The sequence below is a fragment of the Tyto alba genome, unplaced genomic scaffold, assembly GCF_018691265.1.
Source record: "Tyto alba isolate M040663 unplaced genomic scaffold, T.alba_DEE_v4.0 Super-Scaffold_38, whole genome shotgun sequence".
Classification (NCBI taxonomy): domain Eukaryota; kingdom Metazoa; phylum Chordata; class Aves; order Strigiformes; family Tytonidae; genus Tyto; species Tyto alba.
Window position 1 is genome coordinate 11,239,027 of NW_024881313.1, and position 72,089 is coordinate 11,311,115.

General features: G+C 40.3%; 1 protein-coding gene across 1 annotated transcript; it reads right to left on the reverse strand.

The window, feature by feature from the left end:
• Positions 1-4,245: 4,245 nt before the first annotated feature.
• Positions 4,246-54,368, reverse strand: SCIN (scinderin). The gene is made up of 16 exons (XM_042802115.1): positions 54,139-54,368; positions 49,750-49,904; positions 48,107-48,268; positions 36,261-36,410; positions 20,171-20,263; positions 17,595-17,727; positions 15,775-15,863; positions 15,359-15,574; positions 14,081-14,202; positions 13,810-13,900; positions 11,119-11,289; positions 10,445-10,622; positions 9,856-9,977; positions 8,319-8,396; positions 6,921-6,981; positions 4,246-5,941 (listed from the first exon to the last, which is right to left on the reverse strand). The coding sequence occupies exons 1-16, from the start codon at positions 54,326-54,328 to the stop codon at positions 5,808-5,810; spliced, it is 2,145 nt and encodes a 714-aa protein (XP_042658049.1). The 5' UTR covers positions 54,329-54,368; the 3' UTR covers positions 4,246-5,807.
• Positions 54,369-72,089: the final 17,721 nt, after the last annotated feature.

A 72,089-nucleotide genomic window follows, 5' to 3' on the forward strand; every position in this document is an offset into this window, starting at 1 on the left:
GAGGAATCCATTTGGCCCTGGCGCAGACGCACCTATAGTTACAGCTTATGGAGTGCTCTGACAAAGCAACCCTGAACTGCAGTGCTGGGGGTGGGTATTTTTGCACATACGGTGTTATATATATTGTAAAAGCTTTCCTTCTCAGCTGAGCTGGCTCCTGCCCTTTCTCTGCTGCCCCAGTGCCGCTGTTGGTGGAGCTGCAGCCGTGCTTCAGCAAGTGTCCAAGACATCGCACTTGCCTCATCTGATGTTGCTCTGAGCAAGCTCTGTGCAGCTTGGCACTGATAACCCTGGCAGCTGCCTGGAGTATGAGCAGTACCTACAAGGTGTCAGCGTTGAGAGTGATTTCACTAGGTCAAGCATTGTACAAACACATGGTAAAAGACAGAGCAGCTTAAATAAGCAGGGAAAGGATGGAAGAAATCCTCTTTTAACAGGTGGGAGAATAGAAACACGGATATTCAGTGATTTACTTCAGGTTACACAAGGATGCAGAGATCACAGGAAATGCAGGTTGCCAGAATCCTTGTTTGCTTCTTTAAATACAGGACAAATTTCCATAACCTTTTGTCACGCTATTTTAAAAAAGATGACTTTGAGCTTTGGGAATTCACACGGGGGGATATTTAGTTAGTGGATATGGGAGTACATCTACAAATGCTATGATGGGACAGAGTCTGGCAGCTGCAGGTGTGTGATGTATCTACTGTTGACTATCTAACAAGAAAGTAGGAGATTATTGGGGTAGGCTTCTTACCTGTTCTTGCTGATAAGACGTTCACTGCCACTCCTGTCTCTCCTCCCTGCTACAGCAACTAACTTCTCACCCAAGTCCAGTAGGAGAGCAGCAGGTTAGCAGGGGGAAGGACAGCAGTCTTTGGCACCAACAAAGATACCTACAGCCCCACTCAGCTGGTTAGACAGGGGCTCAGCTGTGCTGCCACGCCTGTTACAGAAAACCTGTGAACTTTCTGAGCCATCTCTGTAAAAATCTAAGTCTGGAGGAAAATTTGTCTTAGGTTCCTCCTAGTAATGATCTGGTTTAATCAGGATTGTTGCTATAGCCAGTTCTTCTGTAGGAAGGGCATCAGACAACACAAAGCACAGTGAACTGTCAGGTAAATGTTGTTAAAATCACCTGATTGCATTCACCCTTGATGTTAATATTGCCAACTGCTGTGAAATCACCCTGAGTCACCTCTGTTAAAGAGCACCGGGGAGAGCTGTGCTCTTCCACCACTGGTCAAGAGTCTTTGTTAGAATAATCAAAGGGTTATTGCTGCTAAAGCAAACCTGCTTATCTCTGGGCCTTGCGGTGGGATACCATTCAGGATGTCTCGGCCTTGCTGCCTGGTTCCTGATACTTTCCCAAAGAAACATTGTGCATGCTTTCACTGGCCCTACTTGCCTCCATCAAGGTAATTTTCTGAGCAGATGACCTGTAGTCTACCAAACAATGAGAATGAATGCTGTCAACTGATGCTTTCATTTCACATGCACAGAGGCCCAGATTTCACTGCTGACTGATTAAATGTGGTGGTAAAAGGTACAGTCTTGTGGATCTCAGCCCACTCACAGTATCCTTTTGAGAAGGGAGCACTTGCAGGATTGAAGTGTGGGTGCATTTGGGAAGAAGCTTGGTACAGGCTGGTTCCCCTTCTGTCTGTTCCCCTGGAATAACTTAGTTTGCCATTACTTAGAAGAAGAATAAAAATCAGCTTATGTGATCTGTTCTGTAGGAACAGATTTTTTATTTTTTTTTTCCCCTGTTATGCAAATATGCTTTAATGTCAAGAGGAAAATGACATGCAGGGGGAGAAGGGCCAGAACAGTCATTGACTAATTTTATGGCCTCCCAATTCCCATTGGTCTGCCCTTCGCACTCTTGCACCTTGGAAGTTTTAATTGAAGCGAGTGTAGTTTATTGATTTTTAGCATCAGATAATGTGTTAATAGTCAGGGGAGGTCAAAGTAACTTTAGGCCAGTCTAGAGATAATGTAATGAAACGTTAATGACATGTAGTGGATTAAAGATCTGATTGTGTTTTCAATGAAATCAGAAGTTCCTTTGATTTTAGCAGCAAGAATCCTAGCTATAAGAAGGGAAATGTGTACTGTTTCAAATTTATTTTCTTTTAAAAAGAAAAAGCAAGGATTTGGGAAGTCAGCACATTAAAATATTATCTAACTCTGGTTTTGTGAGATAATGTTTTTTTTTGCCTTATATACTTGCAGTTGACTCAATTAAGCCATGAAGGCACAACTTAAGTGGGGTGCTGAGGAAGCAGTTGTATTCTAAAACAAAATTTGAAGGTTTTTTCCAAGCTTTCCTATAGAGAATTGGACTCTGAAGAGCAACTTCATTCCATGGAAAATAATAGGAATAATAGGCTTGGTTTTGTTTTGGTTTTTTTTTTTTTTTTTTTTTGTGGTGTTTTTTTTTTTTTTTTAGCCTTTTCCAGTAAAAATGAAGACTGCAAGGAGGTCACAAAGTTTATAACAAGAAGTGTTCCTGTAGCCTATATAGATGTCTGAGAGCACCTCCTGCTATAATCCAGTGAACATCCTATTTTCTGTATGATTCCTTAGTTCTCCTGTGAGGAGTGGCACTACAGCCCCACTGCCCACCATCTCCATCAGTTTCTTGTTGCAGCTGAAGCCTATGTGAGTCTGAACTGGCAAGAGATCAACCTGTTCAGTTGAATTTAGTTACATTTAACATAATCATTTACGGCAGATGTGATACTATATAGCACTATGTGCTATGGTCAAAATGGGTATTTAGAGCAGTGACTCCAGAGGCTGGCTCCTCTCCTGTGCACAATCTGTAGTTACATTCTAAGGTTATGCTATTTTATGTAAATTACCAATACTATATAGCGTTATGATATCCTCTTGAATCTAAGGATTCCTAACATCCTTCTGTTGAAATGAAATTCTATAAAACAAAGATGAAGAATGATGCTGTATTTACAACCAATAGGACATATGAATGCTTGCTGTTGGTAGCATAATGAAACTGCTAACTCAGGGTCTAATTTCTCCATTACAAATAGAGTGAACATACTATTACTGTGTGATAATAATGCAAGACATAGCTTATTCTTGACTGAACTTGACTGTACTGTATACATCTGCACACTTTTTTCTATTCTGAAAACAAGGCAGATAGGTTTGCTATGTGTATTTATAATGTTACGTGCTTAAATGTTTTCTTGAAAACAGCTTAATCTTTAGTATTTCCAAACACTCATAGTTCATGCTGTCTGTCCTCCTGCCCCTTCTCTCTTCTGAGAGAGAAAGAAAGAAATACATCTTTGTATGTACTGCACATACACATATGAAAAATAAACTTCCTCGCTAGCAAGTAAACCCAAGAACAATGTTGGTAGCAGCTGTTGTGCTTAAAGCCCAGTTGAGAACACTGGTCTGTTATGAGCTCTCAATGCTCTTCTCAACATCAGTAATCAATGTGCCAGGACAATATATTGTAAACCCAAATGCCCAGGCCAGGAGACCACAAAAGCTCCTCTGTCTTGTACAAGGGAACTGAAAAGAGGCTTTCACAGTGCTGCAGAATATGCTGGCAGACTGTGCCAGTTCAGAGCCCTCAGTGTTCTGGAAGATATTTATGTACAAGGAGGGCAAATCTTGTCTAATCCTTGGATAAGAAGCTACTATAACTGTTAATTTTAAAAAATTAGAAGAATCATATGTATGTGTCAAAGACAACCATCAGATAATTACAGGCTGCTCAGTGGCTGCATGAAGTGCAGTAGCTGAGGAACTGAAAAAGTCTTTGTGCTCCTTCCAGCAGGAGAAGGACCTCTCCTTATCTACTCTCACAAATAAAAAGCAAGATCTGTCCTTTAAAAACAAATATATATCTATTTCCTCCTATTTTATAAAATAGTCATTTCTATAGTCAATCATTTTGCCAGCAGAAGGTTACAAAGCCAAAGAGTTTGGTAACAACAATGGTAGTTTTTCTTAAAGATGAAATCACAAGCTTGTAAGTACTCAGTTCTTTGATTTTCACTTAGGTTTGCAACTTCTAAGTTGTTGGTAAGAGCTGACCCTCCATCATGTAAAATGGCGCCAAAACAACAAGGAACTTCTCATTGCATTGTCCATCTAAAAAGGAAGGTACCTACTGGGTTTCTTAGGCAGTTTTGCTAGACGTCAGCGGAAGCACTGAGCAACAATATGTCAGAGAGAGGAAGACCATCTTGGCACACAGAATACTATTTTTTGTGATTTTATTTTAAATGAAATTACATTCAGATACAGCCCAGTTATATAAGCAGAGATTTAAACCTGTTTAAAGCTAACAAACTCCTATAATTAATCTCTTAGCTTTGCAATTCTTACATCATTGATATTATGAGCTCAGACTAAATTCACTCTTTCGCATTACCCAGATTCAAAATCACAATAGTGATAAAAAAAAATATAAAAATGTCTAAAATTTCACTTTCCAACCTAACTTATAAGAATAATAAAACCACTGAAATGCCTTCATTAAAAAGCCACATTGGCATGACTTACAGCTGTACAAAGTTGTTTAAAACAAGGATTATAGGATAAGGGATCAAAGCAGTGCTAAACATCTGAAGCAGAATATTTCCTACTGCCCTCACATAGACTTTTCTGGCTAAATTACAAATAAAAAACACTTTGAAAATGTACTCTTAAATTCACCAGAATAAAAAAAGCCCAAATAACTCTGTCTGAGAGAAAAGAGAAGACCATATTCTATGGTGTGTACTCACACTCCAAATTCCCAGGATGTGGACTGCTACTGAAACAAGGGGTTTCCTTGTGCTTGATGTACTTGATATTTGACTAAGACCTTCATAGAAAATGAGTAGAAACACATCAGGCACCTGACAAGATGAGCAGTCTGCGTGCTGGAAAAGAACTGAGTACTGCTCAGTAAGGCAACTGAGACAAAGTATGGCTTAAGTGCAATCTGGTTAAGGCAAAGTATGTGTTCTTGAAGCCATTATTTCCTTTGCTTCCATTTAAAAGCACTAGTACACTAGAATGTGTTTAAAAGCTTTGGTTAAAAAGACCTGGTGGAGCTGGAGGTTGTTCACAGAGATAAATCTAAATAAATTCATTACAATGAGCTAGACAATCCCTCAAAAAAACCTTTGTCAACTTCATATTCTTACAGCCAGTCAGTCCGAAGCTCCAAATACATGTACTAACAAGACAAGCAAACATGTTAAGCACAGCCTTCTCAAAATATCTATCAATTATTTGCCCATTTCAAGACACAGCTCCCACTCTGGACCAGGCATCATCTGAAATTTTATGTGTGTGGCAATATTTTGGCCTAGTAAGTAAATCATGTCCAGTCCTACCCTTGCTACAGAGGTAGAATTAGTCTTTTGTCAGGCCAAATTCTGCACAATATTATGTTGACCTTAATCTAAAGGAATTTCTGTGGCATTAGTTTGGATTTTGAAGTGAAGGCAGAATTTGGCCCACTTGAGCACATAGAAGTAAGCTGATTCACAGCTTCTGTTTGAAGGGCCAATAGATTAAACAAAGTATTGGTAGCACTTTCCATATTTACTACATGAAAAGCCCCACCATTCACCCCATTTGACCAGTTTACAATTATCATTTATCCTTTCCAGTGCTAAGAATTACTAGGTTATTCAGAGAAATATATCAAAGCTTGGGAAAGTATAACAACAGATGGATCATGTTGTTGCACGAGCTTATGCTTAAAAATACTAGAAAGTAGCTGGGCTCTAATCATTCTTTGGCATGAAGCTGCAGTCTCCTTGGACAGATCAGTTCTTCCATTTGTTGTAGTCCCAAGCCAGGAACCAGCCTGTGAATGTCAGGGGTTCGTGCCCCTGCTTCACAATTACAATGGGGGTCCCCTTATCTCTGCCAGAAGGATCTGTTTCAATATAGCGTTTGGCTAAAAACAGAGAGGAAATAAAACATGTAATATATTAGTTCATTCCTTTGGTATAAAAAAATACATTAAAAGCCCTAGTAAAAGAACACAGGGCTACTATAATACAGTATTCAATTAAATTATTTCAAAGGCAATGAAATGATCAGGTAATTGCTGATTTCTTCCAGCTCCCAGTGAAGCAATTGTCCAGAAGGTTACAAGAGAGGGATTGCTGCTCTGATCAGCTCATTGCCATACAGCTGGGTTTTGGCTTTTGAACAGGAGAAAGAATTTGCTGGTGCTGTGCAGATGCACAAGCTTCATTCCTGTTTTTGCTATGTAAAAGCCAGTATAGCTTCCCCTGACATTGCAATGTGACATCAGTGCCTATCAGAAACACAGCTAGGTACGCCGAGCTGCTCCAGGGAAATATCTGCAAGTGTTTTTAGCACAAACTTTGTCAGAATTGCTCAGCTATGCAGAATCACACCAGACATGACACATGATTTTTCAAGGAGGTGCACTTCATGTGTGTTGTCTTGACTTACTCTGCAACTGGAATTTCCTCCTCCAAATTTAACTCAGTGAAGGGTGGCAGTGTAAGGATTTGAGGATTTGTTGGCATTCCTTTGACTATATACATTAGTGTAGGGTGCAGATCAGTAGGTACCTTGTTTCAATTCTTTCTCTTTTCAGTGCAGGGTTGTTTTTTTTTTTTTTTTCACAGCGCTTTCCTATATATTCTTTAAAAAGCTCTGCAGTCTAGTAATGTTATCTTGATTAATTTTACCCTTAATAAACTTACATATAAGGAAGATACAATGAGTTTTAAAGAACATTTAAAGAAGAAAATAATCTTCTCCAGAATTAAATCCTAATAAGCTCAGTGACCTTTAAACACTGTAAACATAACTAGATTTCTTCTTACGTATCTTTTTCACATCTTTAAGTAATATTGATGCTACTTCACTCAGAATTCTGCCAAATTTATTTGATTTACCAGATTTAATCGATTCCTGTCGCTCAGTTTCATTAGCATCCTTCCCAATCCAGATAAAAACCTGCAAACAGGGGAGAGAGAGATATAGCTCCCATCCTGTTATAAGGATGTTGTGTACGGTAGGTTAAGTGCAAAGTATTTGATTCCACTAGGAGAAAGAATATACACTGTGAAAAGACTACATAGATGCACAGCTTTCACAAACCACAATTGATGATTTTTTTTTTTTCCCCTTGTGAGAGACTGTAGTTCTGTCCTCTGAAATCTCACCACTCTCTTGACACTGGAAGGCTGAGCCTTTGTGCACTCTGAGGAAAGAAACTTTAATTACCTTTTCCCCGGATATCTTTTACAATTCGCCAGGGAAATTGCTCTTTAGATGCAAGTAAAAACACTGAACAGGAGCTGTCCTTGGTTTGAGCTCAGCATGCACATCAATGCTTATGCCCTGTGATCAATGCTACCCAGGGTAACTGCTAGCTTACCTGATGAATAAACAATCAGAGCCTCAATCTGCAATCCCCACATTTTTTTCTTTTTTCTTTTCTGTCAAGGATCCTTTTGGAAACCAGCTACATGTCCCAGACCTCTTTCCTTCCTCCCTGAGTCAGTATATCCCAACCACTTCCCATCCGTCTCTTCCAACCACCTTCCTCCATCACTCCTTCCCACATGGACCTTGGATGTTCCTTCTCATTTCCAAAAACCTCAGCCTTTTTTTCCTTAAGGGTTAGGCTGAAGAAGACAAATAAAGCATGGGATCTGTGGCCTCCTCCCCCTTTCCGTCCAAGGGGAGAGAAAGGTCAGAGAGTATGTACTGTGAGAAACAGACGTGCCCTCTGCACCCACATCAAGTTTGCCTGTCATCCAAAAAGATCTCAACATTTTCAGTTTTCAGTGAACCTGGGAAAATGATGGAGATTGTTTCTGTCACCCTCCACCCAGTTCTTCTGAAGAAATCTGTGTAAGGGTCTGGTGGTTGTCCCCTTCTCTAGTAAAACTTTTTGCAGGTGCTGCTGCTACATGGATTTTATGGCTTCTGAATACCTTCTATGCAATAACTTTCTTTTTAAAAATTAATAAATTTTACTTATGAAGTCAAGAACATTACTGAGAGCGTTTCAGAACATTGCTGGGGCTTATACTCCTGCAGCTTCCACTGGTTTTAATGGGAAGTGCCTGCCATGGTCTCACATTACGCTTGGAAATTCAGACATGTATATTCACACTAGCACATCATATACCTCAAAAAATATAGCTCCCTGTGGTCTAATTTAAAGAAAACAAAACCTCTTCCATTCTCACAAAGACTATATTTCCTCCCTTCTTATGATCTAAGTGGTTCAGAATAAATTATCCTTGCTACCACAAAAAGCAGTGGCCAAGTACACAGCTTACCTGATCCCAAGCATCCAGCAACATGACATCATCTTCAGCCAAATCATCCTGAGTGAATTCTCCTGGGACTTCCTCAATCTAAAAAGGATATTATGTTGTTGGTTTTTTTTTTTTGTTTTTGTTTTGTTTTTTTTTTTTGTTTTGTTTTTGTTTTGTTTTTTGATGATTTATCAAGATACTCTGCTTTTGCACAGACCAAAGACATTTTTAAAAGGATAATTCCAGAAGCTGGTGTGCAGTATTTTTTGCTCCTAAAGGGTCAAGCCCTAAACTGATTTGATGAATGTGTCAAGGGTGTTTCATTGAAAGGAAACAAATCACATAATTGCATGTCCTATAAAATCAGCTCTCAGCTGGTCAGAATTGATAGGATATCCACAGGAGAGTCAGCTTTACACTGTAATTGTGACTATTGTAAGTTGGGACCGAGGCCTGCCACAAGAAGGGGACAGGGAAATTTCCACAGAGCACCTTGTACCAAGCAAACTGCTGATATCAGTGGATATATTAATGCATTTTACATTCATTAATAAGCAAAAGAAACTGTTTTGGTTTGCAGTGGGTGAGCTCAGTGACGAAATACACACCCAAGCAAGCTTTCCTGTCACTTGACAATGGGACATTAAAGTTGACTAAGCCATCAAGGATTAGTCCCCAAAGGAAGGGCAGACTGCTTGCTTCTTCCAGGGATGCGCAGGCAGATAGGAAAGCAGTTTAATGTTATTCTGTATGAGAAGGAGAGATAATAATGTAGGTAGTGCTCAGCCCTCTACTTTAACAGGACTGTCAAGGGTTTGGCTATGCTTGGTCATATATGAGTGCTAAAGGGATGATAAGCTGATGGTACAAAAGACATTCCTTTTCCCCACCCTGTGTAATGCTGTTCTGAAGGTCACAGTGACCTGACCTACCCCTTCTGGTGAGGTCTAATGGTGGCGATTCTGTTACTAGAGCAATGTTACAGGAAAGACGGGGTTTCACAGAATTTGGAGGGAATTTAAAACAAAAATTAAAAAGTGCATAGCTCCCAGCAGACAGTTATAGAGTTTGGCTCCTATTACTGTATTTCACAGGAGTGTTTTAGAAGCTTTCTAGAAGAATACACTTTACTACTTTCATAAGATTTTAAAGCCCTTATTAAAGGATCCTATTTGTTTTATCCCTCTTCAAATGAACGGGCTGTGCCTTAAGGAGACTGCAGAAATGGTAGCTCTCAGCAAAATGATAGCAGTCTGGCAATGCTCTGCAAGAACACAATTGCTTTTGACTGGGCAAACACCTTATCTTTTTGCATCTGCAAGCCTGTAGTCCCAGGCTGGCACAGGCTCTGCATGCAAAGATCTGCAGTATTAATTCTTCTGTTCATCCTTTGCATTTGGATTGATTTAAAGCACCAAACCTCAAGTCTCTAGTTCTTGCCAGGCACAGCTAACTAAGCCAGATCCCCAAATTCATTTAATGTCTGCTGATTCCCAAAGCAAAATATACCAGAAAATATGTAATTAAACAGAGAGGAAAGTATCCATTATATACTCACAATAAATCTGCCAGTCTTATTAGAACAACCATACAGGTGAGGGGGATGGTCTTCAGCCTTTGTCAAGAGTTGTGAGGAAGTCTGATATTTTTTTTTACCTCCAAGTGCTTTCCAGAATTCCTCTGAAATACACAATATATAATTTATTCAGCAGTGGATTTAACATTTGATGTTTTAGCTTGTTAGACACTGTTTCAAGAATCCCCAAACAATATCTTCTGTCTCAAAGATGGGTGCTTTTTCTTACAGCTCTTCCTGCAATTTGTCAAAATAACAATAAAGATATTGCTTGCAGACTTAGAAAGAGCAATGCACTATGTCTTTCTCCCCTCCTAGGCACTCAGGGTGAAGAAAGGACCACATTCCTCTGCAGCTCCTGCTACTGTCCCTCAGAGTTCCAGGGCATCGCACTGCTTGTGCATCAGCCAATCCTGGCTAGATCTCCATGGTGAAATATCAGGTTGGATTTTCAAAGAGAGAGAGTGAGCATATACTTCTGCCTATAAAATATATGATTGCAAAAAACGTTTAGGCTGCAGTGCTGTGTATTCTCAGCTGCCTATTAGCAACCACGTGGCCTCATACTAACCAGGTTCCTGGCCTTCATTAATCTTAGTAGTCTGGCATTTAAGAACGCTGGCAATGTATTGAGCCCCTTGCTCCTCTTCTTTGTTTGCTCCTTTTCCTACCCAGGTGTAGCCAGAGTTGTTTGGCAGTTTCAGAACAAAGACATCGTTGGAGTTTAATGACACTGCATCAACGTCAACCTAGATTGAGAAAGAAACTGTTTTATTCTTTATGTTTTCAAATAATGCAATCACTATTTTGCATTGTTTATATAAAATTCATAGGTAGATGTTAATCAGCTGTGCTTTTTTCTTCAATTTTTGCCTAGATTTACTCGGATATATATTAGAGAAGAACTTAGCTTGAGACAGGGAACTGACTTGAAGGGCAAAACTTAGGTCTGGTTTGGCAGTAGGAAAGACTGTCTCATAAGGGTTGCTGATTTTTGTCTATTCTCTGTCAGCTGACTGTTTGCTACACAGTTTCCTCTGAAAGATGTAGATTGGCTGCAGCCAGTTACAGCATATTCTCTTTGATTTATTAGATGGGCTGGTCACATAGAGCAGTGGATTTGATTTGGAGGTCTGCATTCCTCCCAGACGTGATGACCCAACAGGATTATTTGGAGAGGCTCGTGGCAGCTATACCACTTCCCGTGGGGAATAGTTGGTTTGTTTACTTAGCAGGTGAATTTACCTCTGCAATCCTGGTGATGGCCGCCAGGTTTCTGCGGACTTGGAAGAGTCGTGTGGGTGGAGCAGGTTTCTGACCTTCCTTCTTGGATGTCCCATCCTTGTAGACAATAAGAGGTTTGTTTTTGAACAAGCTCAGTAAATGTGCAGGCTCTTTGCCTTGGCTGACTCGGATCTGTACGTGTGTAAAGAAATGCAATAAAAGAAATAAAAGGACACAGGTAGTTATTTTTGGTCTTTGTTGAATAGCATAGGGGATGTTAGACAATAATGCCAAGTATGTTAGCAAGAATGAGAAGTGGCAAGCTGAGAATATCTAAAAATATAGTTCCAGACACATTATAGTTAGAGCATTTGTGAGATTTTTTTGTCAATCATGCTGACACAAAGACAAGATTCAAACTCCTAACATAATGTTTAGCTGATTAAAATGGCTGCTATCTACTGTAATAAGAAAATTACTCTTTTTCAAAAGAACTGTCATTTCATAGAGTTTTACAGAGTAACTTAATTCCACTGAAAAACTATCTTGCAAGTTTAGGTGCCCTGTATTTAAGCAGAAGAGAATGGTTATTTATCCTGTTCATGATTTCTACGTCTATTTTACCTGCAAGAGGATGAAAAAGATGAGAATAAATCTATCTTGGAGAGGATAATATGGATGACAAAAATGAGCTTCCATTACAGATTCAGAAGATGTTACTACAATACCAAAACCCATTCAGCTATGAACGACTGGCTTTAGGTTAATGTATGGTAAAAGTTATTTGTATACAACCATTTCTTCTTCCTTTGTGACAGTAGCAGTACCACCCAGCAAGGAGGCGGGCTGCGACACCCTGCCTTTTGCTCTCAGGAAGAAAGGGGAAAAAAGGGCATGAAGCTAGCTGCGAAGCCAGCAGAGGAGGAGCAGCGGAGCTCCTCAGCCCTTAGGGCCCGGCCGGGTGGTGGGAGGGGTGGCCGTGGCCAAGGTGGTCGCGCCGGGCAGCGGGAGCCGGTGCTCCTGCTTCTATCAGCCCTGGACAGGCTGGTACTGGTGCCTGAGGAGGATACCCTATGGGACATGTATTGCTGTAGATGCCAAACTGCGGCAGGATTTTATAAATGCAATAACCCCCCCCCCCAAAAAAAAAAACTAAACAAACAAACAAAACCCCTCAAAAAAACCCCCAAACAAACAAACAAAACAAAATAAAATAATAAAAAAAAACAAAACAAAACAAAACCAAAACCAGACCAAAGCAAAACAAAACAAACAAAAAAACCCTAACCGTCATCCAGGAAAAAAAACTGCCCAGGGAAACGTATTCCTGAAACACAAATAGGGGAACGGCTTTTCAATAGTCCCTTGTACTGTAGTGCCATCTAGTGATCACAAAACAGTACCTTTAAACCTTTCAAATAACGCCAATACAGATGTTAAACACAGGTAGCCACGTGTATACATACAAATGCACACATGCATATACACATAGGTGTGTGTATACACACACACATATATGCACATATATATATTTCTAAATTCATTGCAGCTGAAAGTACTTTTAAGTATCATGTTCATGGCAGTGAGATGGATCTCCTTCAGCTTTAATAAAAAGGCTTTTTAAGCACATTATTATTGCAGCTGTTAGTAGTAATATTATTATTGCTGCAGTATTAGTATTGGCCTGAGTTATGAGGCAGGACCATATTGTGCTGAACTCTGTCCAAATATAGAACATGTGTTAGGAATATTTCAAGCAGTAATTACCTAGAAGTGTTCTAATCCTTCCTTAATATAATTTCAATCATAAATCATAACTAATTAATAGCTAAAAGCACGGTCTGCCATCTAAATTAACTGTACCTTGGTGGGTGGGGGAAGCCCTGTACTCTGGTAATTAAGAAATGGGAAGCACAGAATTATCTCCTACTGACTAGAAAATCTCTGCCTGTCCCTAGTTATGTTCCAGCTCTAGCCTTTCTGTGAAAAGGAGACCCCTCACCTCTCCACCTACCCACCACTCCTCACTAGTGGTGAAAGGAGAGCACACGTTCTAGTGATGCCAGGACCAGCTCATCTCATCACACCTTTTAGCTGCCCATGTCCTGCCTGTTGCCTTGCACACCCCATTTCTGCAAGTGGGACTGTGCTTTCACAGAGCTCCAACCACTACGGGATGGGAAAACCCAAATTAACCTTCTTCACTACAGCAGGGTTGAGCCAGGCTTTCTGGTTGTCATGTGGTTTTCATGTCTCCCAGTTTTGTCCCTCTAAAAGTCAGGCGTGTTTTCTGGGCTGAACATCACAGCTTCCTACATAATCAAAAGGAGACAGGGGAGCTCACACAGGTCTATCACCCTGCCAGACACTTTTTTGAGAGTGAGTTGCCCTGGGAGGATCTTATCCTTCGGTCTCCGCTGACCATATACATAGTCTGTAAGGCTAGGCTGGACTAAAATCTAATTCTTAGACAGTAAAAGTCAAAGGAAAGAAAAAGCAGTTTTACGTTGTGTTATATCTGTGTCCTTTTGGACATCTACATTCAGAAAGGATGATTCAAATGGGAATTCTCCAGTGACTTTAAAAGGAGTCCATGGTGCTTGGTTCAATACAGACCATGAGCAGTCTTCAAATGCTACCTCCTCCTTCCAATTTGCATTGACATTTGCATATATTGCATGATCTATTGAATTTTATCCAAAATGCACTAACCTGCACAGCCTGATCATTCAATAACCGATCCAGCTGAACAGTCAAAAATGCAGATGCAGTCAGTTCATCTTTTGTAGTATGGGCTCCCTGCCTGAGGAAGAACAGGAAAAAGACAATGGTGAAGTCCAGTTTCAAAGTAATTCAGAGTTTATACTGCATGACAAATGCACAATAAACAACCTTGCACTTCCACATGGTTACAAGAGGACGTAAAGCCAGCATGAAATAATACCCACATGCTGGAGTTCTGTGCAAAGCCAACCAAACATACCATGTGTAGATGATCTGCCCTTTAGGGTAAGTGTAGAGGATAATGTAGCAGTCACCACCATAGAACTGTCCATATGTCTCAGGTCCCACAGGAACTCTGCCGCTGCTTTCCACACGCCAGATCTGGAGAAACAGAGAAATCACTGGAGAATGCTGAACTTCATCCTGAGACTCTTCAAGAAGCAATTTATTGTGTCATCCCTTGAGTGATCTTTGTTTCTGTTTCCAAGCGTTATAGAATAAAATCAGGAAGGATTCTTTATGAAGTAGATAGATACACTCTGCGCCCAGTGAATGAATGAATAATGACCATCAACAAGCCACTGCAGTAAACTAATCTTTGTCTTGATGCTTTAGTGCCACATGATCACCTCATAATGCTATGCTGAACTTACTTTCTTAACATCTTAAGATGATAATATGATTTGAAAGGCCCAGCATTATGATTCATCCTAGAACTATCATATCATTTGGGAGAGGCCCACTGTTAGGCAGATTTCTTCCTATGTGATTCACTCCAGCCCAGTTCAGTTAAAAACTGCTCTCCAAAAACATACTGCTAAAATTATACAGCAAAAACCACTTCAGATCTAAGCTGCTTTGGCTCAAGCCTACAGACCATCCAAAGTATGAGGTTAGAAACATAGAAAATATATTAATGAGCCTGGAAGGTATTTATCTTTTTATTCTAGAATCCCAACATGCAGATGTGTATTCAACAGGCTGTCTTGGTACAAAGCCAAACCAGCCCTCTTCAAGTCCAAAGATATTCTTGCAGTGGGTTATGGATAGATCTAGAAAGACTTTCTCTGTAAATGCAGGCTACCTGAGAGGGACACTAGAGACAAGGAAGGTTCCTCTAGAAAGCAGACTGGATACATATATAAGGACATGGAATGAATTTCTGACTCCAAGGGCAAAGTTTTCCCATTCAAGATTTCAAGCTGATGTTAGTTAGAAGTTATTCTTTAGGCTAAGGATCATATTTAAAGCATATCTTTACGAAATATTGTGTAGAAGGGGAAAGGTTTCTGCTGTTTGATTTCTATCGATGACTGGTACAACTTTCATAAGCACCAATAAAACATGACCCAGCATACAGCTAACAGAGAGATTCACTTTCTATTTCAAAGCACCTTTTCTGATGGCAGAAGTAGCACTGCCACTAATGTAATGTTACTCTACACAACAGTAGAAATGGCAAAACAGACGAACAGCTTATCCCATAACAGAATAAGCTAGGTAGGTAGAATGCAATTTAATACAACACAAAAATTACCTCTACTTTCCCTGAGCCGTCATCTACCATGTTATGCTGGGCAGCCATTTGTGGAGACTCATGTAACTTGGTAGCATCAAATTCAATCTGCTCAATTTTAGCCACTCTCTCTGTGACATAGACTTTTCCAAAGCCATCACTTTGATCTTTATCCTTCCAGTCTTTGAAAAATTGTTTGAAAATTGGCGTTTCACCTCCTTCAGGAAGGACTTGAATCTGAAATGAAGCAAGACACATGAAATGGAAGGAAAACAAAACTGACACAGTTACTTGAACAGAAACTTTTACGAATTACCTGTTAGTGAAACAATGACCTTATGTCTTATAAGCCCTTAAAATTATTTACTGCTGATTTAAAACCAAAGTCTTTAACAGAGGTCATGCTCTCCTGGTATCATCTCATAAACAGATCGCACCTGTGTGTTGGCAGGATAATTCATCTGCTGTATGAATTGTTCAGCATTCTTCATGGCAGCTTTTCTCTCTTGTGGGTTAGCATTTTTGCCTGGTTGAAACAGAAGGATAACAATACATGGGAAAGGGTAGTGAGCTCACAGGTCCTACAGAAACAAGATGTCCTTGAGCCAGGTTCCCTTCAACATTGCTTTTGCCTCAGTCTTGAACAAACACAAATACTGGACATAGCATAAGCAATAAGATTCACACAAAGTTGAATAGTCAAAACAGTACCTCAGTAGCTTTGAAAGCAATTCAAATTAAAGAAAAGAAAAAAAAAGAAAAAAAAAAAAAGGAGGGGGCATTGTTTTTTGTTTAGTGTGTGTGTTTCTATCAAAAAATGCTGTTCATAATACCTGCTTGATTCAAGGTACAAGAACACCCCAGCTCTTTTCTCTGAATCCTCCCTTGCTGGGCTGCAATGTGCTAAATAAATCTGCTGTCCAGAACTGCCTTCACTTCTTCAGGCAGCACCACAGTCTGAGTAAAAGAAACTCTCATTTCATCTAGCTGTGCTGTGCAATTTACCACCACCCTTCCCCATCCATTGCTCCCTGCTCAGCCTTGCTCGGTGTTGGACATCTCTGAAAGTCTCTGTGGGATGACACTGTGTATCAGGTCTGTGTCCCAGCTGGCTGTCAGTGATTATACTCCAAAGACCCCTTAGTCTAATAAGATGGTCTGATAAGCTATCCATTGTATTCCATTTTGAATGAGACTATTAGCAAAGTAATTCACACTCCTCGGCTTAGTGGTCTGAAGAGTTCCAGCAGAGATGATAACTGCAGCCTCCCAGTGCAAGGGTGAGACTCAGACTATTGTTTTTTTTCACACATTATTGTTACCAACAGTTGCAAAGTGGGGATGCACATAGGGCCTCATGCAGAGGGCTTAAATTGTGTATCAATGCCTGATCCTATTGGCTTGGTTCTTCTAGGAGCAGACAAGTGGAGAGTGAATACCAGGGATCAGGGGTCAGGTAGACCTTAGGCCATCAGAGCACAGTGTTCCCAAAACGCTCTCTTTGAAAGGATGCTTCCCTAACTGCAAATGAAATATTCCAGAAAAAAATTTACAATGCTCAACATTGTAAATGCTCAAAATTTACAATGCTCAACAGTTTCAACAACCGAATCGATTAATTATTTGCTGTTGCACATGGTAAAAAAAAAAAAAAAAAGAAAATAAATCCACCACAACAATCCAGCTACAAGGTGTCCAAACCTAATTCCCCAGTAGTAGTACTCTCCTGGGAAATGTTCAGTCAAAGCAATTGCAGACACTCCTACAAGCACTGATGGTACACAGAGAAATATTCACTAGAAAAAAAGAAGCATCGAAGTATTTGAAAGCTTATGCTTTTCTAGTTAATGCCTCGGACACTAACCTTTCAATTTCACATCTGTGTGGAATAATGTATGGAAATATAATATCTACCCATTATTAATCCTTCAGTGTCTAGAATTTGTCCCAGAAGATAGGGATTTGGTGGCAATATATAAAACTATGTAGGATTCTTTATGTTTGTTCTATAGTCTAATTAGGTAAGCATTTAAGCACTCAGGCTTACAGATGCCTCACAAATAGCCAGGATCCATAGACAGGACTTGGTCTTGAGGCCCTTACTCACATGAGCAATTCTTGCCCATTGACTGCACCAGGGAAGAACTGTGTGCAAGATACTGTGTCCAGCCAATATTAAATTCTTGCTAGGGTGTTGCATTGACTCCTTAGATATGTCTGTGTAGCTTCTGCATTTGCAACAGAAGTGATCTCTTACCTTTCCACACAAAGATCTTCCTTGCAGCACCATTGTCCAAAATGAAGCACTCCTCAGACAAAAGCATAGCCATGGAGAAGGGGTTTTCCTCTGCTACTACGGACACCTTCATGGATCCACTTGCATCTGATACCTAAGTAACCATTTCAAATTTGTATCAACTCTGGCTTTTATAACCAAATAATTAATCTCTGCTGCCAAAATTACTATAAAATCAGTTGCCATTCCTATATATATGGCTGTATGAAATTTGTGTGCTGCTGGCAAATAAGGTAGGCTAATGATTTTTTTGTTTGTTTCATTTCATTTTACATCCGATAGAGGGAGATGTAGTGTTAATTTTAGTGAGTTTGTTGGATCCCTGTCTCACAACTTCTTAAAATAACTCCGTTTCTTTTCCACTTTCAATTCAATTGCTCATTCAGTGAACACCTCACAGTTAAAAATATGTATTTTCTGCAACCCTCCCTGGATGTCCAGCTGAACTGGTGGGGTCCCTAGTTGTCATCTTCTGCTACCAAGCAACACACACTGAAGCCAAAGCATTTGAAATTATAATAAAATAGTCCTACACTGATATTAACAAGTGAAATACCTACATTTATAGCCTACAACTCATTAATTGGAAACTGTTACAGAAGACCTGCTGCAGAATATGCTTTGTAACCTCTACCAACACTGTAAGTTCATGTAGACCTTTTTAACCTTTTAAAATTCACTCCTGTGTGGCTGAAAAGACCAGTTATTACTACTGAAAGGAAGTTATTACCATTGTGGCTTCTGCTTTTCTAGCAGTCTTTATTTCCTTTCATAATTAAATATTGATTTTAAATACACTATTATATCTTATATTGTGCATTATGAAAGCACAAGATGGAAAATACCATTGCATACAACAAAATAAAAATCAACTATTATACCTACTGACTTTAATACTCCCTGTTATATATTGCAGCACATTCACATTTAGCTAAACCTGTGTACTTAGAGGAATTTATTAGATGTCCACAGAATTTTCTGAGAGTTCCTAGAATTCCAAAATTCACTGCAAGCATTTTTCTCTTCTCTAGTATTGTCTTACAACAATGTCCTGGTCATACATGAAGGCCTTCTATTTTTTTTTTTTTTCCTAAACCCCTGCTATAAAGGTAAATATGTGCCAGATTTTTTGGCAAGAATGATTAATGGGAACTAAACACAGCACACAGACAACAAGGACTGAAAATGGCCTTGTAACATGGATTGCCTCACACAGGCTTCTTGTAGACGCCAGCCGCGCACATGGGTGGGGGAAGGATCACGTAAAGGGCAGGGAGAGAGGTGGCTCCATCCTGCCCTGGACTGTGGGATGCAGGACCTGCCGAGGGAGTGACTCATCCTCTTTCACACTTCATAGCAGCTTCAAAGCCACGCTAGACGGCACCCAAAAGGTCCCACCCAGCAGCACTGAGCGATGTCAGCATTGCCACTTGCTGACCAAACCGTTGTGTGACTATGGGGAAGGGAAGAAAGTACTTCGTATGCCAGTGAAAGATTATTTTCTGTCACACAAGGCGACTTCATTGCATCAGCCGGAGCACAAAGTGTTGAAAGGAAAGGTCCAGACCTCAATGCTAGTAAGAACTTGTTAAAAAAATACTCTTTTTGCAGTCTTCAGGAGAAAATAATATTTTTTTAATTGGGAGGGGAGAGGATAAAGTGTTTTCTAGATTTAATTAAAAACATCCCCCTTTCCAAATACTACCTCACTTCTGTCTCAAGTGGGAGAATAGGAAAGAAAGGGGAGCTGTGGGGGAAAAAAAAAAAAAAAAGAGAGAGAGAGAAAAAAAAAAAAACAAACAGGCCTGGAAATCGTTTTGTTTTCAGAGAAAAGAAAAATAAATAGTTGTGTAGCATTGTATATAGTTAAGATAATGTATTGTTAGTGTGAAGAATAAATTCCATGCTTAATCTAAGAAAGGTCAGTATGCCAGCATGACATGAGGAAAAATCATCACTGAACATAACCACAAAATTCCTACTGATTTAAATGGAGTAAATATTTATTCAATTTTTTTTAATAGGTAATTTTTATGGCAGTGGCACTGTCCTAGTCAGTGTTAAACCATTGCAGGTGAGGAAGGAGGAAAAGGGCATTGCAAAGGAAAGGAGATTTGCATTCAAATTCCTTGGATATGTATAAATAAAATATAACATAACTGTGCATCTCAATCTCTGCTAAGAATAACAAAATTAATGAAATTATATATGACTACTAAAACTCTCACTGTTTTAATCAAGAAGACAGGAAATACAGTTTAAGACCAGTTATTTCTTCTTTGACCTGCACTGAGTGGGGCATAGGCCACGCTTAACTTGTTGCCTAAGTAAACAGGCCTGTATGCCACTTCTTTTTCTTCTTTTACCTGGGCTGTCTTAATTGACATCCTTTGAGAAACTTGTGCATTGCCTGCAAATCAACTAACACAACTTCAGTTCTGCAGCCGAAGCCAGAACTCCATATATGAGAGCATGATGTGCGTGAATACTGTTGAGTGTACCTAACTGAAAAAAAAAAAAAAATATAAGTTACTTACCATATACAGTTTAGCACTTCTCCTGTTTGTAATATCAGCCAGTTCATCATCATCATCATCACACTTGGGAAGTGCTGGCTTGCTCCCTAAAACCTGTGCAACAAGAGAATAACACATTCAATGCAGATAGAGTAGGTTCTGTAATATAAATACCTAAACACTGTAATATGTTGTCCCAGTAATCAATTAATTGGGATCATCTTTACAAATAATCCAGTCTAATCCAAACTCATGGGTGACTTGTTCACAAACATACGGGTAATTTTAAATAACTGTGCCAGAGCTCCAGCAGCTTTAGATCTTCATGCTGTCTCTCCTGCATTCCAACTCGCTGGTCATCTATAGACTATGATAGGAACTGATATATAGAGAAAAGCTTCAAAGGATATATAGACACACAAATACACAGAATAGTAAGGTTTATGTGATCGTGCTCTAAGTGTGTTTATATGTCTGTCTTCCCCTTTTCCTTCCAGTAACTTCTAAACTGTCAACAAGCATGTCTTACAATTTTTGGAATGACATTACTCTAAAAATGCTTAACAATACTAAAATTAAAGCAGACAAAGTTAAATATATGAATTGAAATTATCTTTTAATTATTTCAATTGATAATCTAAAATATCAGATTATGAGTTCAAAAATCTTAAAAATTACAGATTTTCAATCCCATTTTAAGGTGGAAAAATTAGGTAAGGTCTTGGAAAAAATGTATGGGGTGAGAAAAACATTTTCTTGCTCTACAACCAGAATATAAATTTTAACACTGTGGCTGTTTTACATCACAGTAGTTTTACACCATGGGTAATGTTATAACAACTATCACTACAAGAAATTTACAGAGGTTCATCAAGAATATGCTATGGTCTGGCAGTCATCAATAGATTCCAGTCACTCATTCTTAATGATCCTTCCTTAAAGATTCATATATGTCCAGATCTAAATGTTATATACAGAATACTATGGATTTCTTTGAAACTATGTCCCAGAGTGAATGTAGTAGTAATTGATACATCTGAGTAAGTAAATATTAATATCAAGTACAAGGGCAGTTCCTATTGACACAGTACATTTGTGTATAACATGGGGTCACATGCAAAAACACTGTAAATATTTGATAACAGGGAAGCCTGACAGAGCATACAGCTGCAAAGAATTTAGAACAACAACAAAAAAAAACAATATAGCCTAAATATTTAATATAAATCTGCCATCTGTGGAGTTTCCTGACCTGGTAAAGACAGTTAAAAAACAAAAAAAAGCCTTGTTAAGTGTGATTGCTGGATAGCTGCAGTCTAAGGTAGAATATTTTACTTGTGACTCATTGAAGACAAGAAAGTAATGCTCTGAGTCTTTAAGAAAGATGTTACCAGTAGCATTTCAGTAGCTATCAGTCAGAATTTCCTGAATTTAACTACATGGCTGCAGATTTACTTATGTATAGGTCAAGTAGAGCTATATTTTCATAGCAGAGTGCCACCATGCTGGTGAATGGCTATAAACAGTGGGTGTATGTGACATAGGCACAAAGTTTCTGAGAATGTTTCCCTTGCTAGGTTTTCACACTTGCCAGCAGCCTACGTACAAGCTGTAGAGCACCAAGAATAATGATGTCTTTGTAATGCAAGGGTCAGAAAATTGCAAATAACGGGCATGTTTCTTTAGGTGACACTGAATAGGTTTGAGGGTTTTATAAAATTTGACTTTCAGCAACTATTTAGAGGGTTAAAAGAGTACTGTTAATAAAACTTCCAGAAGTCCATACTCACTAGTTCTCTGCTTAATTAGGTATTTCCAGCAAAAAAATACACCAAAAAAACCCTATAAAAATTGTGATTCCTGATACAGTTAAAATCCGAGTTTTCCTCTGCCACACATACAGAATACCTGTGGCACCACAACTATTTTGCAGCTTTGTTGTAAGTCACTTAAGCTGATATAAAATAAATTGCTCTTAAAATTTTCTGCTTGCCCAGAGGTCTTTCAAAACTATGTGAGTGCCATTCTGAGTATTTTTAAACCAGGCTAAATAGTGCCTGTTGGTGTTTGTGTAAGCATCTTGACAGAAGCAGCCTCTCTATTCACAGCACAGTCTAGGTGCTCCACTCCGGTGGCAATTAAACCAAGCAGCCTCTATAATTTAAAGATTGGGCTTTAAAATAGTCCCCAGCAGTTTTGCTGGCCTGACCTGTTGGTGTTTTAAAATTGCATTTAGAAATGTTTTTCTGAACTACATAGAGAATTACTGCTAGACTCCTCAGTCTTATCTTAGGAAATCTTAGTTCATCAGTACTTGCATAGAGAGAGTATGTATGTGCAGGTGCAGTCACAGGTAGGAGATGAACTGCCCTGGAAAAGGCAGAGACATTGTGGTTCTGGGGAAATCCATTCATAATTCACTAAACAGCAGCTTGCACAGCAGCTTCTCTGGCCAAAGCTAGCCCTGTGCTTCAGCATAGGTGAGCAGAAAAGGGATACTACTAATTTTTAAAATTCTCCTGCAGTTTCTCAGAGAATCCCCAAAATAAATGGAGAAGGGTATTGAAGGTGCCCCCTTCTCCTGCATTTCAAGACACAGTTGCTTGTAGACCCTGGCATTTTGGTGACCCTTGTTAAGACAGGACAAGATGTGCTTCTCCTCCCACCACCAGATAAGCAAACCCAGGACTCATGAGGAGGGCTGTGCAGGCAACACAGCCGTTAGTATCAGCCTTGAGCTCAATCACTAACAGGTATATATACCTGTGTGTGTTGGTATCAAACCCAGAAGATGATACAAGATTAAAACGACTGAAGCCATGGGAAGACAACAATTGTGAAGAGGTGAAGCATGCACTATATGTACTCAATCTAAGGAGTGATACAGTATGAAATACATGTCAACAGTACACATTTGGATTGCTAGGAACAATTTATGTCATGCCCAACATAAATTAACTTCTTCCAGTTTGTCTTATAGACTAGAGGATGAGACAGATCACAGAAGGAGAAATTCTGTACTTAAACAGAAAGCAATTTATGCTGAAAAAAACATTAAGTTATATCCCAAAGAAATTCCTTCCAGAGAGGTTCTCTTTCCTCCTTCTGAGGCAAACTCCTGTGCTACGGTCAAGCCCACATGCAACCACACATATGTCTGCATGTTATGAAAACTGATAATTTTATCAATAAGATTACAAAGTGTGTACTGAACAACAGCTAACTGGTATGCTGGAATTGGGTTGTATCATTACATAAGCATATGGCTGGCTGAGCTGCAGGTCTCCAGGGCACCTCATCTTTATACAGATAATTCTCATGTGATGCATCAAAAATAAAACAAATCATGCCAGATAAGACTACAGTCAAAGGCTCCTAAAGCTTTTCAGCAAGGTCCCCCAGTAAAATGACTTAAACCAACAGACAGTTTAAAGGACGTTGAATCTTCTGACTCTCATCTACATATACTTTTAGTTTCACACAAATTCTGTGGTAGCTATATACACAGGATCTTGCTCATCTAATTGTCCCTATATGGATAGTCAGGCTGTTCCACTGAGTCTTTACGTCTTATGACCCAGTGTGCTGACAGCCCTAGGCTGGCTCTCCTGGGCTGCTCTGAGGCCTGAGACCCTAACTTGCAAACCTGCCAAGAATTCAGACACACAAATCCACCCTACACACCTGAAAATAGCAATGTTCTCTCAGGGATGTAAAACAGCCTAGCCACACTGTTCCCGTGACATCCAACCACACTGGCAACTTCAAACCATACCTTTCATAAATACACAGAGGCACACATGGGTTTTGAAACCACTTTTAAAATCATTATTATTCTTTAATGCAGTAGAAATAATCTAAAGAATAATTAGGGGCCCTGAAAGCATACCCATGCCCCAGCTTCCTCATTCTCTGGGCTTAGCATCTTTCTCTGCAGCTGCTGCAGACACTTTTCATATCACTTCACCTTATCTGCCATTGACAGATCAAAGTGTCAAGCCACCCTTCCTTTGCCCTCTCTTGCTCCACCACAGAATGTTGCTTACCCTCTCCCCACCATTGCTTCCTGCGTGGATGTTTCTCAAGAGTCCTGGAAAAAAAGCACAAGCAACTCTGGCCTCAGCAAAGGTGCACACAGATGTAGTGCCGCTGTTCTGCGGTGACCGCCAGCGTGCACACTCTAACCTCACGGTGTACGTGAGGTTGTTTAACCTCTCCAGGCTTAACTGCTTCACAGCTATTTCAGAATAAGACATGCCCACAGGTGGCTACGGCAGAGCCTACTTTGCTTTACATCGCTATAGCCTAATGACAGCTTACCTCTCAATGAGAGCATCGGACTGCTGAGTTAGCTTTTTATCAAATGTACTCATTAAGTCCACATCTTTAAATCTTGTCTATGGGGGTATAACAGGAAGTCACTCTTTATTAATTTTAAGTGGTTTGGGTTTTTTAAGTTCTGTTAAATATTCGTGTTGATGCTCTTTAATTAGTGCAAGAATATTGTAGTAGAAACCAACAGAATACCAGTTCCTCTATAACAACTGCTCAAGTTCATTCTTATCTTGTGGTAAACGCAATGTAGCTTATCCAGCCTGCAAAACGATAATCTCCTTTCATATTCACACATGCATGAGCTCTTCTCTGTAAATAACAGTAACTCCTCAGAGAATTGCAAAATACATAGCCAAAGCTTTTACTGACAAGTGAAATTCCACTCCATTGACCTTAAAAAAGAACAGAAGAAATCACAAACGGTTTCTAATCTGTAAGAATCTGTTGAGGTAAATAATTTAAAATAAACCCATCAAAAGAAGAAAGTTAGCAAACATTGTCTTCATAACCAGAGAAGGCAGCTCTGCATCATAAAATAGTTGCTACTGACTCAATGGGAGCAAAAAGTTTAAGGAGTTCAGTAAGGCTTAAAATCCAAGTAGGAAAACAGTATTTGGAGAACATGTCAAGTGGAGTTTAATTAAGAGAGAAAACCAGTTTCATACAGTTTAACTTGAGTACACTAGCACTCTGTTTGTGCTTCTTTTTACTATACACAGTTTGGGTTAGGCTTCTGGGTCTGAAACTGAACTATTTGTTGTGGCTGTGATCCCAAGTGTCAGATCTCAAAAAACCCTCAAATTCCTAAGATCAATAGAAAGAAAAGCAAGATATTTGCATAGCTTAAAGCTGTCTTGTGGGCCTGATAATTTATTACTTAATATTTTTGGAAAACAATCAAGATTAGTAGCTCATCATTTACTTTCTTGCACACTCTGACATAAGCAAGTATATCATGCTCCTGCAAACTGAAGGTACACATGTGAGCTGTGACAGAGAATAAATCCTCCATGCAAGACAACAGCTCTGACCTATAGGCACAGCGTGAACTCATTGGCAGATAAAAGTTTAGATTTTTTATTAACCTTCAAAGAGGAAAAGAATATTACAAGGAATGTCTCTCTGAAATATATGCTGCCTCAAATACCTACTTCAGTAGCCTGTAAAAGGGAAAAATCCAGCAGAGGAGAGGATGAACATGATGCAGGCCAGTAATCACCTGGCTGACCCCAGGCACCAGCACAGACATGCACCCTGAGGCTCATCAGGCAAAGGTGCTTTAGGGCTTTACTGCTTAAGTAACTGGCCACAGTTTAATTTCTAATCATTTTGGCTTACTGGTTCTCCTGCCAGAAGACAACCACTGCAGAGGATATGATGGTCCAGGCAAAAATGACTGTTGACATTGGTCAGATCATGAGTAGCTGAATATGCTTATTTCACTGGTTACTGTAACTTGGAGCTCTTTCCACCAATCTGAGCAAACATTTGTAAGTCTTACCAAAAAATTACACTCCCATCAGGAAAAATAAATCCTTTCACTAAACTGCTTGGATTTCTGCCTGAAATTGCCTCTCACTAGCAACTCCAGCAACATCAGATGTCATCACATGCTCACCTTGAGCACAAGACCTCCCACCTGCCTGGACAGAGACTGAAAATAAGATGGAAACAGCCATAACATACTGAGAAGTGCACACAAGGATATTTTACACCAACAAACATTTCTGGCACTTTGTTGATTTGTTTTGGTTTTATCATGTAATTTATCAAAAGGACTTTCTGCTACTGAGGTCTAAACCTGTATGCATTTGGCTTGCTATAAAATAGCAAAACGTATCAGTTGCTCATGGCACTTTTGATGCATAAATTATGGCCTACATTTCTAGCCAGTTTCTGTTGTCTCAAGAATTCCAAGTGCAAATCATAATTTTATTAATTGATCTATTTATTAACTTCCTAAAAATAGGGCATTAGTCTTTGGCAGTTTTTTATACATTATTTGCAACTGTGCATATCCATCTGGGATAAGTTGAATATAAAGCCTTCGCTGATCTAAAACAATATTCTAACATTAATTTTCCACTGTGTGAAACAGGCCATGGACAACATGTTCACAAAAAAAAAACAAAACACCAAACTATATAGATCAGTCCTGAGAGTACAAGTTCAATGTTTTTCAGTAGTTTGCCTCCCAGGTAAAAGAAGCTACCTCCTGTCCAGCTGGGACTGCATGGCTGGCAGTATCTACGCTAGCAATTCACACTTAGACTAGGTGCACATGAAATGAACTGAGGAAATCCCCAGTCTATGTTGTCTTCAAATGTCTGGCTTTTAAGACGCCTCCAAGATGAACAGTGATCCCACACTAAAGAAACAGGGAGGGTGAATGGCAGTAACTATGCAAACACAGAAGTCTTTTTGTAATCATTACTACTGCTGAACATTGAGAACTGAGCTGTTCAGTGACCTGCCTACCTGCAGCATAATTAAAAATGCAATAAGTAATCACTTCTACATCTTTTCTGCATTTATACTAATCATTTCTACCTCATTTTTAAAATCTCACTCCTTTGTTATATCCTTCTCTGATACCAGCAGAAGTATTAGAAATGAGACCCAAATCCTGCAGAAAGCTGCACATATGCTTGAGATGCCTGGTTTTTCTGCTTTATTGGGACATAAAGCTGGGAACACACTGAAGTCTTTGTAGCTTTGCAGATCTCAGTTTGAAAGCCTTGTGGATAAAAAACCCTTATGTGCTGCATGACAGAGCATGCTTGAGTGTTGGAAAATAATGGAAATAAATCAGTAACTAATGCCAACAGGGAGTCTCAGACACAAAGATTATTTATCTGCTAAAATCCACAAAAGTCGCAGCTTTTTCTTCCTTAAGTGACACCACACAGGCTGGTCCCGAGGCTGTGGCAGGCTGGACCATATCAATAATGGGGTAAAAAGAGGAGTATGGCAAATACCTGGTGGAGCTTAAAGCAGCAGGGAATAAACTGGAGGCAGCAGAATGGGATCAGCAACCCTGCTAGAAAACCAGTGCTCCCAAGGGACTTATAGCAGCTGGAGGGAGAAGCAGGCAGCCGTAATATATAGCAGCATCAGGGTGAGCAGAAGGAGCTGTAGCAAGGTGTGTCACAGTCAGTCCATGAGATGGGAAGGTGGAAAAAGCTGCTCTGGGCACTGAAATATTTTCCCAGTGCACCACTGGCTGCGTTCACAGGCTCAGCATTTCCAGTCCCATACAGCCCAATAGATAAAGTATGCCAGGGGCTCCTCTCTTGTAGGAGGCAAGAGTTTGGGTGTCAGAGCACAGATTTGCACCCTAATGTTTAAGAAAGCAAACCAGAGTATTTTGATAGATTTTCTCCAATGTCTGCCGATGAAGCTTAATATAAATGAAATATTTATTGGGACAGAAAAAGAGCAAGAATGTTTCTTTCACCTGGTTGTACTGGAGATACAACCTGCTTAACCCTTTGAAAAGAATTTTCTCCTGCTAGTTTATGTGCCTTCCACTAACTGATTTCTGGTTTTAAGTTCTTGCACCTCCTGAAAATTTGTTTAAAGGAGACAATATGTTCAAATGGGCTATGACTTACAGCTCTTAAAAATTAGAAGTAACACCACTAATTACTTCAATATTTAAATCCATCTTCTGTAATTTTATCTACCCCTTATTTTTATGGGCAAAGCCACGTAGTATCAAAGTCATAGGCAGTTATGCAAGCAAAAGACCTGGCCCTAATAACCTGCTTCGCAGTAAATACAATAATTATATTTCCATATTTATTCAGTGTTACACACTCAGTGGTGGTGGAAATACTGAACTGATCCCATGACACATGGAACACTTTCTTCTATACAGCTGTTCTTCACCCTTGCCCACATGTGAGAGGACTTTCACTCCAGTGTTACGAGGCCTGGATAGAGAACAGCAATCTGTGCACATACTAACTACTCTGAAAAAAAACTGCAACGTCTTCCTCCCTGAGCCCTTCCTACGCTGCAGAACTTTCACTTAAGAAAATTCAAAGGCAATCTTGAGCAGAGATCCCTTGAGAGTTGCTCTACATAGGGGCTGGGATGAGGCAGACCTGCAGAAAAAAAAAAAAAAAAAAAAAAGAAGGGAAAAAAAAAATCCTTTCAAGGTGAATTTGCCTTGGGGAGATGCTGGATTCCAGGAACAGCATATTTCTGAGGTTTTCATACAGCAAGAATACTCTGCCCTTTCATCTTTTCTCCCTGAAATCCCTCCACTGCTAGAAGGTACATGGAAATAATTGCTAACAACTCCATGTGGAGGTAACTGCTAACAACTCTTTTCTTTGGCCTTGTCTTCTTAATTATGCTCATTTAATAACTGAAAATTATAGTGGTTTTTCATCAATAGATTTCTTGATAGTCTTGCACAGAAAGGAAAAAAGCCATTACAAACTCCATTAGTATTCTACCATATAATTATAAGATTATAGTTGACTAACGTGATAACTGTGCAAGCGCTACAGCTGCTGAAGAAGAAAACATAACAAAGATGAGTGGTTTTCTCACCCACAAGAATGCAAACGAGACGCATTATGATTTCATTGCAGGCACTTCCAGAAATTCATTGTGATTTTAGAAATTCACTAAAATACCTAGTAAAGAAGTATCTTTCCTAACGTTAGAATTTAGGTTTTCAACCATCTATTACTAGAGCTGATCATAAACGATTTAGTTTGTGCCATGCGGTACAAAACGCCTGAACAGTTTCTGAAGTAAAATTTCTAATGCTGGTATTTAGAGACTTAATTAAAAGCCTGACTTTTAGATGTACTTGCCACCTGCAGCTCCTATTCAGTTCCCTATCATTTAAGTACCCAGCTTCAGGCAGCCAAGATTGCTGACTGCAGCTTGAAGAACAATATGGGTAACTTACAACGTTGCTGAAGATTCCTCCTTACCAGCCTCTACAGTTCTCTGGCAAAATCCATGCTGACTTTCTACCTGGGGAAATCACTGGTCCAAATTCTCAGCTGGTGCAAAGCAACTAAACTGTACTGAAATCCAGGCCATGCCTGTTTTGTCTAAGTACAGGTTGTATAATTTAGTCATTTAAATGGAAATTTGCATCAAGAAAAAGGACTGTCCTTAATGAAGGAGATACACTCAGTAATTAGGAAGAAAACAGGATGCCTGGTTTTGACAGCTTGAAACAGGCTCCCTGCAGGGCAACTGGTTTGTACTTTGTATCCACATTCATTGTCCATCATGAATCTTAATTAAACTGTGTAATGATTAATAAACTGCCACTCCTCAGACTGGGCAGATGTTGCTGCAAAAGGCACACAGGCATGTGTAGTATTTTTCCCCCTGGACTACTTTGAATTTGGATCCTACCACAGGCATGTGTAGTATTTTTCTGCCTGGCATATTTTGGGTTTGTATTCTACAAATTCTTACTATTCAGAATGGCAAAATTCAAACTGTGTTCTTGCTGACACCCGCACATACCCCAAACCATTCCAGTGAAGCAGCATATTCATCTTCCTGAGGGGTAAATTTGGCCCATAGTTTCAAACCATGCTGAGAAATTTGTCTGTTCATTTGAATATCCAATGCAACTACATCTAGTAACTATAGCTAGTAGTTCTGCTATTTGCTGCCCATTAGCTTTATTAAGTCTTTGCATTCTCCTGAAAATGTAGTTAACTTCTGTGTGTCTGACTGGTAGCTGAGTCTTTGCACTGGTGACTGGTACAATTTCCATTGTCCTCATACTTCTCTCAGTGCATTAATTTTCCTTTGTACACGACTGTTCAATACTGCCTCTGCCCTGGGACTGAAATTAGCTTCTAATATTTATTTCACAAAATTCCCTGGAAGCTTGTCCATTTTTTCCAACTGTCTCCAGTAAGATAATAAAAGAGACCACTTTGGTTTACATATTTCCAAAGCCATGGATTATTTGGCCCAATATGATTTCATTAAAATATTTTTCATATTGGGCATTTTATTGCTAGTGAACAAGTCAGACTGGACATTAATAGTTACATGCAATTCACAGCTTATGAAATCATAGTATTTGAGTAAAGCTGTGTACAAGCTACACAATTAAACAATTGTTTAATCGCTAACAAATGCCCAGAGTTTGTATTCCACAAAAGGAATTACCCCTCCTCCTCCATTACCCTCACTGCCACTGTCTGTACACAAAACAAACTTCTTAGCATGACTTGACCTCATAATACAACCAAAAGCAAGGGAACAAGAAATGCGAATACTATGAGAGTAGCAATAGCAGGTTTTGTTTTTGCAGAATTGTGATGGCAGATCCTATTCTTGCCGGCTCTGGGCAAGAAACAGGTACCAAACTGGGGGGGCACACACTGCTCCTCGAGCCTTATGCAATGATCCATGTGACAGGACCAGAGACTGCAGGAACCTGCCTAGCTCCTTCAGAGAAACCTGCCCTTGCACTGTCAAACCCACTTATGCTAGCTGCAAGTTACAACAAGCCTTAGTTTTTTCCCAGCTACCACACTGTGTTCTGTGCTGCTCTTTATTTTGTAGCAAATAATTTTTAGGGGCTTGAATTTAACAAGGAGGGAGGAGGTGGTCCTGCTCTTCTGTCCATGTGCACAGACATCTATCTAGCTAATTTAAGGTTTACTGGAGGTTGATGTTGTGGTGATGTTTGCATTCTCTAGGTAGCTAGAGAAGCAGCCTCTGTAACTTGCATCTGTGATGGGATCTTCTTGTTTTCTGTGCTCTTGAGATTTTATCCACATGACTGAGTTAGCACTGTGTAGTTAGAGGTGGAAAGGTATGACTGGCTGTAATATGAATAAGCCATTCCCATACTTTCGTGCATCGTATTTATTCACACCACATGCGAAAACAATCATCACCAAACACAATGGCATTCAGGAATTCCCAGGATTAAGCATTTCGTAGAAGCTTGAAAGAAAAAGAGCGGAAGAGAAAGGCTGCGTTATCAGAAAGGAGGAAGAAGTTCTTTCTGTTGCTCAATATGTAAACAAACATAAACTAGGTGAATATTTACACAAGTATTTTATGAGAAATGAGTTTGCAAGGCCACTAGAACTCTAACAAAACCAGGCACGTGACAACTGCAAATGCTGAGTAAACAAAAGTCATGGCAGTTTTTGTTTAAAGGCAGAAGAGTGATTTCAAAGATATGTACTAACATGATCCTTAATTTTCTTGGCGTTTTAGACCTCAGCATTCACATTTCTCAGGTTTCATTGTTTCAGCCATGACATCAAAAAGCTCCACAAAAATGGAACAAAAGCCAAAAGACTCAGCAGTAAAAACAGCATCAACCACAGGCTACCAAGAGCTGCAGTTTTAAAGGAGTCATTTGTGGGGAAGCAATAAAACAGTCCTAAGAATCAGACAGTTTTGACTGCATAGAAAACAAGACCCATCCTGAAACACGTTAGCTGAACACCTCAGGACTGAGTAGAAGGGACAGATGCAGACTCAATAATTAGTTTAGTTAAAACTCCATATATCTTATTTTTTCATTGGCTCTTATACCCTGAAGACAGACTGTCACAGCTGTCTGAGATATTTAAAATCTATCACAGGGGGATGAACCTATATAGTCAAGAACAGTACTGTCAATCTAAAAGTCTTTTAGGGTGTCTAATATTTTAAATTACACAAATATAGTAAAACAAATATACTAAGACATTCTCTTCCTCTCCTACTTCATCTCTAGAGGTATGATACTAGATCAAGGCTTGGTGTGCTAGGCATGAAGGATTGGACGCTTTCTATCTCTCCTTTCGGTGACTCAGAAATGAATTTCTGTGTTTTCTGCATTATTGCAAGCAGATTCAGCTTGCTGACTGACCAGAAAATTTTACAAAACCAGACATTTCTGATTCCTTGTTTCTCCAATTTGCCATTACTCTGAAAACAGAATCACACCTTACATATTCACTAGCTAAACAGTAGACAGTAATTTCACCGGAGAAAGAAAACAGGGTACCTCAGTCATTTATTCAACCCACTCACCATTTCCCACAACGCTGAGTAATGAGATCATGGAAAACTATTTTTAAAATTTAGCTTCCCCCGTTCTGTCCTCTCTTCACAATGAGAGCAGAAATTCCATCTACAGTTAGAAAATTGTCCTTCCTGAGTATGGTTACCTGTTACTGTGGCTGCACTCTCAGACCTCAGTGATCTTCTCGGTATACAAATGCAATGCTGTGAGATCTCTGCTTGCTACTGTGCAAGCAGTCAGAAGGACAAGCATCAGTGTCACTGCAGCGGGCCCAGGAGGGCTTCCAGCATGGCTAGCAACTGACCCTAGAAGATTTTGGTCCTAGGTTAGCTTTGAAACCATGTATTTAGTGTTCCTTTTTGGTTAAAGGGGGAAAAAAAAGAGGCTTTGTTAGCTCTAACCCTAATGTGGTCACTCTAGAGTGACTCAAGCATTGCTAAAACCTATTTTTGGATGGGTCCCATGCAGATTAAAAACTTCCTGTAACACAATTTGAACATTCAGACCAGAATAAGTAACTCTATTCAGCTGTCTACCTGAGAAAATCAGAGCAGAGTTGGCATCTGGTGGATTCTACTATGGGCAGCTGCAACTGTCACAGTTACTGAGCAGCAACAGCAGCAATTTGTCCAAGGTGGTCAGTTTATTTTTTAAATTTCCAAGGCAGCAACTCTATACAGCACTGCTTATTTAAACCTGCCAGTCAGTACCTCACCTAAAGTGCAAACATGGAGGTGAAACCAGGTGGATTAAGTACTTTCTATGTGCTTGCACGGAAAGTTTCTGTCTTGTCTTCACAGTCGGAGTTCTAGGTCTGAGCTTTCCAGACACGCTGGGTTTCCTGACTGTGAGCACAGGACGGTCACTGTGTGCTCTCAGGTAGCCCTTGGTCACTACAGCAGGTAAAAAAAGATATTGCCACTGTCAAAACTACTCACGCACCCCGCTCCTAGCCACTCTCCTTTCCCAGGGTGAGCGAGCAGTATCTTGCTGGCCTGCCACAGCAATTCATCCAGCCCTACAGCATGCTCCAGACAGCTTTCTCCCCTGGGCAATTTGTTCAAGCAGTGCCAGCCTGTTCCCAGTTCTTGCTAAAAATAGTAGTCGGGAGCAGGCAACCACCCTTGTCAGACTACTTCACCTCACCCACAGCTCCCAACAGGAAATTGGGCTGGCTGGGAAACACAAACCCACCACAGCAACTGCTGCCTCTGCTAATCCCATCGCAGGACAGAAGCCTATCAGGGTTTGTTGAATCAGCCTGTGTCTTGCCTCCGTGGTTGGGCACAGGCACAACAGTCTTGTTTAACTGGCTGGTAGTCTCGACCTGGTGTTTAAGCAGTAGGGATATGATCACTATTGGCTCTTCACATTGGTACCCATGGTGGGCATGGCAGCCCCTCTCCCGTGAACACTTTTCGAGCAGTGCTGAATGAGCAAGTTTAGCCACTGATACGGAAGCAGATTTCTAAGCTCAGAGCAGGGGGACTCAATTCTGACATTTATCAGAGGACATAATTTTTGGAAATCTCATTCTAAGTTCAGTGGCATTACTAGATGACAAAATGAGTATTTAAAGTACATAATTATTTTCCCTAGAAAATAAATCAACCTTTTTCTAAGAAAGCTGGGGCTGGCAAAAATCCATCCTTCCTGATGCAGAGGGAAGAAACGAGCACAATGCCAGTTTCAGAGCAGTCAGCACAGGGAAGTGCTACAGCAAGTTACAGAGAATTTTGCAGGAGGAAGGAGAAATCAAAATGAAGAGCTCCAGGAACTGGTTACAATTTGAGCAGGAATAGGATTTAATATGTTTTATGCGTCTGTGAGGTTAACTACCCTCTCCTGGCTTATTAGCAGCACTTTTCAGAGCTGGGACTGGGACAGCCACAGCTGAGCTGCAAACCCCGCTGTGTGAGCAGCACTTCCAAAAGCAAGGCTACCCTGCACCACGCAGGCTAGAAGCTAAGCCCCGGCTGCCAACAAACTCACTTGAATCAGGCTCATTATAGGGGTGCCGATAAAAGCCATGAACCTACTTGCATTTTTCTTCCCGCTATAGTCACCATCCAAAAGGAAAAGCAGAAACTTCTTCATACACTGTTGGTTGATTCCCTGATACAGTAACAATGCACTACAGGATCAGAACCAAGCCTGGCGTTTTTCCTGCCCTTAATGATGTGTCAAGGTTACTAAAAAACAACAGTTGCACGCAGCTGAGCAGCCTGGCAAAGGGCTGCAGGGCGAGGCCGGCACATCCCTGCGGCCCACAGCCTGTCAGGGGAGGCGGGAGCTGGCGGCCCTCCCTGCGCTAGGCCCGCGTCCTCGCCTGCTGGGGCAAGAGGTGCAAAGTGGAGCTGCTCTGATCAACACTCCCAGCTCACACGGGAACTTTCCGGAACCCCGTGCAGAGCCTCGAGCGGTCACCCCGGGCTTGGCAGGAGGAGGCTGCCAGGGGACCGTGCCAGCAGGTTCCCGCTGTGCCACCCGCAGAGGCCTGCAACCCAACACCGTGACCCCAATAAAGAGCGGGAGGTTGGGCTCTAATTGTCAACCAATGCTCTGTTCACAGACGTTACAGGTGTAAAATATGTGATACATCAGAGCTGGTATGAGAAATCTGTACAAGGAAGTAAAAAGCCAGAGAGAGGACTGGTTTTTTATTTCGTTTTGTTTTTTCTCCTTCAAAAATCTCTGGTGCGCTGCGTGCCACCTTCCGTACTTGTGAGCACAGCCACTTTTGTACTCACACCCGCAGGCAAGAAGTCTCGGCAAGCAGATGGACATCACCACAGCTAGCACGGCCAAGGGCTGGTGGCTCAGCACCTGCCACGTTTTGCTGCTTAGGCAATAACTAGTTACACTCCGTGTGGCAAAACTGAATGTAAGCACCATCAAAAATAACGGCATACCTGCATGCAACATTAGCATTACTTCCTGAAGTTAATCTGAAGTACAAGTTAATATTCTAAGCGTACATTTTCAATTTTATTGAAGCACTGCTCTATAACCCTGCTTCCCTCTTCCTTCTTTTTAGAAAATGAACAGAAAAAGCTTAATTTAGCACGCAAATACCAAATGACAATGCTTTAATTAGTATGGGGTATCCAGCAACTTAGCGCCCAATAATTTCTTCAAGATCTGAAAACTTTATAAATGGGAAATATTTTTTTTCTTTTGCATTCTACTTCTGTCAGCTCAGTTCTGATACCTGAATTCTGGTTTTTGAATAAATGGTTAAACTTTCTAAACACATGAGGAAGGGGCTCGCTAAGGTTACTAGAATTTAGGTGCATAGGAGTTTGCAGTAGAAGTGGTGATGCAGAGCAGTATGCTTGGCCTCATGCATCTCCATGCAATTTGCTATATCTGTTGGCATCCTAGACATGGTAATTCTACCTTCTTCCTCTTGTTTGGTGCTGTCCCACCCTGATGCTGCTCTTTCCTCATACAGAGCACCAGGTAGTGTGGTTCAGGTATGATCTCTGCTGTTAACTCAGTCAAAAAGCACTTAGTTCTTAAAAAAGTATTCTGAGATGATTGATTATATCGGACTTTACTTCCTAATAAACTTATCACTGCTTGGATAAGGAGGGAAAGTAATATAAACTGGCCTTCCATAAGCTAAATCTGAGTTCCCAAAGTCCTCAAAGAACAGGAACTTTGAGCCCGATCCTATTTAGTTTCTGAAGTGTAAGTGCATTTTATTCACAGCTGTGTCAGTAACTGGTACGCATTTTACAATACCTTTATGAGCTGGTTTGGTTCACTCCCTTCTTCCACGGTAATTAATTTAGACCTTCCATTTCGTTCATTGTCCCGAATGCCAAGAGCAACTTGAGTAGCCTTCAGCCGCTCATATTTATTGCATGATGAGCCACACCACTGATAGATTTCCTAAAATAATTAAAAGCACACACATTAGCAATAAGATTTAACATTGAACAAAATTATGAAATTAATATTTTATTAATAATTATTTTACTGGATCTAAACCACCAGAACATCAGTGAAGCTACATCTTTCAGAAATGCCTCCCAGAAGAGATTGACTAAATCACATAGATATTTGTATTATGCAAGATATTTATGTAAGGCAATTTGGTATCCACATATTAGGAGATTGCTTGATCTCAGATTAGTCAGAGTTTTGGTTTAGTCCACGTACAGATATATCTTCAGCTATCTAAAGAATATGAAACTCCTAAATTTGCTACTGTAAATTGTCTTCATTTTATATCTGGCAATTCTTCTATACTACTTCAGCAGTGCTGGTTCTTACCTGTAGCAAGAAACAAAGTAATTTGAAAAATCTCAAGGAAAACCCTGTCCGTGTCTGCTACTTGAAGGTAAAGTTAGATCTTTCAATAAATTTTTTATTTTGATGATTTTTTGCTGTATAATGACATTTGTCACACACTCTTCTGTATCAAACCACAAAATCAGCTCAAGTGCAAATGTCTGACGTAGGTGTTTTCAACAAAAAGTCATCGTCACTAGAATATTTTTCCTCAACTTAAAGCTGATCCAATGCTCATAAAAGTTTATTAATCTCAGATTAATGCAAGCCCTTCCAACTGTAGTTATCACAAATGTCTTCATAAATTACTTCAAGATTTACAGATCAGGAATGTGCAGTTTTTCTGGTCAGTTAAACCACTAAGTTTCTCCCCAGCAGAGGACAGACATAAACCCGGTCGCCCTTCCTGCCTCAGGGACTAACTAAAATAAAAACAAGAGACACATCTGTAAAAGATGCTTCCATTCAGGAAGGGGGTTGCCACCTTTACAAGGAGCTTCTCCTACACCTCAGCAGTGGCTTTTCATATTGATGACTGAGCACTGCAGTGGCAGTAACCCACTCCTAGACATCATCCTACAGGCCTTCAAGGCCTTTCTCTCACCTGACTGAATAGGTAAGTGAATGGGTGTGCACTGCACATGATGGGGAAAGTACAATTCAACCCGAATGGAGCATGTTCCTAAGGCACCTCTCAGGAAGGAGCACTACCAGAACCAGCCTAAAACAGGTCCCCTAATCCAGTCACACCACAGAACAAGGACCCCCAGTTTTGGCAAGTCCCATTATTCATCCTAAATGAAAAGCATTTCAGAATAAAAAATTTAGATTTCAGTCTTGATGAAAATTAATAAGTAGAAGCAGAACATAAGTTGCAGAGCCACTAGAGGCAGAGCTGGAAGGAGCTAGGCAAAGGAAATTAATCAGCTTGGCTGATTGTTCCCCCCCCCCCCCCCGCCTCCCTTCTTCTGGAAGAAACTTGATTCTTCTTCACATGATTCTATAAAACATCCCAAATAGTACAGCAAAGATACACAGTCATTTTCAACTTTAAAAAAGGTTGAACTGGTTTGTCTTCATCTACAATGCAAGTAACAAGGATTTAATCAGAGCCCTCACTGAGTAAATTACTGGGACCTCAGTTTTACAATGCATATACAACTAAGTATAAAACTTAGATTTTGGATGAAAACCCTTTAATTAAAAAAAAAATCTTTTTGAGCTATTTCTGCTGACCAATATTGTTATTTATTAGTACTTGAAATGGTGGCTTGAGACAAGTGAGAAATGAAACACAGCTTCTCAGTACTAGCAGATACAAACTTCTAGAAGACTGTTAACACTGATGCAGTCTGTATGAGAAAGAGTACTAGTAACTTCTGATATTTACTTTTCACCAGTTTAGCCACAAAAAACCCAAACACAGTGATCTCACAGACAAGTTCTCTTCCCTTCAGAAGCATCCTTCAAAGACAAAGTTTTAAGCTGAAGTCAGAATGACACAAGTTCCCAGAACTAGATCCCTTTCAACTTGCAGATGTTATGCAATGAAAGTTATGAGGTTTTCAGCTTGCATTTACTAACCTGACTGTAGGCATAAAACCAGGAAAAAAAAAAAAAATCTGCTTCCAAGTTCTGGTATAAATACTGTCAGCTTACTAAGTATCCAAAATCTGGAGATATACTTGGCTTCAGGTCTGAACCTTATCTTAAATCTGACTTTTGACATTTCCACAGGACAAGAAAATATCTGTGCATGCTTGGGGAAACAGTGTTCTGAAGAATTAATGAAAGACTACCTTGAATGTGTAGAAAGTCAGAAGCTTAATTTTGAGCAGATTTTTAAACATAGTTGTTATAGCCACACAGTGCTTCAGCCATCTTCTCCCAAATTTTTGGAGACTTCCCAAAACACAGACTCCTTTCGTTTCTGCAAATTTCAACACTCAGACTTACTCATTCTCATCTTAGCCTACCTCCAACTAATTGAGCGTATTTGAAATTATGTGAGAGAACAGTAGTCACTAGAGATATAGCAGCCATAAATAGGAATTCTTTATTTTCCATGTTCTACAGAAGCAATAAGGAAGAGAATTAACTGAAGAGGTTTGGCAGCTGTTGCCTTATCACAGTGTGTATGCTGCAATTCATGGAGATTACTTGTTCAAAAAGGTTGAAAGTTCAGTTTCAGTTGTACATGTCAGTCTTCTCTTGGTCTTTTGGTAACTGGCCATGAAACCTCAAGCAAGTACTCTCATCTACAAAATGAACACTATTTACTGTACTGACCACAAAGGGTAATGACTTAAACTGTCACTGCAAATTATAAATACCTTTACTTCTCAGACAATAAAGTCACATTTTCTTTTCTTAACATCTCCTAAAGGTCCTACTGTACAGTACACCCTAGCTACTCTGCATTCATAGAATATTCTCCCAGCCTGCCTTCAGTCAGCAAGTGACTAAACTGAGGTCTCCTACAGACCACTGGCTCTAGGCTTCAAATCAGCCTGAGCAAGAAGAAAGACCTTTAAAAATCTACAGTCATGTATTTCAGATTTTTTGATTTGCAGACTTCATTATTTTCCTTATGGAGTCCACATTCCTAAACTACAGAAACATTCTCAAAAAATAATGTGGCCTAAATACTTTTGTCCTAAGCTAAAATAAATATGAAATTTTGTTAGCTGTAACTTTGAGAAACCTTGTGTGGTAAGGTTTTCTCCTGAAGCATAAAAAAAAAAAAATTTGAATCAACAAGCAGCATCTGAAAATAGCCTTGATCTGGTGTTCACATGGACAAGCCATACCATTCCTATAAGCTCCATCTTCCCTGGTTATTTTAAAAGATTTTGATTTTAAAAGCTATATAAACAAGATCCTGGCTCTATTCAGTACTAGAGAATAGAGACAGTATTCTTTATTAAAACCCTGAAAACTAAACTTCACATACTGTATAATCTAAAAGAAGGAAGTGAACAGCCACAAGTCATGAAAGTGTCACGAAGTATGTAATATTTTACTTTTTTTACTATGAACATTAAACAAGTATCTTAAGCATTCAGTGCTACAAGCTTTCAGGAGCTTAGATTTAGTTACTTTTTTCTTCAAAAGTAAAATCATCTTCCCATTTATTTTTAAATGTATCTAATTTTGAGGCCTCATAGTAGAAGTATAGCTGGATCTTGACAAGTTTGTCTTCTGGACACAACTTACTCATTTCAGTCTCTAGGCAGATTGTGTTTTTAACAATTTAAAGGCAGAGAAAAAAAAATTAAGAGTTAAAGCCACTTCTTGACAAGGATATTTAGATCTGAATTTACCCAAAGTAGAGTCAGCTAGTTATCTAACCATGCCCAACATACCACTGAACTTTCAGCTTGTATTTTATTATTCATGTATTTATTTTTAGACATACATACGTATAAAGTGCTCAACTAGGGACATAATATGGTATTTAGCTCTAGCTCACTCAGTGCTTTCACAATTTCTTAGCCATACTACACCTTCACTATATTTAGGCTTGCTTTGCTAACCTTATTTTGAATTGGCAGGCTGACAAAAAAATGTTTTCATTAAAATGAAAATAGACTTCAAGTGTTCACTCCACTCAGAAGAAAAAAAGGAACTTCATTCATCAGTAATTCCAGTTGCCAAGCCCAGTTTATTTTCAGAAGTTTTTCAGAAGTTTGTACTAGCAAACTTTTTTTTTTAAAATCTCTAACAGAGTTAGAGAGATGCTATGAAAAAGTGCTATTCTGCTACCTGATACTAATGGTTGCTGAAATCAATACACTTGTTGGATCACAGTGGAACAAAGAGCAGCTGAGGGTGGGAAAATGTTACCATGAATAATCCCCATGACCACCCTGGAGCTCTTGAGGGAGGCCAGGAAGGCAAACCAGGCCTGCACCATGCACACTGCAGTCATGGCAAGGTCTCTACTCATCTGCGCATTTGGAGGACACAGTTTGGTCTTGTAGCTACAGAGCAGCAGGATTCACTGCTTTTATTCCTGGTAACTTCTGGCCTGCAGAGCGACCTTGAGCAAGTCACATGAGATTCCTACAGCACATTAAAACTGACCCAACATCTGGCTTCTATACCAAAGTGTGCAGCAGGATGATTATGCATGGCTCATGTAACTCTAGAGAGTACCTTGGCACTTCTCCCTGTATGGAAGGGGATTGTGAAAGCACACCTCCTGCCTTCTTGCTCTAGACCCAAAGCAACAAAACAATTTGCTTATTTCAGAATTTTTCCCTTATAATACATAGCCACCTCTGTATTCAACAGGCAGACTTCTCAGTTCGGAAGCAAATGGAAATATACTGTGCATCCTAGTGTCTTTTCTGTGAATCTTAGATAGGACAATGAAAGCAAAAGCCAAGAAGATTAAACCTGTGAAGAACTCAGTTTTGTTCTAGTTACAAACATGTCCTGAACATACAGGTGTTTTAAATATGTATCTCTGTTGAAATATCAAGTAATTTCCAGGTCCATACTGATTTGCATTTTCTTACATGGAGAGACATTAAAAAGCTAAACAAATTAAGTAAGTTTAAAGCCTCTGAAGCAGATTTGTTGCAAAACTCCAATTTCACTAGAAAATAATGGTAGAATGTCTAAGACATTAAGTCTCACTAATCTTAAAGCATTAAAAAAAAAAAGCTTTCATTAAGGAAAGACTTTAAACCAAGTATCACAAGCTGGTGTGCCTCCATTCCTTGTCGGTAGGCCCTGATGCAACCTAAACCTGTTCACCTTTGCCCACATCTACACCAGAACATGCTCCCAGAATGTAATTGCACATCAATTAAAATAAAATTACCAGTCCTAACTAAGTATCAGCTAAATCTATAGTGTGGATCCTGTCATGTCAACATGACACAGCTTACACTGACTTAATATATATCAGTCAGGATGTTGCAGTCTGCTCCTCTAAACCACAGCATTAGGTACAGAGGCACAGCTGTGAAGCAGAGGGGTATAGTGAAAAAAAAAAAAAAAAAAACACAACAAACCCGCTTACTCATGTGAAACACCATAGTACATTATCTTCCCCCCAGAACTCATATAAAAGGGCTAAAAGCAAGAAAAGAAAGTTTGTAAAGTTATAACTGCCTTAATTCCTCTCTTCTCTAAGGCTTAGCTGCTTCTGTTCATTAGATAGAAGCAGATCAGCACCTGGGTAAATATCCACATCACAGAAAGCTACTGTAGTGGTTTCATAATGGGTAGGTAGAAGAACGGCTGATGAGGCTTGTAAAGAAAGTTAGGTCAGGAAGAGACCTGTGATGCACTCCTATTGCTCACACGTGAGTACATCTAAGGTACCACTTCTTGAGGGAAGAAGAAAAAACTAGCTAAGCTAGAGGCAGACTGAACACTGGCAAAGCTTTTATAGATATCCTACCATGCTATTATCAGAATAATTGGCATGCACCTAGCTGAGGCTCCATTCATTCTCTTCATGGTCATTAATACATAGCTGTTCTGATAAGGCAGTAACACATTTTAGCTGAAACTGTTCTTTGCTAAAGTCTAGTCTCATAAATTAAACAGATTTAAGGAAAAAATGCCAATACAAAATAGAAAGAGATGAAAAAAGTTTTTATATGACCTTCAAACAGAAATGCTTCCAATGCGTTCAGTTGTCAGTAAAAGAATTTGTAGAACAAATGTATAGTATCTTGGTGTTTGTAATTCAAATGCTAAGTTTTTGGAAATAAAACAGAGTCCTAAACAAGAGTGTGGAATGTTGTTTTGGTGGTTTGTTTTTTTGGTTTTTTTTTGGTTTTTTTTTTTTTAGTGAAGAAAGAGTGCTAAATAAAGAAAACAGAAGTCCAAATGGTAAAAAAATATCTGAACAGTAAAACTGAATAAAAGTGACTAGGGTACAGCATTTTTTGCCAGTTCCCGGACACTCAAGTTTTTTAGGAACTGACATACATATTAAGAATGTTTGAATTGGATCAAGTTAATATGGGCTTCTGGAAACATTTTTCTCCTTAAATTATTCAGTATTTTTTCCTATCTTGACTGTTGAATTGCTTGATACAGGCAGTTAAAATAAAAAAAAAAAATCATTTCACATATTCATCAAATCTGCCTTTTACATTTGTTGAAACTGTAATACAGTGAACCATTGAAAGTTGTGGAGTTTTGGTAGTCCAAAACAAACTCTGAATTTATTCAGCCAGAATGCTGCTGAGGCCACCTGGCCTCAGTATAATTACAATAGTGTTTTTGTAACCAGTCTTGGAGTCTCTCATTCGATTCAACTGGAACAAATTGTCAGAATAAAAATGTTAGATGCATCACAGTCATACACTTAACTATATTCATTTTTTCCTATCACACCTGCTTTGCTAGTATATTCTAGGAGTAGCTGTTGCTGTATCACAGTGCATTAAAGGGTACATACCAGGAGGATACTCATTCTAAGTAACAACAGCTCAAGCAGCAAAACATCTGGATTTCCTACAGCTTGATGAAGAAAAATAACCTGAGTCCTTATGTATACATATATGTCCTGTCCACCTGAAGATTTAATGGTGGTCTCCATTTCAGCCACTTTTCTTCATACAAGTGAGGGTGAAGTGAAGCTCTGCAGTCCTTTCCTTTGAAGGAGAACTACATACCCTGAATACTCTAACTAAAGTGGGAGGAAAAAGGCTGAATATTTTTCTCCAGCTGAGGACTTTGGAACTACAGTAATTTTCAGAATGCTGGAGTTTACACTACTGAAGCTGTAAAAATAATTGGTTTGCAGGTTTACAGAAAAATGTTTGCTTAATAAGATACACTCTGCATAGACATAGCCACATTTTAAAGCTATTAATAAATCCATAAAGTTAATAAAGAGTGAAAGCAGTTTAGTTTTTCAAGCTCTACTTGTCTTACAACTCCCTGCTACAGCATGAGTGATAGTTTAACTCTCAGCTGGAGAAAACTGGAGAAGAGGTTAGTTGTAGGAGAAACAATGTGAATGAAAAACATGGAAAAAGGTGATGACTAGCCTGTTGTTAGTGCCAGGGAAAGCAACTAGAAACTTAGTGATGAATAACATGCAAGAATCTGCTCTTCCAGTCCTGTTTATACACAAACAGGGACTTTAGTAAAGCGATTAATATGCTGATCGTGAACTGGTTTTTCTAAAGGAAGAGAAGCAAAGTCACGTAGAAGAGAAAGTGCAGGCAAGAAGACAAGGGAGATCAGAAACAAGCAAAGCTACATGCTTAAGGTTGCAATGTGATGCTGAATCATGCCCCATAGTCATAATCACAAAGCAAGTATCTGTCCTCTTGGTCTTTTACTGTTAAAAAGCAGAAGTTAATTTTCTTTTTGTAAACAATTTAATCTACAGCAAGTTAACAGTTTTTATGAAAAGCAGCTGTCAAAAAAGCCAGCCTCTTTGCTTGATGTATTTTTTCTAATGTCTTTGTATAAGACAGCAATCTTTCCATTTGACATACCTATTATGCCAGGAGTTCAAGCAGGAGCATACTGACAGATACACGATCAAAACAGCTTTATTCAGTCTCATACTTTTGAGTTCTAACATCATAATTTTCACTTGTGATTCATGGAGCCCTTGAGAAGTACACATATTGATTGCTTGATGACACAACAAGTTGTTTTTAAGCACACCACAGGCTCTTAAATTTCAAACCAGCAACATCTTGGTTGTTTATAAATCAGCTTATAAGCACCAGTATAGGAACGGGAAGAATTGATAACTGAGTGCAGTTTAAGCTATATTAACATATTCATCTGGTTAATACTAAAACAGCCTGGGAAACCATTCAGTGAATAACATACACATGGCACAGTGATGAGTCTTCTTCCTTCCCTTCCACAGTCATTTTCCATGCCCTCTCATGCTCCTTGCTGTTTTGAGCATTTGTCTTGGTCATGAAGAAAGAAAGAGGGATGTGGCTAAGGGGAGGTGGCTGGAAGATGGGGTCATGCAGGGAGACCTGCATCTGGAGGTAAAGGAAACAGCACAGAGCAAGGCCAGAGAGCTTATAGCCACCAAGAACTGCCAAGCCCATCCAGGTGCCCCTCATGTGACACCAGGAACCCCTCAGCATCCTCCAGTCAAAAGGATGGGATGGGAAGTGTGGCAGAAGACAACAGCTTCTGTGAAGGCTTGAGAACAGCCATGTCAGGACAAGACACACTAAGCATCATCTGACAAGGTAAGGTGTGCTTTACTCAAGGCCTGTGCAAAGCCCTCTCAGGAACTGCCCTGCATTTCTCTTTCCTTGCCCTGTCCCAGAAGCTTCCAAGTTTATCAAGGTATCATGGAAATCCCTTGTAGAAAAAAAAAAAAAAAAAAATCAATCATATATCAGGGTCTGGCACATCTGGCACCCCAGGCACCCTCCTGGATCACTGGTTGCACTGGTACATCAGTCTGGTGGTCACAGCATTCATGTCATGTTCTTACAGAAGATTGTTTGAATAAGAGGTCTTTACACATTACCCAGAGCTAATGACTCCTCATATCAAAGACAGTGTTTTCCCTGCCTTCGGCAGCTGTTTTCTGTTCCAGCCTAGAGAGTTCAGAGGAGGCAAGATAATACCTGGGCAGGATATTTGAAGTGCTGTAAATGTGGTTTAGTAACATATCTAGGTATGAGGTAACCATCAGAACCTGAACTGTAAATATGTGAACCTAGATGGAAATGCACACAAATGCTTTTTACTTAAGGCATTATCACCAGAAGGGAAACCTTAGTGACCAATAATGACTTTTTTCTGGATCATTATTACCTTTCTTAATTTTCCCATATCTGTTCAAACCACAGGTATAAAATACTGCAGTAATTGAGCCTAACGGGAAAACTGAAATGATTTTTCATTATATTAGATAAGTGGCTTGATAAAATGTAACAGGAAATGGACTGCACAAGCAGTTTTGCAGTGCCATGGAGACCATCCTGCTTAGCTAATAGACTGGGGAAAGCAAGTCTCAAATTCATCTTATTTGACAGGCTACAATAATTTGACATTAAAAGCACTGTCCATAAGCTCATTATTTTATGCAATTACTACCCATTATTCTCAGACAATGATTCAGTAATGCCCTGCAATAAATCCCAAGACTCAAGAGAAACCCTATTTAAGATTCATTTTATTTCAATTATTAAGTAAAGGAATCTACTTCAGCCAAATTTTTTTTTCCTTTTCTTAAAGAACACTGAAACTCAGTTAAGAGTTACTGTAAAGACTCACCCATTTACAATAGACCTCCAGTCATGGAAAATTTAAAGATAAAATACAGTTATTTCAGCTTAAAATATAGTTCTTATAAAACTTTCTCAAGATTTCCACTGTGACAGTATTTTCTATCACACCTGTTTCTCTACAGGCACTTCACTAGACTTGCATATCTTCATTTTCAAGTATGTCACACTGCCTTTTCATCTCGCACAGTAAAAGTTTAATTTATATAGTAACCTATGATGGAACTACTACAAGTGTGTGGATGCTGAAACACTTCTTTCCTTAACTTAATACATCCAATAAAACCCATCCCTCATACCACTGACACAGCAAGACCAAGAACTGGTATTAGTCATGTGATTTGACTGATATCTCCCACAGTGTGGCAAAAAAGATCTAGATGTTCACATCTAATCTTTCTTCCTACAGAGGCATGGGGTTGCATTGCTGTTTGACCTCTGTTTTTTCAAACAGGAAATCAGAAACCAGAGTGACATTACACTAAAAAGTCTCACAGTGTACATTCAGTATTAGAAATCAAGACTCTAAACCCATATTACATTTAAATTGCTTAGTGACAGTGCTCTCCTCTGAGCAAGTCTCATCAAAAGGGATGAGCCCCAAGCTATACATCTGACACCGCTATATAACCACAGTGTGTTTCATCAGTGTCACTGCCATGTCCACAGTGTGACCCAAGTAATTACTTTAGGTGAACTGGGTAAATGTAGCACAATAAGGATCAGGACAAGTTGAATACATGGAGTACACCAGTCCAACAGGGTGTCCATGGAAGGTTAACTCCAGAAAACTCAAGCCCTGTGACAGCCTGACTGCAAATGCAGCATTTTCTATCGATGTTTACTTCCAACTTTCCCATCTCCCATGGATTAACTCTTGAAGGGAATAGTTGATCTGGGTCTTCTGTGCAAAGTGACATGGAGATATAACTGTGTGGAAATTGACCATTTAACTGTTTCAGATGATTAACCATACTGCTATAGAAGGCATGGGATAATTTTAGGAAAACACTGGTTGGTGTTCTATCTGAAGGCTGCTAAACATAATAAAAATAAGGCATAATCAATATAGCTACTTGATACCAGCTATCTTCAACCGTCACACCACAGGATGCTTTTCAGAGGAAAAAGACAAATGCATAACCTGAGCTCAGAAGAGCATCTTTTTCAATAGGTCAGGGAACTCTTCCCAAATCGTGCTGAAGTAGCTGACCACTTCCTAGGGAAGCGCTACAGTTAAGACCCACTGCAGATGCTGCCTTGCAGATAAACTATTACCTTTCATATGCTCTTCATTTTATACATGTCAGCATATCAGGCATGGGAATAATTTCAAACTGGTAACTAGCATCTAACTAGTGTGGGCTACATCCCAGCTGTTACTTTTAGTATCAAAAAGTCTTAATGTGAATTCTGAGGTGACAGTACTATACTTTAAATCACGTGAAGCAAGCAAAATTATCGTATCTGTCCATATGCTTCTGTGCTGTCATTACTTGCTTTCAGCAGAAAGCCTTGAGGTATGGGATTGCTTCTCAAGCGACCTCTTGGAATATTCGAGTCCTTTTATAACATTTTGTATGATAAGTTTACTACAACTGCTTTTGCAGCTATTTAAGGCGAACTGTCACAATCAAAGTCTTATGAATATGAAGAAATGCTCTTAAGAGGAAGGTCTAGTCTGTGCTCTGCTCTGAACCCTGGCACTGATCTCATTCAGCTGCTAGGTAATGCCAAAGTCAGAGAGGACTTACTGTGAACAGCTTAAGGTTCAAACATCAGTAATAAAAAAAATCACAATGCCTTGAATGGGAAAGTGAACTGTTTCTTGAAAGATAATCTGTGCATACTTCAGAAAACTTCTATGGCAGCTTTGAACCTTTAAAGTGTTGTGACACAAGCTGATTTCCTAAAGAAGATTTTTTTTTTTTGTTGGTTTGGGTGAGTGACAAAAAGACTTGTGCATTTTAGGGGATGAATCAGACCTTAGAAGGGATGCTGCATCTCTTTTTGGTGTGTTTTGCTCTAGGAAAGACTTACAGTTCCGAGGTCAATAATGAAGCAATCTCCTTTGTTGAAGCTGGTCCAAGCCAGGGGGACTTCTGTGGCTCTTACAACTCTCCGACCCTTGATATGCAGAAGCCTCCGGGCACTCAGATCATTAGTAACAACATGATTAAATCCAGAGGCAACACCACCTGCCTAAATAAAACAAAAAAGCAGGACACTATTTCAGCTTGATTTCTGCAAACTTATCTTTTTGCTACAGAGGAGGAGCAAAGGAGGAAAGAAAAAGTGGTTTATGTGGCAAGGTGTGAGCCAAAATAATATACTGTTTAACAGTGCTGACCACAGACCAGACAGACATGGGAAACACTGCTGCTGCTGAACTCTTAGGTGTGAACCTTTATCTAAGGGAGCGAATGTCACCCTGCTTGCTTCAAAGGGTTTTCAGGTGAACAGGAAAGGGAAAGCACAAGATTTTCACCCTCCTGCATCATCTAGAGAATGAGGTAATACTGAATCGCACTGTTAGGACAGAAGTCAGTAGGTTGTTAAATAAGGACTGAGGAAAAGCAGAGGAATATGCAGCTCCTGTATAAATTTTCCCAACTTCTTTTAATCTCAAAGGTCTGGGTGATTTTAGTGCCTGGTTATCTGTAGAGGGAGGGGTCATTCCACAGCAGCTCTGTAATTTTCTGAAATGATTATTTGCAATTTAGGAGGCAACCTAGCAAGGAGCACCAAACTGGGGGAAGTGAGACCAAACTGTTGATTTACAAATCTTTAAAGCGTAAATTTAGGCATAACTTATTCCTGTGAATTGGCTCAACTGTCTGCCTCTGAGACAGTATTCTCCACTCCTCCAGGAGACCCAGACCTTGGGTTGGAATAGAAACTGGCTCTTGAAATTTCAAATTAAAAAGTAGAAGAGTGGGCAAGTCATTGACAAGGTCTCTTCTACAAGCAGAGTTAAAAGCCTCAAATCAGTTGTGTAGACTATTACAAGTTACAAACTTCCATAAAGGGAAAAAGGCTGACTGAGCAATGGCTCCTAGAGCTCCTACTATGGGGATATTCTCAGGAGATACGTTACTTTATTCTTAAAACACAGATGTAGCAAAAAAATTTCCTTTCAAAGATTCAGCTTCTGGAAGTGATGCAACAAGGAGGCTGACACTACATCTTTTTAAAATATAAAATTTTCAAGAAAAGTATTTGGGACTTTTTCTACTTCAAAGATAAAAACCTGCAGTAGGACTTCAAAAACACTATTTTTTGATTAAAGTGATGTTTTGGTCTTTTCCACACTGTTCATATTTTTAACCATTTAAGAATTTTGGATTCTGCATTTGAACAAAATGATTCAGTCTACAACATAGAAATGGAGATTTACTATCCCCCAAACGAGTCCCTACTGTGAGCTCCCTTAGGCACACAAGTATGAAATCTCAGGATAACTTGATTTTGGTGGAAAAAAGTCATTGGTAAAGGTTTGCTTGTAAACAAGATGCTGCTTTCTGTACAAATATTGGGACTCCTATAGTATAGATAGTTCAGATCTAAAACCAATGAGCATTAAGAAACCATTTTTAAACTTCCCATTTACAAAGCAAAATATTTTACTTGAGGGACAATGTTACATATATTTTTAGAATACATTTTGGCAGCTGGCTCTTTACCTTGTATTTTATTCCTCCTTTGAAGTAGCCCACAAACTCAGTAGACTCATATCCTTGAATTTCTCTACTCTGCACAGGCTTTCCTCCTAAATAGTCATCCATTTGAACAGTAAAGATAGCTGCAGCTGTGCTTTCATCCTGGGTACATTCTTTCCCTGAAATAAGATGAAAAATTACATCTATAAAGCACTAATATAACTGAATTCTGTTGGAGAAACTGTTACCGTGACAATCAGGCATTGCCGTCCACAGGTTGTACAGCCCATGTATGTCGCAACAAAGCACTACATCATAACCTTGTTCACCACCAAAAGCATGACCATCCATATCATTTTTTAACTACTTGTAGAACTGTCTTCTTTAAAAAAAAAAAAGTGAAAAATGGCCAAGTTCATCTTATCTCAGCTTCTTAGAACAAGAGAATATTTTGAGTTCAGCATAGCAAGTACCTGCAGTAATGATTTTCAGACTTTGAGTCGAAGTGCAAAGACAAAGGAAGGTCATGCCAAAGGACTCATTAGATAGTCAACTATGTATTTATGGTAAGAACAACTCACCAAGCCATAAAGTTAAAATAATTCAGAAGCAGTCCTCTTGACACTATAATGCAAGCAACGGTATTTTGCATATATATCTTCTACTAGATTGACTGGTACAGCCAGGAGAAAGAAAAGAAGCTTTGGGTCTCAGATAATTGCTTTATGAGGTCATACTTTGTTTTTTATCTTTCAGAGATTAACCTCTTCCCAGGACTGTGGCAAAATGGCCTCCTTACCTAGCATGATGATGGCCTAATCATGTTCCAAAACAGACTGTATATAAAAATAAAACATTTAACATACGCCCATACATTTTTGATGAACATTTTCAGCTGTTTTTAATTGTTTCAACAAGAACACAAGTAGGATCTAATCTCAAAAAACAGGCTTCAAGAACTTTTGAAGAATAAGGAAAAGTGGTATTTTCCATCTAGTTTTTATTTTTCTTTCTAAGAAGATGATGCTGGTATGCAAGCAAAAATTCTTAAGAGCAGCTTCTCACATTAACCATTCCCTTGCTTCTAGGTGACTGAGTGGCAAAATAGCCTAGAGCCCCGGGCAGTCTGGACAGAGATACCTCTCACAGGCTGTGGGAGAAGGGTGTGTAGTGAGGTGTTGGTGTCACCTCACAGTGTAGCAAGTCACTGGTGTCACAGGAAGCCTGTTGGCAAGGCATTAAGAAAGCATAAGCATGAGAGAGAGGGGACAGGGTTACCTAAGGGGATGACCAACCTAGCTGCTCCTCTCTTAGGGAGAATGAGTGTCCTACTCATGGCTGAAATAGGGAAGGGATCCAAAAAATAATGGAGGCATAGGGAAGTGAAGAGCATGAGGCCTGTCCAAAAAAGTTAAAAAAATTACTGAAAGCAGGATGTAACACAAGAACCTCTGAAAAAGAAAATGCCCATCACTCAGTGAAAGCATACTGCCACATAGCAAGTTCTTCTGTCAGACCTAGGTACCACCTTAGAGTTGATGGTAAAGTTTGGGGGTTTGGTTTTTTTGTTTGTTTGGGTTTTTTTATTTTTTTTTTTTTTTTTTTTTTAACATGGGGTTATTCATGTCCATTAGGACTCAATCCTTCAGATTATTGCTCGCAATTATACAACAAGGTTCAGGGTCAAAGAAAACTGGTTTTGGAACAGTGTTAGAGATAAGAACCACTACCAGGCTCCGTCTCACAGCTGCTATGCAATAAAGTACTTAGTGAAACCCTGTTTAAAAAAAACAGGTGAGCATCAGTCCAAGTGCAGGTTATTCAGGTTTATATGAAAAACAGATTTACCTTATAGTCTGAGGCACAAGCAGGTATAAATAAGCCAGAGTACACAAAAAAAAAAAACCAGTAGATCCTAGTTCACATGGACAGGTCTTATCACTTAACCTCTGGGTACAAGGGTTAAAAAGTAGTTAAAAAACACCATGCGTGACTATTAAAGATAGTTAGTGGAATATAGCCAGTCTTACTCCCACAAGTAGCCTCACACTGGCATAGTACACACTGTTTCCACTAATGATAGTTTCAAGTTGAGACAGCTCCCTTAGGATTATTAGTTTAGCTACCAAAACCCTCCTCGAGTGCCAATGCAGACAACTGAGCCAGGATCTCTGAGCAAAGTTAAAAATGGATACAGCTACCACAACACAGATACATATCAATTGCTTGGCCACACCAACATCATCACAGCACCTGAGTTACCTTATTCAGAAGTTATCTGACCTGGACAGAACCTTCACCATATGTGAGATATTTGGTAAAAGAGGGGTTTTCTCATAGGAAGCCTCAGGCTGATACAACAACTGCTTGCACACTTTAGCCCTGGGATGGCAGTCACAGCACAAGACTGTCAGTACCTCAAGGTCACAGGCCACCCTCCCATGGCCTAGACCTCCTTCTAACCCCTTGAGTATGCTCAAGCAAGGCATTAAAAGAAGTTTGCCACTATATAATATGAAAAATCACTACTCTGCTTCTTTTATCAATTTGGGGTCTTTTGGTGAAGCCGGAATCTATTCAGATTCCAAGCCACTGTATGGGGCCCACACAATAACAGATGCCAGGCAGTAGCAGGACCATGTCAAAAGCAAGGCCCTTTTAAGTATCTAAGCCCAAAGTCTGCAGGGTTTCCACCAACCCAATTTCACAAGAGTTCTTTCCATCTGAAAGTCTGACTGATAATGAGTGCTGTAACTGTTCAGAGACAGCTTATGGGAAGTCTTCAGAAAGACCCTACTGAAGTCTTACTGACCCACAGGTTATACAGCCTTTGCTCATGAGGGAAAAGTTTGGTGTACATAACAGTGGTAAGAATCAGTCAGCAAAAACACCGGAATGATTGAAACTCTTGCCCAGGGTGTGATTGCCTTTTCCCATACACCTTATGTGAAGTTCTGGTCTCCTGTTGCTATTAAGTGTGCAGCAGTGTTTGAGCATCTCCACCCCACTACTGGAGTATCTTGCAAGCAGGAAGGGATTTCCCAGGAGTTAGCCATGCTGCTGCCAACCAGCCAACTGCACAAGAACAATGTGTGCCCAGATTACCCAAAGCTATTTACAATATCTGGATATCACCACATCAGCACAAAACGTGCATCGGTGCGTACAACTAAAGCTCTTTAGCCAACAGCAGAAGTTTTAATTAGGGCAGGTGTTCGCCACTGTTTCAACTTCACTTCCAGTTGCAAAGACTTCTTGCATCTTTCCCTCAGAAGTGTCTACTATGCCTTAACTACTACATAAGTAGTTCTAACTTCATTAGCAAAGGTCTAAATAGCCAAACCCTGCTATTAACTAGCAGTGCTGCTGACATAGGAACACTTGCCAGAAAGTCATTTATGCTTCTGCGTATGATTATACTCTTGTCAGAGACAGACACTATCCCACTTGCCTGCTGGATAACTCATAACACATACAAAGCTAAACCAACTTTCAAACATTTATGCAGAAACAATCCCAACTTTATCTGCTATTTTTCAATCCATTCAAAAGTACAGTGAGAATCAGAGCAACTCAAACACATTCATGTTAATACTCATTGACCTGTCTTTATATACATTCACTGAGATGACTGCCAACAAACACAAACCTGGTGGTGAAACAAGAAGTAATAGATTGCAGGCAGCTACACATCAAGCACCGTGGTCAGATGACTTGGCGACCAGACAAGAAAGTCTCAAGAAAACTCAAAAAGATAAGGAAGCCATATAAAATGCATCATTATGTCGGACTTCTGTTTTGCTGTAAACGCTGCGCTAGTCAAAGTCGAAGGCAAAAGACATCAGCCCAATTTCAGTGTTCCCCACTGCTTCAGGAGGGGCTTTACTGGGCTGATAGAGAGGTTTTACAGGAAACCTGGTGACTGTACCATCAGAAAGCAAAAATTAGTGTAGCTGGAAAAGGCAACATCTGAACACAAAGCAGCGCACCAATGCCACAGGGAGATGGCCAAGATGAAATTCTGGTCCTTATGGAAACAAAGGCAAGAAAACTCTTCATCCAAACGAAGGCAAGATTTCACCTGTGAATCTCGGTTGCGTGCAGCCAACACCCGGCTTTCACACGCTAGCATCCCACAGCAAGCAAGCGTTCACCTCTCCGGCAGGCCGCGTTTTCCCGCCCCCGAAGCCCCTCAGCAGACGGGGCGGCAGCAGCGCGGAGGCTTCGCATCGCCCCGACCCTCGGCGGCAGCCCCACCTCTGTTCCCACGAGCCTCAACCGGGAGGCTTCGCGCCCGCGGCCCTTCGGAGAAGAGCGGGGAAATCCCCGCTCCCCCGGAGCCCAGCGAAGCCGCAAGCAAACCTCAGCCCCCCCAGCCAGGGTGCAAGCCCCGGGCCCCCCCCCCCCGCCTACCCAGCCAGTAGTGGAGGCGGTAGGCGGCGGCGGCGGCGCGGCGCACGGTGTGCAGCACCAGGTACGCGTCCCCCACGAAGAAATCGCCGTGGCGGCTGGCGGGCACCGGGACCAGCTCCAGCCGCTCGACGCGCCACACCTGCAGCCCGCTGCGCTGCCCGGCCTCGGCGAAGGCCGGCGGGGGGGCCATGGCGGGCGGCGGGCAGGCAGCGGCGGCAGCGCCCGGCCGCCCGCCCGCGGTGCTTTTATAGCGCCGGGCCCGGCCCCCCCCACCCCCGGGCGGAGCGGGGCCGCCCCCCCCCCCGGCGGCCGCCCGGGGCGGGGGCAGCGGCCGGGCCCCCCCGGCGCCGCCCGCCGGAGCTCTTCGTGGCGTTTAACGCGCCTGCGAAGCTCCCCCGGCGTACCTTTTGCTTCTGCGCCCCAAAGCCGGCACAGGGGTGTTATGAAAAATCAGCCTCCCTTGCTGCAAATGGGTAATTTTTCTCTATTTTAAAATGAGGGGAAAAAAAAAAAAAAAAGTCAAAAAAGCAAAGCACAACCGGCCTAACCCAGTAGCTACGGGTGTTACAGTGCTGTGAGTTTTGCTTGTATAATTATAACGTCTGCCTCGTTTTTGTAAGCTGCTCATATTGGAATACAGAGAGTTCTTATAGCTTGTGCTTGCCACTGGGCGCTTTTTTTACCCCAGGTTGGAATGGCAGGGCACAGTTCTCATTCTCCATCCAGTAGTTTCATTTTGTTTGTCCGAGATTGCCAGGACTCTTTTTGTAAGAGGAAAAAATCTTGTATTTTTTGAAGATTGCGGATGAAGCCCAGAATTTGTATGCATTTCCCTGTCTCAGAAACTGGGAAGCATTGTGCTGTTGTTTTTCCAACACCATGCAACAGCAACTCAAAAGGGCTAAACCCACTTCCTACTTGTCCTTTAGAAATGGTCGTTATGCCATGCTGGCAGGTCATTACAACATGAAAATTATAGGAAATCACTGCTTTCATCATTTGCGGATCAGAGGCAGATTAATCTGGATAGGATACAGACAGGTACAGCTCAAGCTCTCAGTATATCAAAGGATACATTTCAGAGAAGGTTGTGATTAGGTCCATTATCTTATGCACCTGGATTAATTTTGAGGCTCACGATTTCCCTACTACTTTGTTTTAGCAAGTTAATACAAGCAGAGCGCAAATATCCACCTGCGAGTGGGTTGGAGCTACCGGAGTAAGGAAGGAGAGGCACTGCTGAACACAGCAGAGCAACTGGAAAGCATCTTCTCTGGCAAAAAGTTTAAAAAAGCACATATAAGAAATCCTTTTAACTATCTTCCCTGATTTCTTTTCACACTGTCTGGTGTACAGTTTGGCTATTGAGGGAAAAGATGCTGTTACACAACGTGTACCTACTACCACGTCCCGTGCTGGTGAGCATCCTGGCATCAGCTTGCCAGGCAGAGGTGTACAGGCACCCCCGGCTCTATCCCTGCTGTTTAAAAGAGTAACCTGCAGGTGCTCTGCTTTGTCCAAGGTCCAGCTGAGCATCTTGCAGCTCACCTTCACCAGATCACGGCCAAACATTTTATCCCTCATTCTGCCAGGGCTGAGGAGTTGGTGAGACTGAGTCTGCTTGGTAAAGCAATATGCCTCCCAAATGAAATACTTTTCTCCAGACTGTTCACCATGTGAAGAAGAAAAAAAAAACTTTAGGAAGAACAGCCAAAAAAATCCAGAAGTTCCAGTTTCAATATGGTATCAGATGTTTCAAAATACTCTGTGTGGTTTCTCAGTCTTACTCCTCCATCTGTGCCAGTTGTTCTTTTCACTTTTACTTACTTAATTACACCAAGCAGTTTTCTTCTCATTGCATTCTTTTTTGCATTCTTGTGCCTTAGTTAGCTTTAGTCAGTGTGGGGAGAATTTACCACATACTCTATAATTGTATGGATTTACTCTTTCTTCTGAAGTTGGCAAGTTGCGCTCACTTTGGAAGTGTGCTGGGTTTTGCCTGTACAGGAGCTCAAACCAGCCCGGTGTTACGCAGCCTCATGTCTCCCACTCATCTGCCTGTCTCGCCAAGCTAAGGTTGTTTGTGCACAGACTGCATGGGCCAGCTGAGTAAAATATACATCTCCTTATTCTAGTTTTAAATTTTCAATCAGCAGACCAAACGCTACTCTCAGCTGTAATCCCCCTTGCTGTCACGAGGCGCACCCTAATACTGTTTGTTCAGCATTGACCATGCCCAGTGTCACACACCACCGGACAGAGGTTCATGACACAAGAACAGTTTAATTGTTTTGTCTCAGAGTCTGTGGCACAACCCAGTCACGAAGGATGTTAGCACTGACGGCAAAGTTTTCTCATGCCCAAATTTGTGTTGGTAGGATTACGTACTGTGTAATCACTTACTGGCTGCTAGCAAAGAAAACCTTGGGTTGAAGTTTGTATCGTAAGTGCCAGGGTATTTGTTTGTACTCTTTGACATTAATTTTTGTCTGTTTGCAAATCTTGCTTTTGCAATCTCACTCCTTATGAAAGTTGTACTGTCTTTTGATACATTTCCATCTATTTTTTATAGCAAAATAAGCACGGGTATTGTTAAAATTACAAAGATTTTCATAACATTTTAAATAATTAAAAGCTTTCTGACATGCAGTTATTCAAAAGTGAAATTTTGGAGGAAAAAATAAGTCTCCTAGGATTTGTATATTCAGAAAGAATATTTAAAATTACTTTTTATGTGCTCTTGCATGTTGTTTGATGTAGTAATTGGAGAGGACTACAAAACAACACTGGTTTTGTGACTCAGAAGTCCTGGGTCAAATTGTAATTACTACAGTCGTTAGAAATTGCACTGTAATGGAATTTCAGACTACCTTAACATTTCAAAGAAGAATTATTTTATAATTTCCTAAAGATTATATTTTGCTGATAAACTACAGCTTTTTCAGCAGGATAGCAGAGGCTTAGTATTGTTTTAGCTTTGGAGTAAAAAAGGAAATGATTTTGTCTCACACCTTTTCCTCAGGGGGAGGTTGGATATAGCAATTGGATGCTGTTGCTGTTGTAAAGATGTAGGTTTCTACCTGCTTGACTGCACTGTTTGAGGTATGGCCATCTTTAAATGCTTGGTTTTTTCTCAAATCCTGGTAGGTCACGCAGGAGTGTCAGAAGGTATTTCTTCTCCTCATCTAGTCCTTCAAACAGCAGAGATTCAAACATACGGAGTTTTAATCTCTGGTATGACTCAGAAATTGAGGACTTATGAAAAACTTTGCCATTAAATTTTGCTAATTTACTTCCAAAGTCTTTTGTTATACTGATTAAGGGATCTTTTTCCCTTGAAGTATTGTTGTCATATACTGCATATACACAGGGTATGGGTGTGTATGCACATATGAAAAATCAGAATGCAATGTACTGGGTTCTGATTTTTATCCTAATCAGGGATAAGGATTGCAACAAAACAAGGTGTTTTTTCCAGGTAATATACACAAGGAACCCAAAACGGCTTCCAGAAACTCCAGAAGCTGAGCCCCTGAATCTTTCTCAGTAGGAATAATATTCAGTATGGATTGCTGAAGATTTGAGTCCTTCCACAAGGCTGATGCCCAGCATTGAATTACGGTTCCAGGAACTAACAATGGAAGGAACGAAAAGGGAGTGTGAGGGGAGAATATTTTCAAATGTCACAAGTGTTTCCTTCTACAAAACTCATGTCTTCTTCACCACATGTGCCAAATACTCTCCTGAACTCTATGACCCTACCTCAACAGTGGGATCACACGTTTAGTTTTTCCTCCAGTTTCACATTACAAAGTTTGCTGTACACAGAGTGTGTGTGTCAGAAGCACACTCGCATCCAAACAGGTTGCAGAGGTCAACCCCTGTTCTCATCTCTTTTGTTGCTGAATTATGAATCAACTGTTATTTCAGATTTACCCCAAATACAGTAAATCAGTTCACACATCAGATCTAAATTCTTATTTCCAATATATTCCTAAAAAAAAAAAAAAAAAAAAAAAAAGACTGATGCTTTATGAGGAGACGGAGAATTAGCCCATACAGCTTAAAAAGCCAAGTTATCAAAACCAGGCTATAGAATTACGTTACCACTTGCTAATTCTCTCCATACTGTCACCACCCCTCAAACCATCCTGCTCAGTAGCACAGCTTCAACAGAAGAGGCTTCAGCAAAACGAGAACACACTGAAGAAAGACTAAAACCTAGCTTTCCCCCTGTCGCGGTTTAGGCCTGGTTGGCAGCCAACCACAATGCAGCAGCTCTCTCTCCCTTCCCCTCCGGCAATGAGAAGGGACAGAGAGCCAGGCTTGGGGTTCAAGATAGGACTGGGATGGGGGAAAATCCCCCTTTTATGATCATGAGCAAAAGGCAGACTCGTTAGGGGAAGAAAAAAAGAACATACATTTATTACAGACACTAACAACACATAACAGAGTAGGACAGTGAGAAGCATTGCCACATCTTGAGAACACCTTCCCCCCACCCCTCCCTTCTTCCCGGGCTCAGCTCTGCTCCCGATATCTCTACCTCCTCCCCCTGTGGCGCAGGGGCAGGGAATGGGGGGGTGCAGTCAGTGCTGCCACTTCCTTCATCTTCGGTGAGGGGAGTGTCCAAAACTTGTTCCTCCTGCTCCATCGTGGTCCCCCTCTCACAGGAGACAGTCCTCCACAAACTTTCTCTGACATGAGTCCCTCCCATGGGCTGCAGCGTTCCCCACACTGCTCCATCATGGGTCACTAACTTCCTCCGACTGGAGTCCCTCCCACTGCTGCAGCCCTTCCTGAGCTGCTCCGGCGTGGGACTCCCCCGCATGCTGCAATCCTCCCAGCGCTGAATTACAGCAGCGGGGCTACCTTTTTCCATGAGACCCCGGCCTTCTTCGGGCACAGAACCTTGATCAGCCAAGCAGGAACAACAGGCTGTAAAACAATGTCTGCTCCACTGTAGATCTCCATGGGTGGCAGGGGGGAGCCGCCCTGCCGTCTCCCCACAGGATACAGGGGGGTCTCTGCTCCGGCACACCTCCCCACTCCTTTCTTCCTCCGTTCCTCCACTGACCTTGGTGTTCATGCAGCTGCAGCAACTCCTCCTCACAAGTCCCACTGCACGTCACCATGTCCCTTCTTAAATACGTTATTGCAGAGGCGCAGCCGATTGGCTCGATTTCCCAAACAGAAGTGGAGCTGACGTGGAGCTGGGGGAGCTTCGAGAAGCTTCTCACAGGGGGCCGCCCCGATAGCCCCCTCCCCTGCCACCAAAAAACTCCACCACTCACTCAACCCAGGACACCCCCTTACTGGTAAAGTTTGAGTCACAAGGCTACCAGATGAGAGGTAAGCAGAATGTCAATCAGTCCCCTGACATAAAAGTAATCCTTTACCTTCATGAGAGGAGTCTGGTTTTAATCCTCCAAATCCAGAACAAATAAAGGGCCTTAGCGTGTAGCTTTGAGGCAGGTATCCAAGCCATAGAGAGGGTGGGATCGCAGCTATGCTATGTGCTCCACTTGGCAACTGGCTGGCTCCTGCCCACGCTCTGCTCTGCTTCTGTGAACACCCTCTCACTCCCTATGGCAGTGTCAGTGCTCCCTGGACAGGCAATAAGGGGTTCTGCAATGGCACCCACCATTCAGCTGGGCAGGTAAGGACACAGCACACCCAGTATCTGAGGGGCTCTGACTCTCCAAATTTATTTTTCAGTAATGGTGCTGCCTGAGTAGGGCATGCAGGGAAGCAATCTGAATGTTGGCTTCAGTCAAAGAACCTAGGAAAACATTTTTGACACCAGGCTAGTGAGAACTGAAGTGTTAATTATTAAGTATGTTATAGCTCCCTGCATTTTTCTTATGTTCTTCCCCTGAAATTCAATGAGTAGCATAAAAGTTTAATCATAGAATTCTGATTCCACATTCATCCCAAGCCACAGTAGCAATCTTCTACCTTCCACGAGACAGAAGGTCTCCTTTATGTTTATGTGACATGGCACTTCATTGCATGGTCATAGAAGTACACAAGATTCAGAAAAACATTCTCAGACTCATCATTTTACGCACCCTGGCTATCTAGACAGAGAAATACAGTCATTATTCACACCAATAATTTATCAGCCTGTCCATGTTTCCCGCTCATTTGGTTTACCATAGGAATAAATCATGCTGTTCTCTACAGATATGTGGCTCAGTAAGTTTCACCAAATTCATCCCACTGATCCTTAAGTTTGCTTCCTTATATTTAGATATAGTGGTCTCAAGTTTGATGGGGAAAATCTCCAGCTCTTTGCAAAGAGTTCAGGTTCAAGTTTTTAATGAATCAGTGTATCTTGGTTGGAAATAGAAAAATGGAAAGGCCATTCTTTATTAAGGAAGATTCAAAGGTATTGGTCAGAAATTATTACTCGGAAAGTTTAATTAAAACAAGGTTACTTTATATCACTTGATAACTTTGCTTATTGCTACAAAACTTCTTTCACTCTCTTTTATCAATTTCTACAGTCTTGCTGGGATTCAACCACACACTGCTCTGTGAAGTAAGATGCCTCATCAGAAATGGTTGGTTCCATTCATGTCATTCACGTGGTGCACTAATGGTTTTACCTTGTCATAAGGCACAAGTCAGTATCAGCTGATTGCTCCAGCTCATCCATTTGTTTTGCATAAATGGAAGTGTCAATGTGTTGGCTTGGTGATTTTTTTCACAATACAAAAGATGAAGTGACATCGCTTTACATTACGGAGGATGGAAGGCAATAGGGAATTAAACCCTGATTTCTTTCTTTTATTCTTTTGTAAAGTTCAAATGCATAACCTAAAAGGGCTATGTATGAGGTAGTTACAGAATTTGTTTGCATAGATGGAAATTCTGTAAGTGTCAAAGAGTGGTGTCTACCCATTCTGAATTTGAAAATACTGTAATTTTCATCTGACTATAATTTCAGAATGATCTTTTTTAGTGTCAAGAAGTGATAATTGAAGTTTCTTATTTGTATGTTGCAGTATACAGGTTTTGATGATGGTTTAAGTTATTTTTGAATACTTGGAAATGAGGGACAAGAAAACTGCCACATTCCCATTTACCATCAGCGCAGTAATTAAAGTTAAAAGCATCTAAGCAAAACTGAAGAAAAGTGGTTTACCCAAACACAAGAAATCAGCAACAGTTTGAAGAAGGCAAAATCATCTTCTGGACCCGTTAATTAAATATGCAACATCCATTAAGTTCATAGATCAGCTCTCTAACAAGTTATCCTTAGATCTGTGGAAGCAGTGCCTGAAGTATTGGGTATGGAAAGCAGGGAAGTGGAGAGGAGCAAGGGAAAACAGCCTTCTCCATCTGCATAAATCAGTGGCTCTTCTAGATGCCTATTCACAAGGGTGGAAGGGGAAACAATCAAATCTGTAGAAAAGCAGTAAAAAGCAAAATTACTGATAGTTATCTAAACTGAGGTAGGATTTCACTTTGATTTATTTCATTTCATTCTTCAAAAGGTAAATGTTTCCTTCATTAATTTCTTGATACTAATTCATCTGAGAGGATTACTGAATTTAATATAAAAAAGAACAATCTTTGTGACACATTAAGATCCTAAGGAAAAGATATTTTTGCCAAGATTTTAATTGCAGGTGTATTTTGAAATAAAGCTATTGACATAGCTTTTTCTCTGGAATGAAGATAATATGTCAATGCCTTTATGCGTTTAAAGGCAATGAGTGTGAACAGCAGAGTACTAAAGCAAGTAATGCCTCTGAATTCTCAGAGAAGGAATAAGCTCATTCACTGATTTCAGTGGTAGATATCCATGGAGTAGGCCAGATTCTCTATTCCAGGCAAAAGGTAAGAGTAATTTAACTATGAATAAAAATAGGATTTAAGCTTCTTTACGTTTTCAGAATAACACAGATCGCAGTATGGCTGCTTTTTAAATATAGAGTAGCTCTTCATTAATAGATTTATGCAAGTATTGAGCTGAGTACTTAATTTTACATTTTTTATCAAATCTCATATATGAATTTATTCTGGATTTGTAAACCATGTATTAAAACTATTTTTTTTTTCTAAAACATTCATTGACCTTCACATAAAATTTGAAACACCCTCTAATATTTTTTTCAGTTTTTAATTCACTGACCCTGAACACTTACCTAAATCACTCAAATATCTGAAACAGAAAAGAAGCGAAGAAGCCGGAGGGGGGGAGGAACGGGAAATGTGGGAAAGAAGGGGAAGACATTCTGTTTTCTGACTTTCTGGAAAAAGTCTGTTTGAAGGTTTCTTGAATTTGGTACATCAGCCTGGGAAAATAAACATTTTCTAGATTGTTCGAAACATCCAGTTCTTACCAAGCTCATACAGAAGAGTATTTATGACTCCCATTTGTTTTCTTAAAGCACAAGTGTATTGCTATACTTCAACTAATGAAAGGATAAAGTGGTTTCAAACTCTCCACGAATAACACATTTGAGAATTATGAACTTTGTTACTGTGTGTCAGCTTTTATGTATTAGCCAATTTTAATTACACCAGCACAAAACAGTAAGATCCCTAACATGAGTCCCGTCACAACATTTTAAAATTAATACTCTCAGCATTGCTTCAGTTTGAAGAGGGCAGGAGAGTTTCCTTGATCAGCCTTCCCAAATTAAGTAAGTAGTTCCTAAGATCACCAGCATTTATTAGGGATCTGCTCATTAGTTTAGCAGATCTAAACGCAATGCTGTCTGAAGGACAGAAAAGGCATCCATAAATCTGTTTCTACACCAGGCTCACCACATTTAACTTCTTCCTTTTCTCTGAAATATTGAAAGTATAGTAATTCTCTAAAATCCTGCTGAGATCCGCAAACTTGCTGGAGGCATCTTCTAAAATAGTTATCTTTTGGCAGCACATGTTCAAGAGGGGGTCTTAATGTTGCTCAAGAGGTCTACAGAAAGATCTATTTTAAATCAAAGCTTGGGACTGATTCCTGTTTCAAGAATCTGAGACATACTTACTGGAAAAGGACGCAAGCTTTCTGTTTTCTGATTAGCACTATGCATAGAAAGCATGGAGGTGTCTCAACATTAAAAGTTGTACTGTCAACATCTATTTCAAAGTTGATTTCATGAATCCAAGTGACAAGGAAAGGCATGGATCAATATTTTGTTATTTTTTTTGCCAGTCATCAGGAACAAGTTTTTTCATGAGAAAGTCTGAAGAACCCACATTTCATATCAACTCAAGTCTGGTTAACAAATCATGCAACTCCCTTAGCCCTAGACTCCAAGGAAAAAATTATTCTTAAGGGAATCAATACTTTTTCTTAATGTCTTGTTTTAAGGAGCTTATTATTCTAGAGAAGGCATGTTCTCAGGCACACAAGTGTGTTATATTTACAGAGCCTGTTCTCTTGATTCCTCTTCCAATTTGTTTGCCCACTGACAAAGGGCAGATAGTAGATAAAATAAACTGTGAGGTAAAATGCATAACTGATGTGAGACAGTGAACTGCATAGATTATTTACACACCCTCAAGCCTAGCTAGCATTAGGCATAGTTCCCTGAATAAATGAATCCTCTTACTGTAAAAAAAAAAAGAGCTAATGTCTCAAATATTTATCATCCCCTCATTTTCTTTGTGTCAATAATACTGTATGTATTTGTGCTGCCAAACAGAACTGCAGCATTCACTCCTGTCAGAATAATACAGCTGAACAGTTACAAACCACCTTTTAGCTTCTCCCCCAAATCAGTGGTTTAGGTACCTCTTTTCCTGGTTCTCCAGTTGATCCTGCTAAGGTAGATCCCATTCCACCATCGTGGTGCAATGCCCTGAGGTCTCTGGCACTCTCCTCTCCCATGTTTACAAGCTCTGCTCCTGAACCTTCTTGACAGATCTGTCTAGAAGCCAAACATAAATGTTATCTCTATTCCAACAATTCCCCTTACTTGCTTTATATATGTATGATTTCTGGGAGTACATTTCTCAAGTTTCTACTCCTAAAAATAAAATCTTGGACAGCACCACAAAAGACTGTGGGATGTCCACTCTTACGGGACCTACAGTGTTGCGAAACAGCAATAAACTGTGTGGTGCTAGAAAAAATGAACAAACAAACAAAAGTGCCCCCCGCAAACAAAACAAACAAGCAAGCAAACAGAAACAAACAAACAAACAAAAAAAACCCAACAAACCAAAAAAATGCCCACAGATCAATAAAGTCAATAAATAAATTTGATAAGTTTAATGCTCTTTTTTCTTCAGTGACACAGTGACACAGCAACACAGCACTATGCTCGTGGACTGTGTGCTTAAAATTCCAGATCTGGAAGTCACTTAAGGCTTTGTCCAACTCTTCATGGATTCAAGACAAATTTTTTCCTTACTCAATGTGAGGTAGCCAACATTATGTGATTACACGGCCCCTGTGTGCTTGGGCTCATGTTCCATACAGGGCACACCAACCAGCTTTTAGAGACATGATCAGAGGGAAGGCTGTGTATTGATTAACATTATTTTAAAATAAGCCAGGCCATCACATTCCCTTTCCTTCCTTGCCTTTTCTGCAAGGGCAGAAAATTTCCTCTGTTGGGAAAAGAAAAATCACTTTTGTGTCCTTGGACTTTCTCTGTTTCTAGTTATTTTCACTGGTAACAAAGTTTGTTATTTACTTTCAAAGTCACATAACCATCAACAAGAACAATTATTCTCTCAGGAAAACATGTACGGGAATGCATCTGTTTATAGCTCGATGTTTTGGCTTTCCACTGACTGCCAGACTAATTGCTGTTTTCCAATCCATCTCTCGAGATGAACATTCGAGGAGTATCGCTACTACTTGGTTACTATCTTCTTCAGGTGTATAGGATGCAATTGAAAATGAACTGTTTTTCTTTACAAAGTGAAAGACGATAGGTAAAGAGTCAGTTAAGGAACATGCTATTACAGATAAGTCTATTGTGCTAAGTATAATTTTAGTACAGCCTACATGACAGGCGCTTCCTTGTTTTATTTTTCCAACTAAGAAAAGGCCTCTGTGGAGGAAAAGTAGCACTTCAATGTTTATAAAGCTTTATGTTTTAAACAGTTACAGAACAGACCTTGTATGTTTCATGCACTGCCTGTTGGTTTGTAACTTGAGGAAATCCCGTGGTACTAAAACTAATCCAGCTCTTTATTAAAAGAACCATGTGCAGGCATCCTGCAGCGACAGCAGCCTTTCCGGCTGCGTGCATCCCGCTGCCTCCTCCGAGGCTGTCTCCCAGGGGTCCCTACCCACCTTCTCTCTGGTTACCTCTCTGCTGGTTGCTCTTCGCTACGGTGTGCACAAAATTCACCCAGAACATTCCCAGCACTTCCTGAGCTGTTGCAGCAGTTGGTGGTGAAGTAAGACAGGGTATTAATTAGTCCTATCTAAATGAAAAGAGGCACCCCAGAACATCTTTCATTTAGGCTTCACTTATTTAGGCTTTCATTTATTTAACATTGCACAGCTCTCCTATGTGTCTTTTTGGATGCAGATAATGTATTTTAAAAACAGTCCCCTATTTAAAACAAATTAATATTTTTCTTCCTTATATGAACTAAACAGCACATGTCTGTATAGTGTTAGCTAACTGCAATTATGTTATTAAGGTAATAAAATTACCCAACTGCTATCACTGTAACATGAGAAAGTATAATGCAATGCTCAAAGCAATGTTTAATGGAGCAGAGAGGTACCTGGCAGAAAATTATTCTTTAAATTTTTTCCAGTATGTTAATTTTAATTGCCATCAATGTGATATTTTTTTTATTGCAAACAAATCTGCTGTGTTTACCAGTTTTTGTAAATCAGGTCTCAGAATTATCTTAATAAGTTAATAATAATTATTTAAGCTTCAGATCGTTAGTTTACTGTTAGTCAGGTTGATTGTTTCATGTCTTTTTATGATTTTGATCCACAGGAAAGGCATAAAATTTGGTATTTCAAAGGCTTAGTGTGACAAGGATATTAACACTTTCAGCACAACCAGTGTCATCCTGGAACCATTTAGCATACCTAAAATTTGCTGACCACCTGAGTACTCCATGTGTAAGTGCTTAATTTTTCAAATGTACAGGTCTGTGATGGAGGGAGGATATAAAGAAGTGTCTTTAGTTGAACTTGGACATAAATTAATGGCAAATAAAATATAAACAAAGTTATAGAAGTGTAGACAGAGATTAGAATTAGGAGTCTTGTGTATAATTCAAACACTGATTTTAATCTGAATAGTAATCATTCACATGAGTAAGATCTCAGTTCAAGAAATCACAGGACACATGGCTAAATCTAGTCCAAAGTACAACAGCTTTAGAGATAACATTGAATTTGAAATATATGGGGGGAGTGTAGGGGTGGAGGATATCCTGAACAGAGACCTTGAAATCTTTATGTTTGTTTTATAATAAAGGTATGTAGGATAAATTCTATACATACACACAAAACATCAGCATTAATAATTTACGGAATCTACTGATTTGTCTTCATGGAGTCAGTATGTGTAGGTGGCATATCTGAACTTTAGTGTAACATTTGCTTCTTTGGGTCATTTATGAGATCACAGTATTTACAGCTAACCTGTAAGCCACCTTCTTCCTTTTAGCATTTCAGAAAGTATCCCAATTCACTCTCTGCATTTATATAAGCCGTAGAGGTTTTTATAAAGCAATTCTAAAGGAACAATCCAATAGTGCTGCCTAAAACAAAGTCATTTACCTCCATAAGCCTGTTTCAAAGTACACCAGAGCCAATGGAAAAATACTGACTGTCTGGAACCGATTTTAGTTCAGTGACATTTTTGGTAATGGATACTGGTCATTTCCCGTACACTGGATGAAGAGGTGTCCACGCCACAGTTGACTGTGTGCCCAAATGGCTGACATAGCTGTCAGCAAGATTTACAGTGCATTTCTGCCCCCACAATGAGAATGCATGAGTAAAAAGGATGAAGAGATTTTGCATGTATCTCCAACTGCTGAGGCATGAGAACACCAATTTAGCCAGTCCTTGATACAAAAACTACACTCTGCTTTCTCTGAGGTTTAAGAGCTTTGTGAAGTGTGCCAGGGGAGACTGGGACCAGCCTGAACGCAAATACCTCTGAGAGGGAACCTTGGGCTCCTATTGGGCTCTGGAAGAACTCGGAAGCACAACAGAGGGACAAGGAGATGCTAATCTGGGGCCAGTGTGAAGAGCTGCCACAGCACTCTGCTCAGGTGAGCGCTGCTTCCCTGTGCGCCTGTGAACCATTGAAATGGGCAATGGTGTGCAGGGACGCAGCAACACGCCGGTGACGCTGCATTCCTGCTGGGCTCTGCTGGGTGCTGGAGTGCACCAAGTCCACGCTGCTGCTGGAGCAGAGCTCCTCTCCAGAGAGCACCTAAATCTCCAGGTCGTATGGCAGCATCGCCAGCTTCTTCGGACCAAGGCACTGCATTGTCCTGGTAAGCCTGGCAGGGTAATGGGGGCTTCTAGCTGGATAGCTGCCTGGCAGCACTACGTCTGCCTTTCACAAGGGCTGCAGCTGGGTGTCACACCCCTCTGGGAATTCGGAAGCAAGATATCTGTCCTGTCAGTAGCAGTAATGCTCTTTAAGCTGCTTCCTAGCAAGGATGTGATGTTGGAGAAAAAGAATACTTCTTCCTAGTGTTCTTAGCAGGAACAGGTGGTTTTCTCTTACTTGCATATATTGTAAATGATAAAGGTATATAGTATACATAATAATTATATCAAAGTAGGTGAGCACACTGAGCCAGGGATTTCAAGGAATTCGGGTTCACAACTATCTGTTTAGATTCTTAGGATATCTCTTACTGTATATTGGGCAGTAAAGAGCGTTATCCATACATAGATTTTTTGCAGGTACATTTGTTTCCTTAATAGCCTTTGTACCTCACAGGCTCTAGCAACTTGCACTCTCCTCACTGCAGAGCAGCCCCCATATTTTTTTTCCCGGCTCCTCTAATGAAAGAGTGAAGTTGCCTAAGCCAAGAAATGCCCATGTGTCTCACTCCCCACTGCAAGCAAGCACAACAGGTTACCCCCATCTTGTGGATCAGAATGAAGATATACCTCTGTCATCTACATTTTTAAAGATGATGTGTCATGCTCAAAGGTTAAAGACAAGTTCATTCCTCTTTTCCTTAGGAACACTGGAAATGTCTCCACATGTATCATAAAAAAACAATTTATCTGCAAGAGTTTGCCTGAAACCAACTCTTCCCTTATGATTTGGGGACAATTAATTTACCTGCTCTGTGACCTCCTTTTTCCCATCTGTAAAATGGACAAAATCAATAGCATTCCTTTGAAGGACTGCTGCATGCATCACTTCATTACACTGTCTCCCTTATCACTATGGAGAGACCCAGCTAAAATTTTATCATTATCTATAATTAGCACAGATACAATGCTATTATATTATGATGATGTCTACCAACAAGAGGTCCAGATCATAACAGTCTCTGAAATTTAATTTGTCCTGTCATTTTCCTTGCACAGAGAAAGCACCATTTTCTGGGCTGGGTTTGCCTGGCATTCAGAAAATAGGGTATTCCCAGGTAGGCTGAGAACTTTATTCTTTCCAAACCCAAATTTAGGGAACCCCAAATTTCAAACAAGTGTCTGGAGATGCAATACAATTGCTCCCTGACTGTTAGGAAGCTCTCTAACAAAAAATGTGCCCTTTTATAATTTTAACATCTTACACATTTTTTCTTTTCACTAAGGGTTGCATCTGGGAAATTATGGAGAAATGCCAAACTCCACAATAGTGCACACAGACCTATAAGATCATTGCTTAAGGGATTCTTACTAGTGTCCCAAGCTTTCCACAGTGGTATGTAGCTCACTGCCTTTTGGAAAGGGCAAAACAATCCAATATGCAATTTTCTTACGTTAAATCACTGTCTGGGGTGAGTTTACTGTGCAGCTTGTTTACAGTTTGATCCTAGAAACTTGAGTCCAAATCTAGCTCTGGATATGTCTTCAAAGTCCTCAGCAATGTAGACTATGACTGAAGAGTACTTCCCCCTGTTACACTCAACACCCCTGCACACTCTTTATAAAAGGAACTGAAACTACCAGGCTGTGTTGAGCTTTTAGCAGTCAATCCTGTAGTAATTAACATTGAGAGCAAAGCAGCTATTGCTATCAAAGGAAGAGGAAGCGTGGGAGGGTTCATTTTGGCACAGTCTGCTGATCACCAGCTCTTGGGTGGAAAGGACAGAGAGTTTCCAAAGCAAACTCATGATGGCACTCAGCCTCTCTGGTTCTGAGGAGTGTGATGGGCTGCACTTTTTCTTTTACCTACAGATGATTGAGGTTAGAGAAAATAATTAATTAATTGGAAGAGTCGGTAAGTAATTTTTAGCAATACAGAAAGATTTATATAGAGAAGAATCTGCTAAGTAGAAAGAGGTAACAGTGCTGTCTTCCGTGTTATTTCAGAAATCAGGACCTAAGGGAAACAGTTCAAATACTCACTAATAAATGAGACAACATGCCTATAGTGTGTTTCTGTTCCATGCTGGTATTTACAGTAAAACCCATATATTTTGCTAAAATATTTGAACATCACTGATAAAGGGGGCTCTCTGTGCCAGGTTTTGGACTGTTTGAAGGATCGAGGCCTCCTTTGTTAAAGTGGGCCAGGGTTCTCAGAGAGCTCATACCTGACCTCACAGGGTATACTCAAGACACAGCTCAGGATCAGTAGTGTCCTCCACAGCATGTGCAGATGAACACATTTCTTGGCACCAGAAGGTTGGTACATTAATGTAGATAATGGTGTGGAGTCCTTATCACATTGCCTTCTCCTCAGCACTGTGCTGTTCAGTCTGGGGTTCCTGTGAAGGGAAAGACATTGTCATTTAAATACAGTCATCACCCTATAAGGTAATATCAGGCTAGTAACAATCATGATGGAAGAAAATGCAGTTTTACAGCAAACTGGTTTCATCAGTGAGAAGATTGAGATTTCCCCCCATAAAAAGTTTGCTCTAGACAAGATGGAAGCAGAAAAGGTGTATTTCATGAACATTTTGAATTCCTCCTGGGCCTCTGGCAGCTAGGCATGGGGACTGTGTTGGAGGGCACTGTGAAGTGTCAGCATCCCAGGAACATTGAAGGAGAGGTTGTGTTGGAAGCTAAAAAAGTGTCTTAACACATGAAAAAGCAGTCCTACTTTCCACCTGCTGTAGAAAGATGCACACCATGACCTTGCTTTGAGTGGGGGGTTACTCCCTAAGAGTAATCTAATTCAAGAAATTTGACAAGTGGAAATATAGATCCTGGGTATAGCAGCAAAGGACTCTGCGCAGACAAGTGTATTTTTCCAAGAAGCACAAGCTATTCCAGCAAAGGTCAGTGTTGCAACCAGCGCATGTTTGTTGCTTCATCTCACTCAGATTATCAACACTGAAACTCAGACTCTGAGGCAATGTTGCATGGTCTGTATGAGCCCATGTAAGCCAGGATCATCCTGGATGCTGCAAGGATCTCACTTGATAGTACACTTCCCCTAGTGCAAGCCAGCATGAGGAAAGGCCAGCCAAGCTATCTGCTTTTTTTGCTCTGGACTCAAAGAAGAGCTTGGGCTTATTCAGCTTGATTGCGTGTCAGTGTTCTCCTGACTCTCTCAAACCAATGGAATTGTGGCGTCTGCCAGCACCCATCAACCCTTTCTCATCTAAGACCACAGGAGAGCAAAATTATGTTTATCCTCTAGATGAGACTAGATCCAGTGTCCCTGCTCTAGCAGAATGAACACTCACATCGCTGCCGGCCTCTCCCTGCTGCAGCTGGCACAGCTTTTCCTCCACACCATCCGAGAGTGCAGCGTGAGCACCACACTGCTGTCTGTGCCTTTGAGAGCAGAGAAGGAGAGGTACATCACAGGTAAAAAATGAAACAGGAGTGGCTGTCATGAGAATGGTCTTTGACGGGTTCATCAGAGAACTCATTCTCAGACATGCTTCAGACTAGAATCAGAGCACAACGTGTTGGAAAGCCTTGAGACATTTTGTGTTCAGCCAATGCACGTGTTTAACAAATGTGCAATATCAACTTGCCACTATTCAGCAGTTGTGTTTACAACTCGGAATGTGTCATCACCTACACCAGTTCCCTAAACAATTTATTTCACCCTCAACCTACTATTTGTTAATCTTCAGTAATGTTAATGGGAGCTGTTTTATAATGAAAATAGAGACATTATCTTTTTGGAGATCTCTATATTTAGGTGTTTGGTGTATACATATACATATATAACATCAAAGCATCCACCCAGTACCTGCATATTCTGAAACAGTCCGTGTCTTTGAACAGTCTAATATGGACATCTTAATTCCCACCAATGAATTGTCATGTGCAGTGCTGTATAATTTTCTGCAAAAGGCTGAAATGAGAACGTGTTCCCCGAGATTATCTTTCCAGACTCCATCAAAGTCAACAAGAGCTGGAAACAGAATTATGTTCTTGAAAAGCTAAAGGAAATTAATGGTCCATGTCCCTAGATCTCCAGTACAGTGACACTTCCCTTAGGACATGCTGGCTGTCCCCTCAAGTTCGGCTATTGTGTGATGCAAAACACTCTGAAATCAATGTACTTCAGAAGTAATATTAATAGCAACAACAACAATAATCATAATTTTTAAAAGCTTTTGATGCAGAGAAAAGCAGAAAGTTTTCTTTAAATCTGATTAATGGTAAATGAAGCAGATTTCGGTGTCCAGGGGTTATTTGGTAGTAGCAGCTGAGGATCCCATTTGATTGGCTTTTGCAAGGCTTGTATGTGAGAGATCTCCTAACAGAGTCCTTTTGCTTTCCCTTGAGTGGTTCAAGTCCAGGATATGAAAATATTAAGCAAACAGTATTTATGAGCTATAGGACAAACTGTCTTGACTCTAGGATTTGAAAAGCTGTGTTTGTTGTTAAT

Excerpts from the sequence above, each read along its gene's own strand:
- SCIN (XM_042802115.1), bottom strand. The coding sequence starts at position 54,328 with ATGGCCCCCCCGCCGGCCTTCGCCGAGGCCGGGCAGCGCAGCGGGCTG. Across the intron at positions 48,269-49,749 it reads AAGGAGGAATAAAATACAAG|GCAGGTGGTGTTGCCTCTGG; the intron begins GTAAAGAGCCAG and ends TGTTTTATTTAG. Across the intron at positions 20,264-36,260 it reads AACCAAACCAGCTCATAAAG|GTTTTAGGGAGCAAGCCAGC; the intron begins GTATTGTAAAAT and ends CTTGTTGCACAG.